The following is a 72089-nucleotide window of genomic DNA, read 5'->3' as shown; positions in this document are numbered from 1 at the left end:
TGCCCCGAGTGTTCCAGTTACCACAGGCACCACTGTCACCTTCATTTTCCATGCTTTGGGTGGTGTTCTTGCCATGTTTACAAGTCACTGAAAATGGGTCATCTTGTTGTGGAAGAGTCACAGCTCTACTCTGAGTTTTTCCTGAATGGCTGAATTCTACACCCTGTCTGTGAGGTAGACCCCAGCCTACATAAAACCAAATGGCAGTCTAAAGGTTGTTAAAAGACAGAAGAAAAAGGCCAGGACATGAGCCCTGCAGAACTCACATGATAATTGAGATTCAGGATTGAGACAATTGATTTTATTTAAAACTGCTACTCAAAACCCCTATCCATCACTCACTGTTTTAAAGGATAAACTAAAATTGCACGGTTGCCTGGGTCTCAGACAGGAATCAAGCCTAAAAGCACAAGATGATGCTGGGTTGCGGGACATATAACGCATTTTTGAGAAGAAGTTGAACAGAAATGGTTTATTCCAACTTTTTTTTTAATTTAATTTTAAAAAAAATTAACATACAGAGCATGTTTTCAAGAGGTAACAGTTTTTGAACATCAATACAGCTCTGTGTTTCCCACATCCTTCCCAACCCCAAACATACCCATATCCAGGTCACGCGCATACATACTCTCTATGCACACACACACATACACACACAGAGGACATAACAGAGATCCAGTCCCTGCTTATGTGCACACATACAAGGGCACCAAAAATAAAGGAAGAAAAAAGGGGTGGGGGGGGCTTTGTTTGAGTTTTGAATTAAACTTGCATGTAAAGGGAGGACTAAACAAAGAGATGATAATGATTGTTGATAGGACACAGAGAGAAAAAAGAACTCTGTTCACCATTAGAACTTCTGCACACAACCAGATAGAAAGCGGTTCTATAGTGATGGCGAATAGTGCAGGCGAAAGAGGGCAGCCCTGTCTTGTACCCCTCCTGAGAGGAAAGGGGTGTGATAGGGTGTTATTTGTCTGAACTGATGCCATTGAAGACGAGTAAAGCAGTCTGACCCACGCAATAAAGTCATTACCCAGGCCAAATCTGTGCATTGCTTCATGTAGAAAGGTCCACTTAACACGATCAAAGGCCTTCTCTGCATCGAGGGACACTATAAATTCTTGGTGTTGAGGAGCAAGGCGAATAGAAAATGTTCAAGAGCCGGCTGGTGTTATGTTGAGAGTGGCGCACAGTCATGTAACCCGTCTGGTCTAGAGAGATTATTTCGGGGAACACCTGTTGATGACGAGAGGCAAGAACTTTAGAAAGGATTTTAAAATCTACATTATCTACATTTCGAAAAGGCCTCATTGTACATCTCTTTTAAGACTGGTGCCAAAAGATCGGAGTTAGCTTTGTAATACTTAACTTAAAAGTCATCTGGACCGGGTGATTCACCTGTATTCAATGATTTGATGGCTGGTTGAATTTCAGCTACTGTGATATTGTTCACCAAAGCTTTTTGCATCCTCCTCTCATCTTTCTGTGGAAATTCTGCATTTTGAAGCATCTCTTGAGCACTGGGTGAATAATTGGAAGTGTATAGCTCAGAGTAAAAGTTCGCAAATGCTTTATTTGTTTCCCTGGGATCTGAAATGATTTCATCCGAGTCACACTTGATATTTGAAATTAATTTAGACGTTGCTGCAGCCCGAACTTGATGGGCCAAGAGTTACCCCGCTTTATCACCAGATTGAAAAAAAATTCTGTCTGGTCTTCACTAGCTGGGTCATACCCGCTGTGGTGGTGAACAAATTAAGATTGGTCTGGAGTTTCACTCGTTCAGTATGGAGATAAGGATTTGGGTTAGATGAGTGTTTAATGTCAAGATCTTAAATATTATTTAGTAAGTTGGTCCTTTGAGATGACTCCTCTTTTTTCAATTTGGAGACAAAGCTTATAAGCTGACCCCTCATGTAGGCTTTGTGTGCCTCCCAGAGAATACCTCTAGATATTTCCGCAGAGTCATTTAATTTGAAAAAAAAGGGTTATGTGAGGTCTAAAATTTGCTTATAGTCCTCTCTTATCAATAAGTCAAATTTGAATCACCAATGTTCAGAACAACAAGGTTGTAGACCGAGTACCAGCTCTAATAGGACTGGTGCGAGATCTGATATGGCTATTGTGTTGTAAATACAAGTTTGAATTCCAGAAAGCAGTCTAAGACCAATGAGAAAAAAATCCAATGCGTGTGTAAGTTTGGTGGGCATGGGAGAAAAAGGAAAATGTTTTCGTAGTGGGATTCTTGCATCTCCACGGGTCTATCAGCCCTAGTTCTGTTTTAACCCTTGTGCTATCTTAGATGACCCCACCCTTATTTTGACGTGTTCTCCCTACCATGACAAAGGTGGATAAAGGTGGAAAGATTTCATGTAATCCATGGACACCAGTGAGGTTCACAAATCATTGAAGAAAAACGGTTTAGCGCACTGTCTAGTGGGTCTAAATGACCCAACTCCCAATGTTAAAATGCCTAGGATAGCACACGAGGACCTGGTTGGTGGAACGGTCTTAGTGGAAGACCTATCCAGTATCTTGGACTAAGTTAAAATCTCCCCCAATAACAAGCAGGTAATTTTCAAATCCTGATATTATCGAAAGTAATTTCCATATGGAAGCGTCATCATCAAAGTTTGGCCCATAGAAACTCACCAGCACCACCAAAGAGCCCTGTAAATTCCCTGATACAATTACAAAGCGGCCGTCTGTATCTGCTATGATTTTGAGTTGTTCAAATAGTAAAAGAAAAAGAAGAAGAAAAAAACATCTGAGCCGGGGGGTGTCCAGGTCCTTGCGGTGTGGGTTCTGGTCCTTGCTCCTTCCTGGACCAACCGTGGGCCGGTGGGTGGCTGCCTGGAGCGCGGGCAGGTCTCCCTTAGGGGGTCCTGGCTCGTACCTGGGGTTGGGGCGATGGGATGCCCAGAACTCCTGGGTGGTATTGAGGTGCTCGTCTGGGGCTATGGGTGCTCTTCTGGGGCAGGCCCCGCGTTGGGCCCTCCCGGCGCAGTTGGGCAGGAGCTGCAGTCTCTGTCCCCCCATGCTTCCCTGCTCTCTGGCTCCCTTCTATAATCACCCTTCTATCCCCCCTTCTCTAACATCCCTCTCTCTTCTTCCCACTTTCCTTTTCCGTCCGGTCCAACACCAAAGACTTTCAAATACGATTAAAATGAATAAAGATTGGCCTCTATTACAAAAGGGGTTTATTCAGACATTCCTCTTGTTTGTCTGAAGATTCAAAACCCCTATTGTTAAAGTAAAACTTGTCTAATACAAGAGGCCCTCAGCTCTCATATGTTTGCCCAGCTGTTGGACAGGACAAGTAAAAAAAAAAGAAGAATAAAAAGGGCTTCCTTTCACTAAAGACTCACTAAAGTTATAAAAGAAGTATGACTTTATGCAAATGCAATTCAGTAAAGAGAGAAGAGGAAAAAAAAGGAAAAAATCCTCAGAAATATAAATAAAGTATATAAGTCAAGGCGAAAACTTAACTATTAAATAAACAAGGTACAGAGCACAGAACAAGAACGATAAGGCACCATTTGTAAAGTAAAATCCAAAAAATCACCCGTTAAGACAAGCAATGCTTCTTGGTTGAATTGTGCAGTTTAATGTGGTTCTTGGCATCTTCAGGTGAAGCTAGCCGCTTCCAATTCCCCTCTTTGGTCACAATGAAAAGCTTGGCCTGGGTACCGAAGAGTGGGCTTGACGCCTATGTTGTACTCTCTCTTTCATAACTCCACGATAAGCAGAATGTTGCTCAACAACCTCCTGGCAGTATTCTTCAACGATGTGAAGAGGTGAGTCCTTGTATCGGAGTTTCCCTCGTAGCTCTCGAGCCTTTTGCACCACGAGCTCACGGGTCTGGAAATCGTGAAAACATGCTACCACGGCCCGAGGTATAGTGGTAGGCCCCGGTTTGGACAGTAGCATGCGATGAGCTCTGTCCAAATTCGAGGTGGTTTTCAGGACCTCTTTCCCAAACACCTCCAGCTGAATTTCTGAGAAGAATGCAGTGGGGCAAGGCCCTTCTGTGTTTTTAAGTATCCCGATGATTCAAATGTTGTTGCTACGGCTCCTACTCTCAAAGTCAACAAGCTTTGCCTTTAGCTGAGCATTATCCTGCATCACCGCAGCTAGCTTTACTTCCATGTTGTGTATATGCTTACGTGAATTGGTGGCCACATCTTCCAGCGAGGAGAGTCTTTGATTGTGGTCCTCAATAGCGGACTGAATGTTATCGAACTTTACTCGACTTACTCAGCTCTCAACTACTCAACGACTTACTCAACTCGACTTAGTGAGTCGAGTTGTGGGAGAGGTTCTCCCACTATCTCCTTTGCAGTTTTAACCACCAGGTCCTTCCTGTCTTGAGTAGTGCAGCTCCCGAACCACACTGTAGCACTCAGACAGAAGATGCTTTCTATGGTGGTTCTGTAGAGGTTTCCTAGTAGCTGCGTTGAGAGTCCAGTCCTCTTAAGCTTCCTGAGGAAGAGGGGTATCTGTTGAGCCCTCTTCACCAGGTGGGTTGTGTGCAGCGACCAGGTGAGGTCAGATGGGATATGATGGATCCCCAGGAACTTGATGTGGTCCACCCGATCCACCTCTTCCATGGGTATGCACCACCTTCTTAGACCTTCTGAACTACACAATGAGCTCTTTGGTCTTGGAGGTGTTCAGGACGAGGTTGTTGTCAGCACACCAACAATGATTGTGGGATGGATACCAGATCACATTATGAATGTGACCATGAATGTTATCATTTGTTGTACCCACACTATGATACCCCAATATAATATCATTGCAATGTCCTGTAGATTTTTTTAAATTAGATATTAAAAGTGAGAAAAGTATTCCATTTCATTTTGAGGTGGCTGTGGTGCAGCGGTAGGGGGGTCGACCTCTGATCGGGAGATTGCAGGATTGATTCCCGTCTTGCCCGCCCAGGACTGTGACTATAAAGCCCTTTGGGCCTTCGAGGAAGGTAGAAAAGTGCTATACAAGCATATGCCATTTAACGATTAATAATCAGGTTATTGTCTTATGGTGACAGTTCAGGGAAGCATCTATACCTTTGGCCAAAGGCGGAGTATACCCGCAACAGGTGACCAAGTCTGTTGTCAGGGCACACCTGAGACAAAGCGTAAAATAACTCAACACTTTAAACTTTTAATCCTAATTTAGACCTTTAATTAAAGCATAACATCCTGTTGTGGGAGTTCATCAAGAATCTAAACATCACAAGAGTCTAAAATTTGCTCAAACTGGTCTGGTGGTACACAGAGTACAAACAGAATTTGGAAATCAGTCCTTTTTATGATGGCACAGTACATAAATCCCCATTTCTCTGGATAGACTGGATGTAGAATATTGATCATTGTAGTGACTGCAGTTGACACTGGGTCTGTAACACAAAGCAAAGAGTTAGAATGAAAATTCCCCTTATTGTATCTAAGCAGTCAAGTTTCTACTGTTTTGAAAGCACATGAGCGTCTGTACTTATAAGTTGTTTTTTTTGTTGCTCGTAACCCTTGTGCTATCCTAGGCACTTTAATGTTGGGAGTTGGGTCATCTAGACCCACTAGACAGTGCACTGAACCTTTTTTCTTCAATGATTTGTGAACCTCACTGGTGTCCATGGATTACATGAAATCTTTCCATCTTTATCATGGTTGGAATAACACATCAATGTAAGGGTGGGGTCATCTAAGATAGCATAAGGGTTAATGTACATTTTTGTTCTTTTTTTTTGTCTTTTCTTGTTTTATGTGTTTATGTTCAGTTGTTTGACTTTAAAATTGTTTTGATTTTAAATTTGTTGTGATCCAGATATTTATATCTCTCAGCAGTGTTTCGATTACTCATTTGATCATCATTCATTTCAACCTTTTGTGCCTTTTATATTTGTTACTTTTGTCACATCTTGGTTATCTTTTTAGTTGTCTTGTTGTTGATGATGATGTTTTAGTGTGTTTTATAAGTTATTTAACCTTCCATCTACTGTCCTCAGCTCTAGATCTTCAACATTACTCTTTTACAGAGCTGGCCCCATAGTTATGTCTTCTTCTTTCTCTTTCGGCTTTTCCCATCAGGGGTCGCCACAGCGAATCATCCTTTTCCACCTCACTCTATCATGGACATCTTCTACCCTAACATTAGCCAACTTCATGTCCTCTGTTAAGACATCCATGTATCTCCTCTTTGGCCGTCCTCTTGCCCTCCTGCCAGGCAGCTCCATCTCCAACATCCTTCTACCAATATATCCACTATCCCTCCTCTGAACATGTCCAAACCATCTCAGTCTGGCTTCTCTGACTTTGTCGCTAACACAGGCAACATGAGCCGTCCCTCTGATGTACTCGTTCCTTATCCTGTCTAACCTGGTCACTCCTAAGGAGAACCTCAACATCTTCATCTCTGCTACCTCCATCTCAGCCTCTTGTCTCTGTCTCACTGCTACCGTCTCTAACCCATAGAGCAGAGCTGGTCTCACCACTGTCTTGTACACCTTTCCTTTGAGTCTTGCTGACACTCTTCTGTCACACAACACTCCTGACACTTTCCTCCACCCGCTCCAACCTGCCTGCACTCGCCTCTTCACCTCTTTTCCACACTCCCCATCACACTGAACTGTTGACCCCAAGTACTTAAACTCCTGCACCTTCTTCACCTCAGCCCCCTGTAACCTAACGCTTCTACCTTGATCCCTCTCGTTCAGACACATGTATTCTGTCTTACTACGACTGACCTTCATGCCTCTTCTTTCCAGAGCAAACCTCCACCTCTCTAGCTGTTCCTCCACCTGCTCTCTACTCTCACTGCAAATTACAATGTCATCCGCAAACATCATTGTCCAGGGAGATTCCTGTCTTACCTCGTCTGTCAGCCTGTCCATCAGCATAGCAAACAAAAAAGGACTCAAAGCTGATCCTTGGTGTAGTCCCACCTCCACCTTGAACTCCTCTGTCTGACCTACAGCACATCTCACCACCGTCATACTTCTCTCATACATGTCCTGAACTACTCTGACATACTTCTCTGCCACTCCAGACGACCTCATACAGTACCACAGCTCCTCCCTTGGCACCCTGTCATACGCCTTCTCTAAATCTACGAACACACAATGCAGCTCCTTCTGACCTTCTCTGTACTTTTCCATCAACATTCTCAAAGCAAAAATGGCATCAGTGGTGCTCTTACGGGGCATGAAACCATACTGCTGCTCACAGATCTCCACCTTCTTCCTAAGCCTGGCTTCCACTACTCTTTCCCACAGCTTCATTGTGTGACTCATCAACTTTATTCCTCTGTAGTTGCTGCAGTTCTGCGTGTCACCCTTGTTCTTAAAGATCGGAACCAGAACGCTTCTCCTCCATTCCTCAGGCATCTTCTCACTCTCTAAAATCCTATTGAACAACCTTGTTAGAAATTCCACTGCTGTCTCTCCTAAGCACTTCCATACCTCCACAGGTAGGTCATCAGGACCAACGGCCTTTCCGCTCTTCATCCTTTTCAGAGCCTTCCTAACCTCATCCTTTCCAATCTCGGCTACTTCCTGCTCCACAACAACCACATCTTCCTCCCTTCTTTCCCTGTCATTTTCCACGTTCATCAGCTCCTCAAAATACTCCTTCCATCTTTTCTGTACACTCTCCTGGGTTGTTAGCACCTTTCCATCTCTGTCCTTAATCACCCTTATCTGTTGCACGTCCTTCCCATCTCTGTCTCTCTGTCTGGCTAGCCTGAACAAGTCCTTCTCTCCTTCCTTTGTGTCTAACCTGTCATAAAGCTCATCGTAAGCTTTCTGTTTGGCCTTTGCCACCTCTCTCTTCACTCTACGCTGCGCTTCCTTGTACTCCTGTCTACCTTCCTCAGTCCTTTCTACATCCCACTTCCTTTTAGCCAACCTCTTCCTCTGGACGCATTCCTGTACTTCCTCATTCCACCACCAAGTCTCTTTACCGTCTTTCCTCTTTCCAGATGACACACCTAGCACCTTCCTACCTGTTTCCCTGATAATCTCTGCTGTAGTTTCCCAGTCCTCTGGAAGCTCATCCTGACCACCCAGGACCTGCCTCAACTTCTGCCTAAATTCCTCACAAGTTTCTTCATTCTGTAGCTTCCACCACTTGGTCTTCTTTTCTGTTTTCCCTCTCTTCTTCTTCCTGACCTCCAGAGTCATCTTACACACCACCATGCGGTGCTGTCTGGCTACACTCTCTCCTACCACCACTTTGCAGTCATTAACCTCTCTCAAATGACCTCGTCTACATAGGATGTAGTCCACCTGAGTACTCCTACCTCCACTTCTGTATGTCACTCTATGTTCCTCTCTCTTCTGGAAGTAAGTGTTGACTACAGCCATTTCCATCCTCTTCGCAAAGTCCACCACCATCTGTCCCTCCAGATTCCTTTCCTTCACACCAAACCTGCCCATCACCTCCTCATCACCTCTGTTGCCCTCACCAACATGCCCATTAAAGTCTGCTCCAATAACAACTCTCTCTCCTCTGGGAAAACTCTCTATGACCTCATCCAACTCACTCCAGAATCTCTCCTTCACTTCTAACTCACAGCCAACTTGTGGCGCATACCCACTGACTACATTCACCATCACCCCTTCAATTTCTAACTTTAGGCTCATCATCCTGTCTGAGACTCTTTTCACCTCTAGAACACTGTTTACAAACTCCCCCTTCAGAATCACTCCTACCCCGTTTCTCTTCCTATCAACACCATGATAGAAAAGTTTGTATCCTCCTCCAATACTACGTGCCTTGCTGCCCTTCCACCTTGTCTCCTGCACACACAGTACATCTACCTTCCTTCTCTCCATCATGTCTGCCAGCTCTCTGCCTTTCCCTGTCATTGTGCCAACGTTAAGAGTCCCTATTCTCAAACCTATGTTCCTGCCTTTTCCCTTCTCTCTCTGGCCACGGACCCTTCTGCCTCCCCTCTTTCTTCGACCAACAGTAGTCAAATTTCCACCGACACCCTGTAGGTTAACAGCATCGGTGGCGGTCGTTGTTAACCCGGGCCTCGACCGATCCGGTATGTCAAAAGTGTTGTGGATGATTCGCATGGTTATTTTGGCAATTTTTACGCCGGATGCCCTTCCTGACGCAACCCTCTCTATTTATCCGGGCTTGGGACCGGCACAGAGGCAACTGGCTTGCAACCCCTGTGGCTAGATTGGCCCCATAGTTATGTAAGAACCCTTATCCTACCTTCCCAAGGCAAATGTGTACCTATTAGATCAAGTACTAGGATGTTAATTGCTTTGATGTGGTGTTCTCACGTTTGTTTTTTTATTTGTTGTGTTATAGTTGATAGTCTGCAGTGCATTTATCATGTATCTTTACATCAATGTTAAAGTCATTATGTCATTATGCATAGCATTCCCAAATGCTATATGTTACTGCTGTTTACTGAGTCTTAGCATTTCTCTATGATGACGATAAAACTGAAATTATTACTAGTATCAGAACAAGTACGTTAAATATTGTACAGTATAGTCTATGGCGTGCACGTAACTTAAGTTTTTTTCTGTATATTCTTTAATTTTACTTATCCTTGATGTATCTTTTTCTCCTCCAATAGACCTAAGTCACAGGCCATCCCCTCCAACTGATAACGTAACTGCTAACTGCTTTGAGAATCTCTCCCACTCTTCCTGTTACAGTGGCTGCTGCTGAAAGAAGATTCACTAAGCTTAAATTAATTCAAACCTACCTGAGATCTAATATGATGCAAGAAATCCTCAGTGGACTTGCCAAAAACCATATGGTCTCATAGCAGTTGTCATATGATGATTTTGTAGATCGTTTTGCTCCCAGAAAAACCAGAAAATCTGTAAAAGCTATATTATACGGAGCCCCTAAAGGGCCATTGATGAAAAAAAAAAAAAATGGAGGAAAAAATTTTTTTTTGAAGTAAAAAAATTTTTTTTGAAGTAAAAAATATTTTTTGAAGTAAAAAAGAAAAGAAAAAACTAACTGGTGCGCACCAGTTAGTTTCAGGTGCGCACCAGTTAGTTTCAGGTGCGCACCAGTTAGTTTCAGGTGCGCACCAGTTAGTTTCAGGTGCGCACCAGTTAGTTTTTTTTACTTCAAAAAACTTTTTTTTTCCTCCATTTTTTTTTTCATCAATGGCCCTTTAGGGGCTCCGTAATCTCATATTAAAGTAGTTTGGATTTTAAGTAATTCCAGTTAAGGCAGTAAAAAAATACCCCTAGAGGTCTTTGTAAGATCATCTTTTGCATAAAAAAACGTTAAAATTTTAATTTTGTGCCTACTTGTTTGTTTAATATCTTTTTGTTATAAGTTAACAAGGCTTGTTCACATGTTTTATTATATACTTGTAGCAATTTATATAATATTTAAACAGTTTAAAATTGTTCCTTTTTATATTCTAATTCTTTTTAAGTATGTGATGAACAACTGCGTTATTTAGATTATTAAGCTACTTGCAGGTATATGTTCAAAAGCAGATTTAATCGGATTTAATTCAAGGCGGTGCCACCAAAAATCTGCTGTTTTGGAATACAATTGTTGGCACTCACACTTATCATAGGCATCTACAGGAAAATGTAACATTTCAGGGAGGAAAAATCTGTTCTCAGTTGCAGTTATTTATTGTTTTTTATAGTGTTACCTAAATTTGTATTTCTTGAATAAATATTTTAATGTCTTGATAGTTTGATATTAATAATTGTTTAAGTTATATTAACAATTTATTTATATTTGAAAACAGTTAGACTTTAGGTTAACTTAAAGTCATGCAGTCTGATAGCATTTCCTTGCTTCTTCCTTTTTCTAAATAGATTTTGTGTATGTGTGTGAATAGGCTTTTCATTTTTGGGTGTTTTGTCAAGCACTTTGAGATACAACATTGTGTATGTCAGAAGTCAGAGTTCTGTCCCACTCTCTGGTCACCAGCGGGAACCATCTCCTAAATTTTAACCCTTGTGCTATCTTAAATGACCCCATCCCTTACATTGACGTGTTCTCCCTACCATGACAAAGGTGGATAAAGGTGGAAAGATTTCATGGAATCCATGGACACCAGTGAAGATCACAAATGATTGAAGAAAAAAGGTTCAGCACATTTCTAGTGGGTCTAGATGACCCAACTCCCAATGGTAAAGTGCCCAGGATAGCACAATGGCTAAACTACACTTCCTGGATGCTGCACATCTGACTAATAATCACTCAATCAACCACAGCTTACGTAACCCTTGTGTTATCTTAGGCACTTAACCATTGGGAGTTGGGTCATCTAGACCCACTAGACAGTGCGCTGAACCTTTTTTCTTCAATGATTTGTGATCTTCACTGGTGTCCATGGATTCCATGAAATCTTTCCACCTTTATCCACCTTTATCATGGTAGGGAGAACACGTCAATGTAAGGGTGGGGTCATCTAAGATAGCACACTGCACTAAGTGAAGCTCAGTGCAAAGTATTGTCTGCCTTCCTTACCGAGTGTTGTGTTTGGACCTGATCTTCCAACTTCTGATTCTGGCTCTGTTTGCCTGCCTGCCGTGACTCTTGCCTAAATCTTGACAACTCTGTCTCTCTGAACTTATCCCTGTTATTGACTCCCGCCTGCCTGACCCTGATTTAGCTTAGACTTTTAGCTGGGCTAATAAACCTGCTGCATTTGGATCCAGCCGTCTGCCTGTTCTTGTGACAGTGGATGAGAAGTGCTACACAAATAAAGATAAAGTAATAAAGTAATGGGTCAGGATTGTTTCACTTCTCAAAACAGATTTCATTTACTTACATAGTGACCTAATAATTCTGACTCTGCAAGAAATAAAAGAGCAACACAATATACTCCTTGAAAATTACTTTTGCTTGGCAGATAATACTGATTTCATTTGCTCATCTGTTGTTTATTTTGGTAAATGTAAACCCATGTCAGTGTGTCCTATTGGATGTGCATAAAAACAAAATATGACAGCTTAGAATAAAACATTCATGAAAAAATGAAGTCTGTTCTTTTAAAATCTTTATTCAGTATTATTTCTCATCATTCATTACAAAGCTTTGGGGCATGAAGCTGTGATTGTCCCTGGACATTTGTGCGGAGCCCCTTTACTCAACAAAACCTTTTCCATCTGATCCAAAAAATCAAGTCATTAGAAAAATATTTCTTTTCAGCTTTTTTAATCCTTTCTCCAAAAAGAAACTTAAAAAGAAGATAATCAAACAAAAAAATTCACGGTTTATAAATTTTAATTGCACAATAAATCACTTCCATTTAACTTCCCTGCAAAATAAAAAATAAAAAACAAAGTTTTACCTTAACAAAAAAAGAACAACTAGTAAAAGACATGTTTTTGTGGCCGAAGCAGTGGATTTTTATTTTTATTTTACAGTAGCATTTTCAGAGTCAATATGGCAATTTTAGAAAACAGTGCTTGAGACTTGACAGCATGGCTAATAATGAAAAAGTAGTGAAAGATGTGAAACATTACAACACAAACCTTTCTGCCAACCAGAAAAGCACTTCCAACCCTGGACAAATGGGTTATTGATGAACAGACATGTGAGGAAAGTTTTTGAAAATAGCTTTTCTCCTCAGCTTTTATTTTAAATTCATTCCTATTTTAGTGCACGAGTGGAAAAAATGGCATAAAACAAAATGTAGTACCCATTGAAAAACAAATCCTTCATGCAAATCCTTGCAGAAAAAATATCTATCTTTTTGTTCACCATTGCGTATATAAGTACATGTGGTTAACTTAATTGAATAATTAATAAAACATTAGTAATAATAATAATGAATAAGTTAACTGATAAATTGCTTTAAAAAACACATTTTCTAAATTTTTCAAGTTCATGACTGCATTTTCACTCTAAATTGTTTGGGGCAGATAAGTACTTTGCCACCAAAAAGATTATTTAAAGTCAAAGGAGTTTGATAAATATATTTGAAAAAAAGTTTAAATAATGGCAAAAAATTCTAATCGTCATCATCTATTTAAACGTGAGCAATTTTTATCCCAGTAATCAACATGATCCTTCAGACAGAGAAAAACAGTACCCCATAGTCAGTGTTTCCTTGTTGGTTTACAGCATTTAGAAGAACTTTTCTTACAGTGCTTGAATTATTAGTTTCAGCAGGAACACAAAATGTTGAGACACATGTTACGAGATCGGCAAGGTCATTTACCTGTCCTTCATTAATCCTAGTAAGAACACAACTTGTATCTGTATGATAGTCACCTGGGTTTTAAAATGTACAAAATATAAAACATGTCATCCTCTGGATGTAACCATAGCAGCAGAAGCTGATGCAGTTTGATTGGACTCTGTTATATGTCATAAATAAAATTGTAAAACCCCCAATAGAATAACTTACATCTCCTGTTGTTATTGCAGTTTTGCCTACCTTCAAACAATCAAATCACAGTTAGAATGTCTTTAAATAAATAAGATAAATTAGAGTGCATTTCATGCATTCAAAGCCTTATTAGTAGGTTTGATCAGAAGTAGGAAAGGAAGTACCACTTCATAAATCTGCTAGTAAAACTTCAAGAAGCATAACTTCCTGTTAGAAAAGCATCAGTTTTAAAAGTTTTAAGATGAAAACTTTATTAATAGTTATTTGTAAGATAAAGACCTTATACAACTCAAGTAAAAATAAAAAAAAGTGGTTTTATATTACGTAAAATTAAAAATAAAAGTCCTTTTTATGTCTCAGTTCATAACAGTCCATTAGTGAAAGACAATACACCAATGGAATGTGTGAAGTAAATATAAATCTTTTCTGTGGTCTTTCAAAGAGTTTCTGGTTCATGCCAAGCTCACAGGGTTTGTGCCTTTTCTAACAACTAAGCTAAAGCTTTGTGAAATAAAACAGTCAATCTACCAAAAAAACAGCAGTGATAAACCCTTATTTTTTGTCTCTCCCAAGTATCCCTTCACAGTTTGTAAATGTAATACTTACTCCAAAACTTTTTGAAACCACATATAAAGTCCAACTCCAATGAAAACTGTGAAATAAAGATGTTCTTACAGCATTTTTCTGATGATGGAGGAAATAAATTAAAATTAAATTTGCATTTTGGAGTATTTCTTCATTCAAATTGTTGTGTCAGAAACACAAAAAATGCAAAAAATGCAGTTGGAAAAAACTTCTAGTCACGTAGAAACCAGTTACGTTCAGTAAAGTTTACAGCTGGTGAGGCACTGACCTCATCAGTCAGATTTACAAACAAATGAAATCTACAATGTAGCTTATTCACCATTTGATTGGCAACAGTTAGTGTGTTGTTTAAAATTTCATTTTAACATTTTCTTCCGTATACAACTTTAGCATTGAAAATGTTTTTATCATTGACTTACTTTTACTTATAAATGAAGTCCATGCACCGTTCCTTCTGAAAAAACACATGAATAAGCTGTTTTTAGTGTTCCTTTTCTTTTTTCAGTTTTTCAAGTTACTCTGTTTCAATGGTGATCACTGCCAGTGACTTGTCGAAACAAATTTCTGAGTTTAGACTAATTTTGTCTATCCAGAAAATGATGCTAAACCATATTGAAGAATAACTAGATGGCTGCAGCTGACTTGCTCTTTTATTCTTTAGCTGCGGTGTCACATTTTCTGGCTTCACCAGTGCCCTCTGCCTTGAGGCAGGCATACTGTGTGCCTCACCTAGTGTTTTTCTAATGCACAGTTTTAGTGGATAAAAAAGACTATATGAGTCACAAAATTGCACCAATGTAATCAAACAGTTGGCGAGATGTACATAAAAGAAGTAATTAAAAATAAGACGTCTTTAATGATGACAGAAAGACAGAAACAGTAAAACGCATGTGTCAGCTGCACTTCCAGTCAGTGTGTGCGGTGCAGTCTGGATACAAGGGACGCATGGGCGGCTGGAGCACCAGGTTTCTTTTTTTAACCAAAGAAACGTTGAAAACCCCACACAGAAAAAAGTAATCATAGACTAGACATGTCTAAAAAATAATAAAAAGTATATTCATCTGATTCAACTTATGTATATTTCAAGCTATATTTTGCAGGTTAGTGCCACCCTTGACTGCAAGGGTGAAACTAATCTGCTCCCTTCTTATGCATCCACTTATAAACGACTAGATCCATGTACGTCTTTGGTTTCCTCCTGTAAATTGGCATCTGGCTCCAAACGGCTAGATGGCTCCAGGACTGCTTGCCATTTTGTTTGCACCAGTGCGCCAATGGTCCCGCCCACAATCCAAACTTCTGATGAAATCCTGCTGCCCTTCAGAAATTATGTCCTAGAAAACAACACAGGCTTTTTGATTTTGGCTAAAAATTCTACTTATAAGACAACTGGGAACGCTTGTACGATAAATCAAAGATAATTGGAGTGGGACTTTACCACACTAATGCTGTTGCGGCTGATTTAAAGAAAAACAAAGGCAAGCCAAGAAACATTTTCTCCATCACACACTTCCATTATTGCAAATGCAGTTTGTCACCGGGAAGTATTTTGCAAAGTAGAAAAAGTCTCAAATGTATGCTTTAGGTTGCAGCAACAGCAGCTTTCTCTTGTTTGAACATGTACATCAACGTAACCTTAGAACTTGGGCCATAGGAGGTACTGAGTAATGAGACAATTAAATATTCAAGGCTGTGGCTACAAGTCTTTCAAGTTCAAGTCCCTGTCTTGCTCTCTTATATCTTTGTCACAGACACTGCCATCCAAGCTTTGGGGTTTCCGATTGGTTAGTAATCCAACATTGTATTTACTGCAATAATGTGTAAACTTTAAATCGTGCTGAAGATGTCCCACGTAAAATGAAATCCAGTGTTATTGCTTCTCTCTGAGTCAAAAGTGTTTTGGAGAAGGTCAGAACAGGCTCCAATGCAAGTGCAGAACCTGGTGTGTGGTGGAGAAAATTATGCTGCAGAAAGGCAGGAGAGGTCAAAGGCGGAGAAGACAAAAGGCTTCAAAATGTGAGCTGTTTTAGACCTTTTGCAACATCTTTCCATCTCTTTAACAGCTTTTTATTAAGTCTGGCTCCAATGCTATGTTCACTCCAGACTCAGAAACACTTGTTCGTTAATGGAGTCTATGTGAATGCATATAAATGCGTGTTTTCTGGCTTTCGTGTTCACTTGTCGCTATACAAGTCCAATTTCAGTCTCTATTTAGAAAATACGTGCAGCCATTGAACACGCATTAAAAGTTAAACCAATTGAACTTTAAAGTAATCAGGAACTCATATTTTGTGGTAATGTATGGTTAGCATCCCTTTCAAAACACGAAGTACAAACCGTTGAAAAATTGATCATGAAGGAGAAATTAATAATTGCGGTTTGTGACATGTTGGAATTCTATGACTCCTAGTCTTTCATATATTACAACAGAGCCGTGAAAGAAAAAGAAAAGCCTGGAGCAATACTAGTGAGATTTGCAAACTTTCGGCATTTTGCACCAAGCCTCTTCGTACTGTGAGTAAACGTGCTAACATCGGGTAGCGACAGTCCAGTGGGAATATATTAAAAGTGCGTTCAAGAACTAACGTTCAGCATGTCCCACACGTGCCTGGTGTGTTTACACAGCATTAGGTTTGGAAAAGTAGAACAGCTCGTAATTGTTTCTTTATCGTTTAATGGCTGGTAAAGAAGTGAGGATCTGTTTTTGGAGGTTAGATGTGTGTAGTGACCTCTGTCAAGGGTCGCGTGTAGCGTATGTTAAAGAGAAAAAGTTAAAAGTAAGAAAATATAAAGGCAAGTAACAAGTTAATGTATCATTATGATACACACAAAGCACACTGTGCCTAATAAGAAACCCAAGTCTAAAAAGTCTCATCTGAGTTCAAGTTAAATAAAACCTTTTTTTTCACACAGAACCCATTTTCATTCAATGTGGTCGTCATGCAGAGACAAATGGCTTCCACTTTAGTCCCAGTGTTTTGCGGTCGCTTTGTCCTCCATTTAGACTTGGAAGAAAGATTCTCAACTTCATAAAAACAGTTTTGTTTTTCACACATTCTTGCCTCAACAGTTAGACAATTTACCCCCCCCCCCCCCCCCCCACACACACACACACGCATTACCACACACAAACACAATGCTATTACTTCTGTTGGGGGTCAGAATGTAAAAAACAACACAGTCTGTCGGGCACTTACATGTTGATTTAGCTTACTAGGCCTTGGTATGAGAAGATTTAGGCTTAGACTTTGTAATTACAACTTGCTTTGGGATAGATTTGGGATTTAGGATGGATTTTGGGCCTGTTACTGAAGAGTGGCCTTTAGCTGGAGAGGCCGGCTGTTGGTTATGACTAACATGAGAATGCCGAGGCTGCAGTGTGTGTGTCGGTGGCTGGGGGACAGAGGGCTTCTGGGAACTCTTTCTCTTGGATTGACTATGCCTCAGCGACTGGGATCGAAGAAGCGCTTCTGTGTACGAAATCTCTGGCATAATGTACTTGAGGCAGAGCTTCTGTGCTTCACGGCTTATATTTGAAGGAAGGTCGTAACCAACAATATCAACTTTTTCATTGGGTTTCCAAGGGCGAAGATCCTTTCTTTTGATCTCTCCAGTCGAACGGAAGAGTGGTTCCTCCCTGCCAAAGCAGGTTTTCATCAACCTCTCCTGAGCATCCCGAAGGAGCTGCACCTCCCTCTCCACATGGACTAGACCGAACTCTGACAGTTTGCGCCACAGTGTGGCGTTAAAATACTCATAAAGGTATGAATCGATGGAATTCCAGGCTCGGATCTTTGCAAGAAGATCTGGTGCCACGCTCTTCTTAGAATCTTCTGTTCGCATGTTGAGCTTGACATACAGAATGTCCTCCAAATTCCAGGAAAGGAGATGACGAAGGAGAACTAAAGATTCATCAAAATACTCGGAAATCATCACCAAGGAGAAAACTTGATCCAACTCTGCAGCAAAGGCTTGAGCATAACTCACGTCATTTGCTGGCCAATCTTTGTCTCCTCCGAGGTCAAAAGTCAAACAGTTATGTGCATATGACGAGTCATACTCTAATGGCCGATAGTAATTGTAGGGCCTGTTTAGGAAAACCTCTAGAGAGCCATTGGGTACCCTTCTAAAGCTCTCACAGTGACGTGAATAATAAGTGAACAAGGATTCAAACATGGAGACCGGCTCTCTCAGGATTGTGATGTAAATGGTGTCATTTGGCATTAGGTGTTGCAGTGCTGTCTTGTTAAAGCGCATGTGGTTTGTGATCACATTGGCAGGCAGGGTGTGTGGGTGAACAAACTGGGTGTTGAAGGAACGTGGGTAGCAGAACTGGTGACCGCAGGCTTGTATTGGCAGCGCCACCGTCAAGTTGTTGAGCTCCCCAAAGCGGAACAGCAGGTTCTGCATGGTGGTGCTGGCTGTTTTGTGGGTCTTGAGAAAGACAATATTGGTGTGCTTAGGTTTCTGGCATGGAGGGGAATTCAATCGGACAGGACAATCCACATGGAAGCTCTCTTTATACCTAAGGGTACAGAAAAAAAGAAAACTGCATTAGACCTCATTGTCTGTAAGTCATTGTCCAGACTAGGGAGCTGCCAAAAGAAAATGTCTTGTTTTTAACATAAAAAAACAATCAACGCTTATCTATCTTATCTTATCTAAAGCATTGGCTTTCTGAAACAATATTAGCTCACATGCACAATACTTTAAGGGCCTATACCATGCAAAATCAACTTCTTGAGCTTTTAATTGTAAGATGAAAGAAAGCAATTGACGAATTAGAAGAACTGGTTTGAACATGGATTATTATATATTATACAGATAATACTAAATTGCTCCTATGTTTCATGAAGCTTAATAAGTATCATATGTTATGGTAGTGAAACGTGCAGATATTCAGCTTATTATTGCTATCTATACCATTATGAAGACTTGCTTTTCAAAATAAAATGTGCATTCTTGTTCCCGTATTTTGTTTAAACCAAATTTCTCCCAAAGGTGCAACTTGTACTCCAGTGTTTATATGATTTTTTTTCTCTATTATACATTTTTTTGGCTGCTGCAACTTTTACTCTGAAGCGACTTATAGTCCAAAAACTACAGTACAAAAAAATGACATTAATAGTTTTTTTGAATTTTGCACATCTGTAACTTAAAAAGTCCATCACTCAAAACATTGGCTTAGAAAATAAATTCTCATTTTGAAAAAGAATATAATAGACAGAATATCACAATTTGTTCTTTGGCTTGAAATTGCTACTGCGTCTTTGCTTAAATCACAGTGTTGACTTCAGTCAGTTAATGAGCAGATTAAGAATGCAGCAAGATACATTTAAGACACTCACGAATTTAAAAGGTTGACTGAGGTGATGAACTGGGAACTTCTCCGGCAAATAATAAGTCAACGAGAAAAGGGAAAAGGAAAGTTATTTCTTTTTTTCAATATTATTCAGAGAACTATCATGTCTGTGCTTTTAGAAACTATTGGGTTTGATTTTTAATGAATAGCTTTGGTGTGTAAAAAATCTGCCAACAGCTCAGTTGTCTTCATTTCATTTTTTTTGCTGCACTGCTGATGTAACCCTTGTGCTATCCTAGGCACTTTAACATTGGGAGTTGGGTCATCTAGACCCACTAGACAGTGCTCTGAACCTTTTTTCTTCAATGATTTGTGATCTTCACTGGTGTCCATGGATTCCATGAAAGTGGTATTTTACCCATTCACACATTTCTGAGCATTCCTCTAAAAACCAGCTCCTCCTAAAAAAATCAGCAAAACGCTTTCCTTTTATATGCACAATATGCATTTCCATTTTTTGCAAAATTTTGAATATTGTTTGTTTTCGTGGGTGAAACGCACACACGCTGTGAGGCCGGCTCTAGGTTGACGTCCTGAAGCGGGTGGGACCCAGAAGGAGCAAAAGCCGGAGCCTCAGAGATCAAGTCGTCTTACTTCTGGGTAGAAAAATGAACTACAAAAGTAACTAATATTTCATTAAAAATGTGCTCTGCATTGTGCAAAAGGTAATATATTATCAGCTATATGGATATAGTTTATTTTGACAAGCTTAAGGATTAACCTGATATAGGCCATTTAAGGAACATTTTGATTATGCTAAAGAGATAGGGGTCTCGGAAATGCATGTATCAAATATGATATGTTGCCTGGTTTTTTGTGGTGTCTTTGTCATTTTCTGTTTTCCTTGACAGGCTCACTTGGTTCAGGTTGATCATCCACAGCTGGTCTTCATTTAGTTGATCACCCTCAGTCTATTTAAGTGTCTGGTTTTCAGTTCCTCAGTGTCAGGTCATCTGCACCTTTTTAGTTCTCCATAGGTTTAGTCTTTTTTCAGTTTATGTATTTATCTGCCAAGCCTGGTCTCCTGCATTTTGGGTCCTACACCAGCAGTTCCTGACAGTGTCTAAGTGAAATCTCTAAGAACTCACTTAATAATTGTATTTAAAATTTGCAAATCAAGTACGGTAATAGTTGTATACATTCTAACTATTGCATTAAAATGCACACACTCCCCCCAGTTAGTCACTGGCAAGCAGTATGAGGACTTTTCAAAAGGTGGTAAATTTAGTATGCGTGGACATACAATGGCTGTCCTTCAGTTACTCACCAGGTCAAGTAGTCCCTTTTGTGTAGCAGGAGGCTGACCGTACAGATGACAACAAGGAGCAAGAATATCTTCTTGAGTGACATCTTCTGACATATCACTGGAACTGTAATAAGGATAAAGACAAAGGAGGGCATGAGTTTAGCAGGGGTTAAGATTTCAAGTAACACAAACAAGGGAGCAAGAAAACACAGAAAAGAAGACTGACAGTTAAAATAATGATGCAAGAGAGAAAGAATTGGACCCTGTTGGAATCAGCAGATAATTGCACTGATCAATTTTAGTGTAGTGTTGTTTGGCCCTTCAGTCCCCAGGTAATGACTCTCTGAATGATGTCTTCATTGCCCTCCAAAGCTGTAATAATCACATTTGGTGTCACATCATTTCACGCTCTCATTAATTCAAACCTGTGTCTGGTCCGTGCATTCAGTCACATTTGAGAGAAAAAAAGATGCTAAACAAAAAAAAAGAAAAAGAAAAAATTAACGCTGATGTAAAAACTCTATGTGGCTCCCATAAAAATTGTGTTTTGGTGTTTTTAACATGTTCTTGTTGGATTATTCTCGTGACAGAGGGCATAGCTAAAGAAAATTAAGCTTAAAATTACTTTTCTGAGTATTTCTTTACTCAAATTGTTGTGAATCAGGAGCAGATGAAAAAGGGCAGTTTGAAAAAGCTTGGAGTTGCTGCGTAGAAAATATAATGGGCTGGCCACAAGCCTTGTAGACTTGTAGCTTAGATCCATGTACGTCTTTGTTTTCCTCTGGCATCTGGTTCAAAACTGTACGGATATGTGCGAATATTGGATTGCTCCAATATTGCTCTCTATTTTTCTTGCATTGGTAATGTTAAGTTGGAAGTGTGAGGAGCTGTAAGCTAGCTGGAGAGAGTGTAAATGATTGGATGATGGGAAGTGAGGGTTGGTTTACTATGCGCCAACAACTCCGCCCACAACTCAGAGGCTAATTTCTAATAAACTCCTGCCACTCTGCAGAAACTAAAAAAATGGCATAATCATTATTAAAATGCCACTGGGAACACTTCGGAGTGAGACTTAAATCTGTGCATCTAAAACATTGTGAAAAAAATTAGAGAATGAGTATAACAAATTAATTCTTCCAGTATAAGCAGGCAATACAATTTTCCAGTATGTTGAAGAGTACTTTAGGGCACAAACCTTTTTTCATAAAAGTTTCAGGCTAAAAGAGAAGCTTTCTTGATGCACTTTCCAAAACTGACTTTAAAAACCTGACATCAGCTGAAATTAAATAAATAAAAATAAAAAGTATAAAACAATTAAAGTATGATTGATAGAAAATGTTTTAGCTAATTGTTTGTATTTGGGGAGATATTTAACCCTCTGGAGTCCCAGAACTCACTGGTGAGTTTGCCAATCACAGCAGATGTTTATGATGACGCAGGAATGAAATCAGCCCCCTTAGTTTTTATCTAAAATTTCATGTGAAAGTTACAAAATATTTTTAGCTTTGAAATTTTTTGTTTAAAACAAGATTTATGAAATAATTGTGATTACGCCTTGGAATAAATCCTTTGAATTTTGTATATAGTTTAGTAAAGCTTGGTCTTTTTTTTTTTTTTTTTTTTAGTGCCCTAAGCTTCATCGTCGATTTTTGTAGTCACTCTAGGGCCCCAGGTAATCAGAGTTAACTACAGTGGTAATAAAACCCACAATGTGATGTCCATGTGGGAGCCAGGTCTCGAGGTAAAGCCAGTTGGTATCAAACTAAAAGGCAAAGCAACATTAGAACATTTCAGGATTTATTTTTTAACAATATTCAAGAATCCATTTAAGATCGATAATACATTTAGAATTACAAATGTATTTTTTAAATGGCCAATTGTCTGAAGGTCCTTTTAAGTAGCTTTTAATTAATCAATTTCACACACTATGTTTAATCTTAATTATTTCCTATCGCTAACAAGTATACGCCATTTTTAACAAAAATTCTTAAAGTTCACAGGTTTTAGGAAAGGACGCTAATCCTGTCGACCTTTACATGTCACCAACCTGCTATGCTGGTTGTGTTTTATGATGCATGTCATTCATTTTTTTTAATACACAAAAATAAATTAAAGACGTAGATTAAGCACAATGAAAAGAAAGCAAAAGAAGAAGTCCAATTAAAAACATGTGACCTCTATAAATGCAGGCAACAAAGTAAAACTTGCCTAACACGTTGAACAAAAAGTAAAGCAGCCAATTACCTGCTCATAAATTATGTAGTAATACTAAGTTTTATAGTTTTGTTTTGTGACATCAGTGATTATTTTTGGCTTAAAATAAGATTTGAGCCTGAAAACAGTTGAAGAAACTTGCAAGGCTACATGTGAATGTGAGAGTTTTGAACGCAGTGCCTGAAACACGTGTATACAAGTATTTTATATAGACTTTTCATTTTAAGTGATTGCTAAAACACCCGTTGTCTAAGGTGGCATGAATGTACCTTGAAACTATTTAAACGTTATAGATTAAAAATGTTAACCTTATGCCTGTTTTTCATGCTGTGCAAATGTATGTCACAGAAATGAGGAAAAAGAAATCTACATTATGGAGCAGAGCTCCTTGTTGTAATAGGAGCTCGTCATGTGTATTGATGAGGCAGATTGTGTGTCACAGAGAGTTAATAAGAATAGGATTCCAGTGACTTTCGCTGGCAGACCTTTCCCCCTTTTAATCCACTTGTCTGCTGTCCTCTTGGAACAACCCCCCTGGCCTCTTTAATTAATACTGTCTGATTGGGTTTCTCTAATGATCGACTCACCAAAGTGCAGAGAGACGTCACCCAATACCCTCATTCAGGAGATAATGATTAAGCAAATGAGGGCATATGGGAAAATCTCATTTGTTTATTGATTTGATGATTAGGAGGCGATGATCCCACCAGAAGGAGGGTCTTACTCATCATGTAAAAAAGACTATAAAAGACTATCTCTATGTGGAGCTATTAAATTTAATAAACATTGAACTCCAGTCAGTAGTTTGGATCTGGGCTGTGCGAAATACTAAAATATGTCATCATTTTGAATTAAACCTCACAAAAATCAGGCATGAATACATTTCATACATTTACATCTAGGGGTGTGACGATAACCGCAGTGGCGGTTTTAGATATGGGCGATGTGGGCGGTCGCCCAGGGGGGCATTTGCTGTGCCCGATGCGTGCGTTACTCATATTGTGCTACGATATTCAAAGAGGAAGCTTGAAGCTTTTAATTTGAAATGGCTTCAACTGCCGACACTAAACACTTTTCCTTTGACACATCAAACTTTTAAGAATGTCTTCATCCTATTTGCTCTTCACACTTATGGTGCAAAAAAAAAAAAAAAAAAAAAAAAAAAGATGAAATAACTCAGAGTGAAACAACGTAAAACAGGCACATGAAAAGGAATTAGGCAGAACAAACACCCGTGCTCACCCCAATTTCGACAAAAGCAGGCAATGGGGATTATTTCCCACAATTCCTTGCTCTGACACGGCAGACCCGACATGCACGTGACCACCGCCCTCTGCTGCAAGACGCTTGCGGCCACACCTCTTTGCGGTAGTCTTTGGAACATAGTCAAAAAACTCGAGAGGGGGGCACAACTCACCGGTGGCTGGCTGAATCACACTAACAGGTGATTTATGGAGTGATATTTCTGCCACCACGTTGCACACAAAACTTTCTAAGTTGAACACAAAACTTTCTAAGTTTTTTGCTCAAAAGTTTTTTTTTGCTTTCAAAAACATTTTTTTGCTTTCAAAAACATTTTTTTGCTTTCAAAAACATTTTTTTGCTTTCAAAAACGTTTTTTTCGTTTGCAAAACACTTTTTTTCGCGTGCGTTCTGTCAAATCTCGCTTTTGTCTTCTCTTTGATTTTGCTGACTACTTTGAGCGTGACTAAGCGTGATATGACTGCCACTGACATAGCCAAAAAGAAATTTGCAAGCGTTGTGTGTCATCTTACTTTTTTCCTATCTTTGCTGAGTTAAGTTTCGTTTTGACGTGACCAAGCTGGCATCAAACAGCTGCTGATTGGTCCAGATTCTAACCAATCAAGTGTCTCTGAGGGTTATTGACGGTACTCTGAGGCAGACATGGACTTTAGACTCTGTGTCGGTTCTGTTCGTACAGGGTTCTGCTGTTTTCAACGATTCTGGCCCGTTTCTCTCAGAGTAAAACCCAGAAGGAGCAGCAAAGCAGCTAAAATCAAACAGAGTTTAGTATTTATTCATGTCAGTGTAGTGATGAACGTGTTTAAATTGTTTGCAGCAGAAAAAAACGTCCGAGCTCTGACTCCGTCCAGCAGGGAAGCAACACTTTTTAAGATTTGTATCTGAACTATTGTTTTATTTTAGTCAAAATTGTTGAAATATTAAGAGAAAATAGCATTTTTTATGACTAATATTTTTTAACTTTGGACAAACACAAGTTCTAAAACATAAATGATAATAAAAGTCAAAAAATGCCTCTTCTGTGTTATATACATTGAGTCTACTGTGGTGAGCCATCATTCTTTTGCTTATTACTGCTGTTAATCTGATCCCAAACACGCGTGCAGCATAAAATAATATGCGCTTTAAATTTTTTATTGTTTTGTTTTAACAAACAGACCTTAAAGAAAATCACACTTTTCACTAATAATTTGCTCTGCAGGATTCACAGATCACACAGACCTGTTGATTTAATGTCAGCAGATAAACTTTAAAGTTTCAGGAGATCCTCAGCCATAAATTCAAAAATTTGACTGAATAAAAATGAACTAATGCTAAAAAAAGAAAGTATGAATTATTGTTAAAATTATATTTTAAAAAAATGTCTATGAAGACTCTCATTCATCCAGGTTGGTTCCATTGTAGTAGTTTTAGGGGATGTCATCTGGACTTGGTTTTAAAGTTGGAAGACGTTTCACCAAGAGGCTTTGTCAATTCTGAAATTGCTGGTCTAAGAGCTGGTATATATGCGCTCATGGGGGAGGAGTCAGACCTGAAACTGGAGGTGTTGTCCACTTAGCCTACGTGGTTTCGGGTCGTTAATAGTCCTTTGTCCTCAGCAACGTGATTCCCAAAAGCCTACAGATGGGCAAAGGGGTTAAAGGACACAGAGCCTAGAACATCATGCACAGAGCCAGAACCCAACTTTTAAAGGACAGAATCAGACAGACGTATTTCATCATCAACAACCTGGAAGGTAAAATGAAGAATCTACAGGACAACTTGGCCACAACTGTTACGGAAGAAGTTCTTGAGAAGATTGTCGGCTTCACCCGGACAGCACAACTGGCACAACACCACAAAAGCAAGCAACGGCAAATCAAGAAATTTCAGATTCTCACAAACCAACAACAGATCCTTAAGGACAGGCTCAACAGGGAGAATAGAGGAAACCACACTAAGGCAGGGATTGATAGAGAGAGGTGGATTAAGAATATTTCCGACCGTGAACTGACCCAAACAGAGAAAGAGGTATTATCCAAGGGGCTGAATTTCTCGGTTACACCAAATCATATCCCCGTGGTAGATCCTCATCACAGCTACAGAAACGGCCATAAAGAGGAACAATCTGACTGGATCTCAAGCTGAAGAATTACGACTCAAAATTTCGGCGGCACTGTCCAGTGCCAAACCACCACCTTCCAATCTTTCCTCAGATGAAAGAAAGGCCTTGACAGCCCTGGAGAAGGACCACAGTATCAACATTTTACCAGCGGATAAAGGGAGATGCACTGTGATCCTGAATGCGGCGGACTATGAAGCCAAAGTTACCAACCTACTCAGGGACACCACCACTTATGAAGCACTTAGAAGAGACCCAACCAGCGGCTACAAGAAAAAGGTTATAGACTGCCTACAAAGACTGGAGAGAGATCAAATCATCGACAAGCCTCTTTATTACAGACTGTACCCGGGTAATACCACTCCATGCATTTATGGCCTCCCAAAAATCCACAAGGAAGGAATACCACTGAGACCCATTGTCAGCAGCATGGACTCAATAACTTACAACATGGCTAAACACCTGGCTACTATTTTGGCCCCTCTAGTTGGCAACACAGAGCATCATGTTAGGAATTCACAAGATTTTGCAAACAAAGTCAAACATCTTCAGCTGGATTCTGACGAGACGATGGTGTCTTACGACGTAACTTCCCTCTTCACCTGCATTCCCACCACGGAGGCAGTGATTTCAGTGAGGAAGAGATTACTACAGGATTCTCAGCTACAAGACAGAACAAATCTGACACCAGACCACATCTGCGAACTGCTGGAAGTGTGCCTCAACTCCACATATTTCCAATTCAGGGGAAACTTCTACAGGCAGAGACACGGCTGTGCCATGGGCTCTCCAATCTCACCCATTGTGGCCAATTTGTACATGGAAGAAGTTGAGAGAAGAGCCCTGGACTCCTTCCCAGGTACAACTCCAAGCCACTGGTTCAGATATGTGGACGACACTTTGGTCAAGATCAAAAGCCAGGAAGTGGAGACTTTCACAGATCATATCAACGCAGTAGACAAGAACATCAAGTTCACCAGGGAAGACACAAAGGACAACACCCTAGCCTTTCTAGACTGTGCTGTGATCATTGGAGAGGACAGACAGCTCCAGGTTGAAGTGTACAGAAAGCCTACTCACACAGATCAGTACCTGTTATTTGACTCAAACCACCCTTTACAGCACAAACTAGGCGTCATCAGGACATTACAACACAGAGCCCAGGAGGTCCCCACAAGCTCTGACGGAAAGAAGAAGGAAGAGCAACATATCCACCAAGCCCTCCGAACCTGTGGATATCCCAAGTGGGCATTCACCAGATCCCAACATACAGGAAAACAAGACAAGAAGGAACAAGAGACAAAACGGAACAGTATTTCAATTCCATATATCTCAGGCCTGTCTGAAAAACTTAAAAGGATTTTCAAACAACATAACATCCCAGTTCATCTCAAACCAGTCAATACCCTCAGACAGAAACTGGTTCATCCAAAGGACAAAATTCCCAGCTACAAACAGAGTAATGTTGTGTACTCTATCCACTGCAAAGAGAACTGCAATGAACAGTATATAAGAGAAACCAAACAACCGCTACACAAGCGGCTTTACCAACATCGCAGAGCCAACCCAAGTGGACCTGAGTCTGCAGTACATCTCCACCTGAAGGCCACAAACCACTCTTTCGAGGACAGTGAAGTCCGAATTCTAGCCAGAGAGAAAGGATGGTTTGAGCGAGGAGTGAAAGAAGCCATCTTTGTCAAGAAGGATAAACCTTCTCTTAATAAGAATGGTGGTCTCAGGTTTATTCTTCCATCCATCTACGGCAGTGTTTTGAAACCTAAACAAACCAAACCAGTTCCACCTGAGTCGTTAACCGCTGAAAGAGACGACCATTTGGAGAGGGAGTCACTGACTCCCCAACCCCCAGCTGAGGACAAAGGACTATTAACGACCCGAAACCACGTAGGCTAAGTGGACAACACCTCCAGTTTCAGGTCTGACTCCTCCGCCATGAGCGCATATATACCAGCTCTTAGACCAGCTATTTCAGAATTGACAAAGCCTCTTGGATAAGAGGTGAAACGTCTTCCAACTTTAAAACCAAGTCCAGATGACATCCCCTAAAACTACTACAATTTTAAAAAAATGAAGACGTCTTCATCCAAAAATATAAAAATGAGGGTAAAAAGAGCTGGTTCAGCCTCGGCAGCAGACACCATGTTAGATTCATATGGCAATGTGATTGGTTAGAATCTGGACAAATCAGCAGCTGTTTGATGGCAGCTTGGTCACGTCAAAACGAAACTTAACTCAGCAAAGATAGGAAAAAAGTAAGATGACACACAACGCTTGCGAATTTCTTTTTGGCGATGTCAGTGGCAGTCATATCACGCTAAGTCGCGCTCAAAGTAGTCAGCAAAATCAAAGATAGGACAAAAGCGAGATTTGACACAACGCATGCGAAAAAATGTGTTTTGCAAACGCAAAAAACGTTTTTGAAAACAAAAAAAGGTTTTTGAAAGCAAAAAAAAAATTTTTTAGCAAAAAACTCAAAGTTTTGTGTTCAACTTAGAAAGTTTTGTGTGCAACGTGGTGGCAGAAATATCACTCCATAGTGATTGGGAGTCTTTTTCTATCTGACAATCAACTCTGCGCCTCCCGTCATAGAGACGCAGCCGCGTGTGTCAGAGGGAAGGGGAGGGGGAGGGGTGGTGGGGGCAGACCATTTTTTATGGATTGAGTTTTTTTGGAGGATTTCTGCTGTTGGTGTTGCACAAATTTAGGGAAATGCCAAATATTTTTGGAGTAATCCCACTGACGAGTTCTATGATTTAGTCTTTAATGTTTTATAAGACCTAAACATATTAATCACAATCAGTTTTTTTTTAGATCTAATCCCTCTGATATGTTTCACAAAGACACACACAGGGCGTCACACATTAAGAAATTATTGCTAAAAATGAACCAGGAGTCCAGCTCTAAAAAAAAAGCTCTAAAAAAGGATAAAAGAGCAAAAAGAATGGAATTATTTGATTTGTAATTTCTTATTAATATTTCCAGGCTTTCTTTGTTTTGTTCTGCAGCATGTTCATATCTGTATAATTTTGACAGAATATATTTCTATGGAGAGCAAAATATTACAAGTTATTTAAGGTTTAACTTGTGTTCCTGTTTTTATTCATATTTATGTTCAAAAAGTTCAGTTTAAAAGTTTTAAAGGTTTAGCTTTAGTGTGTTCAGTAAATGTTTATCTTCTTCGGCCCAAAACCTTAAGCGTGTTTTTAACTTAGGCCCCCATGTGACTGAGTTTGACCCCCCTGTAATACGAGTCTAGAAAAGTCATACATTGTTTGTGTAAAATAGCGAAATAGAAGATAGGGAACATAACAGTATGTTGTCAAATTTTGTATGTGTGCGGGGGGGGGCGCTGGTGGGGTTACTCGCCCAGGGAGTAAGTTAGTGTAGAACCGCCACTGGATAACCGCATCATCACAGTATGATCATCTCATCACCTTTTTTTTTTTTTTTTGAAAGTTCTGCATATGGTGCGTGATTTGAACTACAATAAACACATTTATCTTTGCTAATAATTTACTTTTTCTGCCAGTCCTGTGTTCAAACTTCAAGTGCTTCTGGGGGAATTTCCATTGTATTCATTTCCATTACAAGCTGCGTGCATTCTTGAGTGCGCGACGCGGCCGCAAGCCGGAGGATTTTGTGTTTGGGGTGGGGGGGTTCCAAGAGTCCCGACACCTCGACTCTTGCTGCTTCATTACCGGGGTGATTAAAAATCCCACACAAACTGTTTATTTGTTAATATTGAAATAGTGCGTTGTAATTATTAATTATATTCATTTGCGACGCGGCCGCCGGGGGGTTTTGAGTTCGGCTCCTGCTGCTTCATCAAAAATCCCACACCGTCAGAGCTCTACTCCAGAGCGGGTTAATAATAATAATAAATTAAAATAATAAGGAATCAATCACCGTTCTTGTGGGGGAAGGCGCACCCCAACACACGCAGGATGCTGACACACTGGTTGCAGCACATACACATACTCATTCTACAACACCTATATAGTTGGTTAACTAGTTAGATAGTTAGTTGTTACTGTTAATTTCTAAAAAAGAATACTGCGTTGTAATTATTAATTTCCATTGTATTCATCTAGGACGCGCCCGCAGGGGAATTTTATGTTCGGCCGGGGGGGGGGCAGTTATTGCTGCTCCATCACCGCGGTGATCAAAAATCTCACACCGTTACAGCTCTATTTACATCTGAAAACTAAGATTTTGGGGTATAAATTCTGCTGCTTTGGTGTATTGAGTCAGTTGGCATCAAACTAAAAGGAAAAGCAACATAAAAATATTCAAAACCACATTTTTTAACAATAGTTACCAATCCAGTTAAGATTAATGATGCATTCAGAATTAAAAATGTGTATTTATTTTAGACAGCCAATTTTCTGTATTTCACTTCAAGTGGTGTTAAATAAATTTGCATTACACATTACTGTGTTTAATTATTGTTCTAATTATGTCCCATCACTAACAAAAAAAAGTGTTGAATTCTATAAGTTCAGCACTTAAACAGTACATAGTTCTTAGGATCCTGGTCTTCCCCCACACCTACCAGGGAATCCTCATCACACCTGCCACCCATCTTCTCATCAGCCTGCAGCCTTCACATGGACTCCTCACCCATCAGCCAATGTCAGTCTGTCTGCTTCATGCGGTAGAGTTCAGACCCATGTTACGCTCTATGTCTATGTTTAGTTTTATGCCATGTCTGCCTCTCCAGGATTCACCACCAGCTACGCCTCCACCTTTGATCACCATTTGTCACTCCTTAGGACTCCAAGCAAGGTTCTATCCTGTCACTTGTCAGAGATGATTGATGACTACAAGCCCCAACCGGCCTTTCGGAGACCCACGACACGTCTGGTCACGGCCCCCTCCGATCTCCCCCCTGTTGAATTCGCTGCCCATTCATTAACCCTTGAGGAACCAATGCAGCTAGGAAGGAGGCATTTATCACTCAAGGAAAGACAGGAGCGTTGGACTAAGGGAGAATGTTTCTACTGTGGCAGTAAGAATCATCCAGTGGCTGTCTGCTTCCTCAAGCCAAAAAGAGAGGGTTCTTCAGTTATCATGGGGACACTGCCTGTGTCAAACTGTGCCTGCCACGATCGATGAAAGTTCATCCGGTTTTTCACGTCTCCCGCCTCAAGGCTGTGGTCACCAGTCCACTGTGCCCTCTGTCTGTGCCCCCTCCTCCCGCCCGGCTGGTGGACGGCCATCTGGTCGACACTGTCCGTCGCCTTCAGGGGTCGTGGTCTCCAGTTCTTGGTGGACTGGGAGGGTTATGGCCCAGAGGAACGCTGTTGGGTGCCCCGTTCATTCATTGTGGATCCTGCTCTGGTGCGGGATTTTTGTCGCCTACATCCGGACCGGTTTTGGCTGCCAGGTGGCGTCCCTTGAGGGAGGGGGCGTCCTGTTAGGATCCTGGTCTTCCCCCACACCTACCAGGGGATCTTCATCACACCTGCCCCCCATCTTCTCATCAGCCTGCAGCCTTCATATGGATTCCTCACCCATCAGCCAACGTCAGTCCGTCTGCTTCATGCGGTAGAGTTCAGACGCATGTTACGCTCTATATCTACGTTTAGTTCTATGCCAAGTGTCTCATGCTGCAAGCTTATCCTCACTATGTCTGCCTCTCCAGGATTCACCATCAGCTACGCCTCCACCTTTGATCACTGTTTGTCACTCTTCAGGACTCCAAGAAAGGTTCTATTCCGTCACCTGTCAAAGCCACAAATCATCAAAGCCTGAACCCTCCATCACAACAGGGACGCAATAAATATAACATATACAGCTACCTTCTGTTTCTGTCCTGCTTCTGGGTCCAGCCACGCTCATCATAACAATAGTGACACAAAGGATTTGGTAAAAGACGCTGATCTTGTCTACCTTCACATGTCACCAACCTGCCATACTGGTTTGTATGTATTGCTCCGGTACTTGCCTTTTTTCTTTTTTTTTTTTTTTTTTTTTTTGCCTTTCTTTTTTTTTAATACACAAATATAAATTGAAAAATAGATGAATGAAAAAGTAGAAATAAGTCAGAATTACAAATATGTATTTTGTGATCTGCCAATTTTCTGGCCCGAAGTGGTCTTCGGGGACCTGGCACGCAGAGGCTTTCCGATGGCAGGAAGGATTTAATTTGTGTAGTTAAACACACGTCCAGTGACATTTGTCTCAGAGGATGTTCGATTGGCCGTTCTGCATTTCAGTCAATTGTCATCCTTCTCGGTAAGGATGATTATTATGACAATTTTTTTATATACATTTTTTAATTTTTTGTTTATTTATCTTTGATGGCCCCTGATCTACCCACATGGCCTTACAATACTGTGCAACTAAAATGGTGAGCAATATTGGAGCTATCCAGCTGTACAGTTTCGAACCAGATGCCACATCACACAAGGAAAATGAAGACATACATGGACCTATTTGTCTAGAAGTGGATGCATCAGAATGGATCAGATCAGGTCCTGCTGACTGTAGAAATTATCTACAAGCTTTATCCCAGGGCATATTTTGTCTGCTCCTGATTCACAATTTGAATAAAGAAATATACAGACATAAAATAAAATAATTTTAATTTTCTTTACGTCCTCCATCAGAAAAATGCCACAAGAACATTTTAAAAAAACAACAACATAATTTTCATTGGAGTGGGTCTTTTAAGGAAGGGTGTGATGTATTGTTTGAGTTTCCTTGAATACACACATGTAAGTCAATTAAATTTGTTTATGTTTGGTGAGAAGGATCTACACCAGGCTGTATGGGAACACATTGAGGAGCAATTATAAAATCAAGCAGCAGATGTGGGAATAGGTAATAGAAACCAGGCCAGTAATAGAAAGTTCACAGCAAGAGAGAAAGAGACAGACGTTCGGCAAGCATTTTACCAACTGACCACAAAAAATACAATGCAAATGAACAAAAACTGAGTAAAAACATTGCTTTTCAACATTTCTGGAGTTTTATCATTAGATGACTCAAAATAATCTTTGGACTTCTCCTCATTTTTGGAGGACACTAAAGCAAAATCACTTGTAAAATTCCGTCTATGCAAAACGCTCTTCTAGAGTCTGACCTGTAGAGTGAAACATGCATCCAGCTCGTTAAAAGCATAATGTAGAGTCCACTGCATCAGTGGTCCCCAACCTTTTAACCCTTGAGCTATCTTAGATGACCCCGCCCTTACATTGACCTGTTCTCCCTACCATGACAAAGGTGGATAAAGGTGGAAATATTTCATGTAATCCATGGACACCAGTGAAGATCACAAATCATTGAAGAAAAAAGGTTCAGCGCACTGTCTAGTGGGGTCTAGATGACCCAACTCCCAATGTTAAAGTGCCTAGGATAGCACAAGGGTTACACGGCATAGACAAGTATGATATCAGACAAAATGATCACGGACCAGTTTTAAAGATGTGGCGGATGATTTTTGTAGCAACGCTACGAATAAGGAGGAACAAAAGCGTTACGATCCCTAAGCATTAATTTTGACACGCATGACATCGAGCACTGCACAGGTGTCATCATCCTCTACCCTTCCCACACTCATGGTGCAAAAAAGAAGTACTGTCTATTAAATGTAGCTTTTTATTTTGGGAAGTCGAAGGCTCCTCTTCTGTCTCCTGTCTGGGCATTTTCTCCTTGACAAATAAACTTTCCAAAGACGTTTGTTTTTTCTTCATTTTGCTAGCTGCTGGGATTCATTTTAACCTATCACCTATTGTAAGCTATCACGTGACCGAGAAGAGCCCCTTGGCCTGCGTCAAAGGTGACACAGAAAGATTTAAGAGAGAATCTGGCAATTTTTCAAAATACAAAATTTTTCAGATTCCAAAATAAATAAAACAGAAGTAATATAAGTTATTTATTCTTTCTGTGCGGCCTGGTACCAACGGACTTGTACCAGTCCGCGGCCCGGGGATGGGGACCGCTGGATTACACCACATCGCTGATAATTAAAGCTTTGTATAATTTATGAAGAGGAAGCAGAAATTGCATACGTGCATTGGTATTTAGTAAAGTTCAGCACAGATGCTCTTCCCCTGAGATGGGAGCGCACACAGCTGGCATAATGAGCGTATATGAAAGTGGCTCCCAGCTCCAGGACATTGGCAGCTGCTCCACTACATGATTTGTGTTGAAGTCATGTGATCATTTCTGAGAGCGAAAGCCCAACAAAACGCTTTAAGAGGGTTTCTGTAAATTTAAAGCATGCAACTTTACAATTTCAACTCCTTTTTTGCAATATAACTGATGCTTAACTTTCTGTTTTGTCACCATTGTATTGTGTTAGTCCTTTTGCACCCATATGCTCCAGATCAGAGACCTTCTAGCCAACAAGATCTGAAGTTCTGACTAAGATCGTATTCAACAGCTGCTCCTAAGTCATTGATCTGTGTCCATTCATACAATAGAGCCGCTCAGACTGTAACTGGCATGAAGTCTTCACTTAGGCCCCATTTCTTCACAGTCCTTGATAAAGTCAGTCATCGAAATGTATGAGTAATAACTATTCAAAATCCCTGAGGCATCCAAAGTTACGTAATATCTTCTAGGGAGACCACATTTTTTCTTTGTTGGTGTCATTCACTTTTCTAAAGAGGGCTTTAAGCCTTATAAGAAAGACTTGAACCCTTATTTTGAGAATCGTTTGCTAAAAACACACTTTTGTGTTTTTATCCCTACCCTTCTAGTTTCTTTATATGATATGTGTTCTGTAATACCTTCAACTCAATGGGCCTCAATCTGAGGTTTTCACTAAATGCGTTCTTTTTAAATGATATGCAGTAACTGCATAAACTTAGAACCTCAGAAACGTCAGGAAAACCTGGCTAAGTTTTTGAGGATCTTAGCCAGTTTTTTTTACTGATGTTTAAAAGTGGTTCCTGCTTTCATCAGTTCCATTGCTGTTGATGTAAAGGACCTGTCTTCACTGTCCAGCCTTCATCTTGATGCTAGTCTGCAGCATGGCAACTTATTTTCTCCTCTCTATCCTATTGGCTGCCAGTGCATTACAGAATCAATGTAAATTATTGATGTTTGTTTTTAAAGCTTTCTCTGTGGCCTTGACCCACCTTTTTCAAATACGATTTTAGTCTCTGTGACCTTGAGAGGGCCACAGCCCTCTGGACAATGCACAATGCCCTGATCCAGATGCAAGTGTTTGCCTATCAACTAGTTCCCACTGTGGGCTCAATTCCCCTAATTTAGGATACACATTTAAAAAAAAAAAAAGCATTGTCAACAGCTTTAGGAAAACTGAAAGCACATTTTATCTCATTATCGGATAAATGATGCACTGCACAGAATTTGAAAAACATTAATGGACCTAACGCGACCCACTGGTTGAAACAGATGTTATTCTGCCTTCCTTTGAAAAGAATGGCTCGTATCCATAAAGCTAAACAGTAGCTATTTGAGAAAATTTGGGGACCATTTATTAACTATTTAAAACCTTTAACACCAAAGATGTTCCCAGTGACACCTAAATAACACATGCTCTGTGACATAGTGTTGAGCTTTGACCGTTCATGCTTCCAACTTGAATAAGCTGATTCTGACGCGGAGAAAAGTGGCTTTTCATAGCGGCTTTGCGCTTATATAGAACACTCACGGTACTTAGAAAAGCTGCTTTTCTCCATGACAGAATCAGCTTGTTTATGTTGGTTGTATAAACACTTCACTACTGTAAAGCGCTGCACATCAGTGCAGCACATTTCTGCTCTTCAGATTCTGCCGGAATTATGGTCATTGCGTAAACAGTAAAAGAATGTAAACGGTTTTGAATTGAATTGAATGGTTAAAACCCTAGAGCTAACAAACTATTAAAGATTCTAATTTCCTTTGTTTTGCAGGTCCACGACTCCAACCTACACATGTATAAAGGTTAAAGATTGCTGTAATATTATCAAGCACGAGGGAAGCTATGTTCATTGTAGCACTTTTTTTTTGGTCACTTTTCTTTTCTTTTTTTTGTACATTTGTTTATGTTGAACTAAATCTCATGCAGTGCAGCCCTTTTCTTTGTGAGAGAAATACAATCCTTACTGTTGTGATTGCTGTGTTGGTATGACCAAATCCTTGAAGTCCCTCTCTGACTGTTCCCAATGGTCTTTTAATTATGACTGTTGTTTATAGGCAAAATCAAAAAACCTGCATCATTTTCTAGAACATAGTTTCTGCAGAGCAGCAGGAGTTCATTAGAAGTTCATCTCTGAGTTGTGGGCAGGATTTTTGGCATGGAGCAACTCCACTCACTCTTCCCCTCCCTGTTGCTGAGAGCTCAGAGTAGGAAGCTTGTCTACCCCCTAGCACAGGGGTGGTGAACAAGTTTGACACCAAGAGCCGAATTTTTTCACTTTAAGAGTCAAGATGATGATCTCAGTGGGATTTCTGGCATCTATTGTTTCTAGTAATCCTCTGCAGATCAGGTTTATATGCAGTTGTAGCCACTCTGAGTAGTTCCTATACGTGAGTGTCAGTCAGAACTGACCGATGACTTGATTTCACGAGTTCCACGGTAATAAACAGGGACTCGCAGACATATTGAGGGGAACGTCGACAGCAGCTTGAGAGCAGCTCTTTTACACACTGTTATTTCTCCATTCTCCAAAACGTAACAGGGCCTTCTTTCAAAAGAGATTTCAGCTCAATCATCACCAGTTCGCTCGCTGCCTCATCAGTGACCAGCTGGGATCTCAGTCAGTCGTCAGCCTCTGCATTAGAAGGGTCGATGAGAAAAGTGATCTGCGATCGTTTCTGCTGCAGGTCCTCAAACCACAAAGTAAAATTTCCGTCCAGTTGCGCAAGTAGTGTCACGTTCTGCGCTTTATTCATTTGGATTGCAGCCTTCTGCTGTGAGCTCCGCAAAGAAGGAAAGTGAGACAGATCGTCGTTTTGAATGTGCACTTTGAAAAGCTTCAACTTGTTAATAAAAGAGACAATTTGTGTAACATCAGGAAGTGACTTGCCATTCCATTCAGTAAAAAAGTAAGAATCTTCCCATTCTTCCAGAAACGTCCTGTGTTTGTCTTTATACTCTGAATTTCGCCATTTGACCAACAGTCTGCACGCACATCAAAACTTTAGTTTTATTTTTCCGGTATGAAGCGTAACCCCCGCAAATGATTGGGGGTCACTTATGTGTCGGGAGCGGCATCAAAACACACACACTGCCCAATTACTAATGACCTAATTACTATTATTATTTATTATTTATTTTTAGTACCCTCTGATGGATTTGAGTGTGGTTTTTCTACACCACAAATAAGCTCTTTTTCCAACTGCACTTTATTTATAATGATTAGAGTGACCTCTGCATTATAATAATCACCTGATGTCCTCATGATTTCTTGTCATTTTTTTAAATCTAGGTCCTCCTGCCATGTCTGACTGCCACAACACCAGAGGTGAGCTGAGCAACTTCTGACTGAGTTCTTCTAAAATGACTAACCGTTTTGAATGTACCCTGATGTAGATCTAACCCCTTTGCAATGCACAATGTGACACCAGTGGAGAGGATTCAAACAGCAACAACTGGCAGAATCAGTTGTAGGATTATAAGATGCAAATAAACTTTTACTGAAAAGATGACGCGCTCCTTACAGAACCACTGTACAGCTCAGCTTCTTAGAAATCCTCGAAGCTCTTAGGCCGATCATAGAAATGCACTAATTTTCCAGGAAGGCTGTGTTGCTTGTATCTAAGGCTTTATCGCGGATATCCTCAAAAATCAATCTGAGAAACAAGGCTTAGAGTTATTTAAAGAAGCCTGCATCTCCTCACCTCATCTCTTTTGGCCTATGAAAAAATTGCATGCTGTCATGCATATACAGTATAAAGAATATATATTTCTGAATTTATTTAGTCATAAAAACGTAATGCCACTTTGAGGGAACATCAGAAAATCATATTTACGGAAAGAAACAAAGTTAAACTGTTCCACTCTTAGAACAAAAAATCTTTCCTTTTTTAATTTATTTTTTTTTTTTATTTTTTTTTTATTTTTTTATTTTTTTTTTTTTTTAACTTGTCCTGTCCAACAGCTGGGCAGACAGACGAGAGCTGAGGGCCTCTTGTGTTGGACATATTTTGCTTTAACAAGAGGGGTTATTAATCTTCTGACAAACCAAAGGTATGTCTGAATAAACCCCTTTTGTAATTGAGGCCAAACTTTATTAATTTCAATCATGTCTGAAAATCTTTGGTGTTGGACCGGACGGAAAAGGAAAGAGGGGAAGAAGAGAGAGGGACGCTAGAGAGAGGGGGGGGTAGGGGGTGATAATAGGAGGGGAAGGGGGATAAGACCATGAAGCAGCATACAGCAACAAGTTTACTGGTTGTTAATCATTATGGTAAGGTTCAAATGCAGTACAAAAAGGGCGGGGCCTGTCCACACACACACTCAAATGTTATAAACACACCTGCTAGCTGCAAAAATGTCCACCTGTCGACATGTACACAAAACAGATAGTGTTCACACGCATACTTATGCCTGATAACCAACTAGTGTGAAATATTTCAGTCATTCAGTCATGCAAGCTATTAGTGCAAAGGTGAGCTAACACCAGTGCTCAGGTGAGGTTTTATGTTCTTCTAAAATGGATGGTGGAACGTGAAAAGAAGGAGGGAGAGTGCCCAGCCATCCCCACCCCAAGACCCCCACCGCAGCAGCAGCGGCAGCCGGAATCCCCCCAACGCCACACGGGAACCGGCAGGGAACAACCGCCGCCCGGGCGACCAAGCCCGCCACCCAGGCCAGGGCCAGCAGGGCCGCCGCAAGGCCCCCAGAGCCAGAGGCCAGGGAAGCACGGAGGGAAAGAGAGCGCTGCCCCAGCCCAACCAGGAGAGCAGCCCCCCCGCCGCGCCGGGAGAACCCAACGCAGAGCCCCACCGGAGAAGGACGCCCACAGCCCCAAACGAGCACCCCACCACCACCCAGGAGTTCCGGGCATCCCCCCGCCCCAACCCCAGGTACGAGCCAGGACCCCCCAAGGGAGACCCGCTCCGCACTCCAGGCAACCATCCGCCCGGCCCACGGTTGGTCCAGGGAGGAGCGAGGCAGGGGGCCCGCCGCCCCCGCCCAGGAGGGGGGAACCCCGGGGAAAAAAAGAGGGCCCACAAGGGGTGTTATAAATATGGCCCGACCAGGCTCGGCCACAGTTGGAAATTTGGCGGGGCCCAGCACTCAGGAGCAAGGACCAGAACCCACCCCCCAGGGACCAGACACCCCCGGCTCAGATGTAATGTGAACTCCCCCACCGCGCGGAGAGAGCACCGCCGGGCCCAGGAAGCCGGCACCCCGGGGACACGGCCGCCGTTGCAAAGGGGGGCCCGCACCCCCCACCAGGGAAGAGGCAGGGGACAGACGGAAATTGCATGCTGTCATGCATATACAGTATAAAGAATATATATTTCTGAATTTATTTAGACATAAAAACGTAATGCCACTTTGAGGGAACATCAGACAATCATATTTACGGAAAGAAACAAAGTTAAACTGTTCCACTCTTAGAACAAAAAATCTTTCCTTTTTTAATTTATTTTTGAGATCTTCATTCACTAAAGCTGTGTTTTTTAACTGGTGTGCCGTCGTGAGATATGGTCAGGTGTGCCGTGGGAAATTACCCATTTAAAAACATTTACCATCGCCAAGATATCAGCTGTGCTCATCCAAACAGACCCTGATAAAACACTGAGTGGTTAGGAATATGAAAGATCATAAAATACTATTTTCTTTGTGTTTATGTGATTCTATTAAAGACACTTTGATAAGAATGACGATACAGCGATTTAGCCGCGGCTTCAGCTCTGTTTTCGTAAAAGTCCCGCCCCTTTAACAGTTTCCACCAATCATTCATGGAGGCTTAACCATATGTCATCAGTCTGACCAATCAGAAGTGGTTAAAGGCTTCACTTCCTTGTTCCGATTTAGCTCATAAAGTCTCTCAGTTCCAACAAAAATACCAGCTTAAGCTCGTCTTTAGTGGTGTAGCTTTCCACAGAATCCGGTGTCAGACCGTGGAACAAGTGAACAAAAAAATGAAGCTCAGAGATTAAGTTTTTAGTACCAAAATCTCTCATGATGCATTGGGTTAAAGTGATAGCATCTCTGCCTTACAATGAGTCTTCCCTGTTAAACGTCTTGAAACCACAACAAACACACATCCAACAGTTTTTAAATCTTCTTGATGAAATCAGAGGTCAACAGTTTAGTTCTCTTTCAAGGTTTGTGTTTTTTAACAGCCAAACATCCCAGAGTTTGGTCCAAGTCATCTTTCTGACTGAAACACTTTTCTAATAACTGGATTATTTATTTTATATATTAAACTTAAGAAGAAATAATAATAACATTTAAGAAACAGTATTAAGGTGAAGTGGCCAACAGACACAATTAAACTAAATTGAAACAATTTAATCATCTAAAAAGAAATAAAACATTTTTGTTTAAGTTTTCAAAGACTTCATCTTTGATTAGGACAAGAGAAAAACTAATAAAACTTCAACATGTTCACTTTTTGTGTAGCTACAAAAAACGTAAATATAATTTTTAGGTTTTTTTGTTTAAATATTATCAAACATTTTGTGATCAAATTGTTCAAAAATTACAGTTGCATTTGTACCAACATCCAAAAAAATATTTAAAAAATTAACCACTATTCAGAAAGAATATATTTGGTTTTTTGTGAGGTTACATAAAATTGCATGTTAATAAACTGAAGGGTAATACAACTACCAGGGTAAAATAAAAAATAATTTAGTTGAAAATTATTACTGAAAACTAACTTAACTTTTATTACAACCTTTAGAAAAAACAGCTGCAACTTCCAGCTTTTTCTGCCACAATTATCACAAAAATGCATGTGAGATTTTGGAGGGACTGTAGATCAACACAGACTACAGAGTTTATCCTTTCTTAATTTTTGGATGTTGGTGTGCTGCAGGATTTTTGTCAAGGATAAAATGTGCCTTGGCTCAAAAAAGGTTGAAAAAACACTGCACTGATTTATCATCTAATTCACCTTTGTGTTCATGAACTTTTAGAGTTTTTGATCATGGAAGATGGATGCCAGAAAGAGCAGCTGCTGCCGTGAAGGAACATTTTGAGATGTGCAGCAGCCTCTGTCCAGCTTCTCAACGTGAAACCTTGAAAACCGGGTGGTTCAATGTCTGCATCAGTGAGCATTGGAAGGATAGACTTTTTGTATGAACCCATGCTACCTTTTTGTCCCTGTATAGCTTCTCCCTTCTGACTCGCTTTGATCTGAAAGGCACCAACCCGCTCTGTACTCTTCACCAGATTTTCCCTCCCATTAGGCTATGTTTACACCATCCTTTACAACATGCATTCAAGTGACCATTTCCAATAAAAAGTCTGTGTAAACACGTGTAAACAAACGTTTTGGGCTTCCACATTCAAAATATTGAGTTTCTGTTATTGCATGACCTTTAAAAGTTTATAGGAAGTTATAAAACCCATGATGTGCCTTTTCCGAGCGAAGATGACTGGCATTTATGGATGACACCATAAAGCAGTAGCGACGTCCGAATTTGGAGACACTTTTTTTCCATGTCTCTCTACTTGGAGGGTTAAATGTAGGGATAGGGAGAAGCCGTTGGACTACAGAAGCAATTTGACTTTGCCCAAGTCTTTCATATACCAGAATTAAGCTGTGAAACAAAAACCCTGGAACAAAATTTGCCAAATTTGCACAACATTTTGCACCAAGTGTAGGTGGCAGACATGCACTAGTATTGGGAACAGTAGCAACAGTCCAATGTGAAACACCATAGGCCAATTGTGTGCGTTTTGCGTGTTCTTGTACATGTGTCAAATGGCCGGTGTGAATGTAGCCTCAGAGAGAGGGAGAGGTGCGGGAAAGGCACCGCATGGATGTCTGAACGTTTAGATGATGTGTCTATATGTGACTGTGTGTGAGCGCGCTAAGATCTTGTCTGGATCATTACATGTTTAAACTCCCCGCGCCTCTACACACACACAAGATTTATTGTACTAAACGACCTTCCTGAGAGTGCAATGAAAGAAGAGGAGTATGGGGGAGAATAGGGGTGAAAGAGGATTAGAGGAGGGGGAAGAGGGAGGAAAGGAAAAGGAGAGCAAGCATGGGAAGAAGATCAGATTTGACCAAAGACAGAGAGCAAGAAGATGGCTTAAACGGTTTTGCAGCATTAACATCAGGCTTTTTACACTTGTGCTCATTTGGCCAAAGCTTTGTAGATTGTTTAACAACAGCAAGCATGTAAGAACAAATCAATGACAGGAAAAGCCGCACCATTTTCCCTTTGACCTCGTCAAACGACAAGCAGGTCATTTTGTATTATTTTTGTTCTAAATAAAAGCCTTTCAGTGTGATTGTTTGAAGCTATGAGAAAATAACTTTTTTAAATAAAACAGTTATTTGAGCAACACTTTGGTCAAATGTTAAGTTTGTTTATCAACAATCTTCTTCTGGGGCAAAAACTGCTTAAAAAAAGATTTCAAAAATGAGAAAAATTGATTTATAGGATCATATTTGAACCACAATAAGAAAAATCAATATTACATTTACCAATGACAGCTTAAAATTGAACACGAAACCAAAATGTGAGCTGCCAAGAGCAGTGTTCTGTTGCCGGTTTGTGCATTGTTCTTCTCCACTGGTTTAATATAAACACTGTGCGGCGTTTCCTGCCCTGCAATTTTCTATAAATAATGTTGAGTTGCACAACAGATATTTGTTCATTCTTTGCATTGCCAATAGAGCAGGGACATTTGAATCCAAACAAAAAGCAATCTTATAACAGCTCCTCATCAATTAAAAGATATAAAACTGCATTCATATAGCTTCATCTCTCTTAAAAAAAAACTGTTTTTTTTGAGCATGTCTATGTAAGCAAGTGCACAATCAGCTGGGAGATCAAAAGTTACAGAGGTCACATGATCTAATTTAACTGTCCTCATTTTGACACACCTGCCAAACAATTATGACAAGCTTCCAAATCAGATTTGGCTTGTCCATTTGGACTACCGCTTACAGTTTATTTAGCCTAATTTTGCATCATCTCGCTGCAGTGTAAACACCACTTTTTGTATAAGAGAACTAGACTGAGTTACCCTGACATTCCAAACAGTAAGTATTCACTGGCTCCAAAAAAACAAAATCCTATAGACTTCCATAGAGAAATAAACAGCTATTACTCAGTCATTAAATTTATCAAAAGGACTTTCCTTACTCTATATTTTTTTACATGTTCTCGATAATCTGAATTGTTTTATCATATTTTTTCTTTACTGCAAGTCATTCAAGTTATAAATTGACCAATCAGACACCACAATAAAAATAACGTCAAACATTAGATTGACAGATTCTCCCGAAGTGATAAGGATGTAGTCTCCTAACAGGCTCACGACTGATTGGTGAGAGTGCTTGCCATAGAGCTGTGACGCTGTAAGATTTTTGATCACCACGGAGATGAACCAGTAGGGGGCGCGGCTTCGCGGTTAACTGCAGCCCCCGCAGCCTGTCAACGAGACAATATTGACTGCCAACATTGTTTTAAGGGCAGTAGTGAAACCCACTGGGCCAAAGGGTGCAGATTTGGAACAAAGAAGATGCTGGGAAACGGGCAAAGGTTGTAGCTGAGGGACGTGCCACAGCCAGAGAGCCACAGTCCCAAAATCTAAATCCCAAGTCCATTTCACCGGCCAAACCCTTCAACCAAATTAACCAACCAGTCAAAAGTAAAATTCCTGTCTATCTTGATATCAGTACGGCCAAACAACAAACTGAAAAATCTCCCAACCTCGCCCAATGGGCCTCTTTCGAAACATCAAAGAGTTGCACATTTAATTGGAAAAAAATGTCTTGTTTGGTGCAAGATGAACATAAAGACTCAAGCTCTGTGGGACACAAGAGCACAGGTCACAATGATAAGTGAAGCATGGATGTCCCAAAACTTTTCTGATTTAAAGATCCGTCCCATCAGGGATCTACTAAATCAAAATGGGTTTTTGGACTTGAGAGCCGCAAACGGTTCTGAAATTCCTTTTCGAGGTTGGGCTGAGGTTTGCCTGAGTTTGTGTGGTCCATAAAAACAATCCACAAACTCAGATGAGGTTTTGGTTCCATTGCTGGTGAGCAAAGACATTGTCCAACGACCAATAATTGGGCTCAATGCGATTGAGGAAATCGTGAGAGAGAGAGAAAAACCGCTGGCTTTGCATGGTGAAAGAATAACTCTGCTTATAAACTCTTTCAAATTAGGCACAAGGAAAGCAGGAACTCTCTTAAGCTTAATTCAAGAAACTCCAAATGAGAAAATAACATATGTAATTAGAACAGGACACACACCTGTTGTATTGCAAGGGGGTCAAACAAAGTGTCTCAACTGTTCAGTGGACACAAAAGTCGAGGCAGACCTTAAAATGCTGTTTGGGCCAGAAGAAAATCTGTCATTGAGTGAAGGGCTCAGTGTGTCTTGTCAGTTGATAGAAAACTCCAGGTCTTCCCGCAAAGTGAAAATCCATGTCATGAACACAACTCACCATAATATCACTGTGCCATGCAAAATTGTGATTGGAAGTATGCAGAGAGTCATGGACTGTGTTCCTTTGCTCACAGAGAAACACCAAGTAAACCCTATCGCTGCTGATTGTTTTCAAGCAGATTCCTTGGGATTCACTCCTGTGAAACCCCCAAGTAATTCTTTGGACACACAGTGGGATCTACCAATCAATGTTGACCACCTCACTAGTCAACAGCAAATAATAGTAAAGAAAATGCTGAGAGACGAGTCAGATGCTTTCGCTAGACATAAAGATGAAATAGGGCAAATTAAAAAATTGGAAATGAAGATTAACTTAAGTGACAATGCTCCAGTGGCCAAAACATATAATGCTGTACCTCGACCGTTATACGTTGAAGTAAAAAGTCACATGCAGGACTTGTTAAATAAAGGGTTTATTCGCAAGTATAGGTCACCATATGCATCTCCAATAGTTTGCGTGAGGAAAAAAGATGGGAGTTTGAGACTGTGCATTGACTACAGGGGACTGAATAAAAAAACTGTTCCAGACAGGCACCCCATACCTAGAATCCAGGAGATTCTTGACGGGCTAGGTGGAAATGAATGGTTTAGTGTGTTAGACCAAGGAAAAGCTTACCATCAAGGAAGCATGAGCGAAGACTCAAACGCATTCACAGCCTTTACAACTCCATGGGGGTTGTATGAATGGAATAGAATTCCTTTTGGCCTCACAAACGCACCTGCAGCTTTTCAGCGAAGTATGGAGGAAAGTTTAGAGGGTCTGAGACACAAAATCTGTATTCCATACTTGGATGATGTTTTGGTCTACTGTAAAACAGTCTTGGAACACGTTGAAAATGTCAGATCAGTCTTGCAACGCCAGAAAGCCTGGGGAATCAAACTCAGACCAGACAAGTGTGACCTGTTCAAAAATGAGGTGCGTAATGTTGGGAAATTGATTTCATCTGAGGGGTACAAGATCGATGACAAGGAAGTGTCAGCAGTGAGGGAACTAAAAACAACACCCCCCACCAACATCAAAGAGCTGCGTAAGCTTTTAGGATTTTTGGGGTATTATAGAAGCTATGTGCAAGACTTCTTACAACATGCAAAATGCTTATATAATCTTTTGTCCACAAATGCAGCACAAAATTCAAGGTCCAACCATCACCCTGCAAAGGGAGGACAACCCCCTCCACATCAGAAAATTGTTTGGACTGAAACCCATCAGAATGCCCTGAATCATTTGGTAGATGTCCTAACTAATCCCCCGGTGATGGCTTACCCAAGATTTGAGGAAACATTTATCCTGCACATAGATGCTTCAGAAGAGGGACTTGGAGCTGTTTTGTACCAGAGACAGGAGGGAAAACTCAGAGTCATTGCACATGGTTCACGAACATTGACACCAACAGAAAAGAACTACAGACTGCATTCAGGGAAACTAGAATTTTTGGCACTCAAGTGGGCTGTTACTGACCAATTCAGAGACTATTTGTTTTATGCTCCTTCCGTAATAGTGTACAGTGATAATAACCCTGTCACGTATGTTTTGAGCATAGCGAAACTGAATGCAACGGGTCGTCGCTGGGTGTCCGAATTAGCCGACTTCAACATAACACTCAAGTATCGCCCTGGAAAAAGCAACAGCGATGCTGATTTCCTGTCACGCACACCTGTGAGTATGGACTCTTACATGAATGAGTGCACTGAGCAGTGTCTCCCTGAAGTGCTCGCTGCAATATTCAATGCCACTGAAAAACAAGATTACCACAACTTAGACTGGATCTCTGCTATCACCTGTAGCCCACATGTCCAGGAGCTAAATGCAGACAGTCATCTAGATATTACAGTTACTGAGCGAGACTTATTGTAAGCACAATGGTATGATGCAGCCATAGGCCAAACACTGAAAATGAAGAAATTAGGAAAAAAACCTAACAAGAGAGAAAGCAATATGACAACAAAGGTCAAGCAGCTGCTTTGCGAATGGAAAATACTGTACATTTCTCAAGAAGGGTTGTTGAAGCGCAAAACAGCAACATGTTCCCAAATTGTACTTCCAGAGCAGTACAAGGACTGGTTTAAAAATACCTTCACGCTGAAATGGGTCACTTGGGCGTAGACAGAGTTTTACACCTTGCCAGACAACTATTTTATTGGCCTAGAATGCAAACTGACATTGAGTTTTTCATAACACAAGTTTGTAAATGTAACATTCAAAAGAAACCGGCAGTCCAAAGCAGAGCCCCCATGTGTCATGTGCCTGCAACTGCCCCATTTGAAATAATATCGATAGATTATCTACATCTGGAAAAAAGCAGGGCGAGTACATTTTAGTAATTTTGGACAATTTTACAAAATTTGCACAAGCCTACCCAACCCGAAAAACATATCAGGCAAAAGTGCAGCTGACAAGATCTTTAAGGATTTTGCTTTAAAATTTGGATTCCCTGCAAAAATACATCATGATCAAGGCAAAGAATTTGAAAACCAGCTCTTCAAAAAACTTCAAAAGTACACAGGTATCAAAAACGACTCCTTACCACCCTCAGGGGAACCCAGCAGAAAGATTAACTGAACCTTATTAGCAATGCTGCGAACCTTGGATGAAGAAAAAAAGGTGAACTGGAATGACTATGTAAATAAAGTCGTACATGCCTACAACTGTACTGTCAGCGAAGCAACAGGGAACAGACCTTTTTACTTGCTTTTTGGAAGAGACCCACAATTACCAATTGATTTAATCTTTGGGTTTAAAGGCGAAGAAGGACAACAACAAATGCAAGAAGCATATGATATTGCATCCAAAACGATTCAAAGAACTACAACCAGAGGCAAAACATATTACAGCCAGAAGAGACAAAGTGCAGTCCTTTCACCGGGTGACGGGGTTCTTGTGAGGAATATGTCGGAGCGCGGAGGACCAGGAAAATTACGTTCATACTGGGAAAAACAAATACATGTAGTTCTGTCCCGAAAAGGAGAAAACAGCCCAGTGTATGAAATAAAACCCGAATGTGGCACAGGAAGAAGCAGAATTCTTCACAGAAACATGCTGTAATGCCTTAGCTCCACAAGAACAAAGGCAAAACGTTGTGAGAAAAGAAGCACAGTCAAAGAATAGAAAAAGACATCCAACTATTGAAGAAAAAGAAGAGGAAACAAGCTCAGATGAGGATGAGCTTCAAGAACAGTGTGTTGCACATAGTCGAAAATAATATGTCACACGGTCTGGAAAGCAGGGTGGGCCCAATTCCAGCGCTCCAGCAGCCCAGGTTGGGTGCTGCAGAAACGGAGCACAGATGCATGCTGGGCCGGATTCCACCTGCTCCACTCGCAGCCCCCGCCGCTGATACAGAGCACAGGGTCGAGACTCTAGCAGAGGAGCCTGTGGACAGTAACAGAGCTGAGATTGATGTTCCAGATGTAGCACAAGAGACTCTGTGGACTGATCCCGCTTATGCGCAAGATAGAGACTGGACTGATGTGCAGCCACACAGATCTCAGCGGGAGCGACATCCAAGAGAAACTCTAACCTATGACACACTGGGTCAGCCAACCAGCCGTGTGGTGGGTCTTCAGGGTCAGCATGTCTATCCATTATATGTTGATGCAGCTATGCTGCCGTATGGACACTACTGTGTGCCCTGCTTACCACCGCTCACACTTGGACGCTGTGCTGTGTATCCTAGCCATGTTCATAGCGGTTACAACTAAAAAGAAAGAAATGGACTGTTATGACTGTGGTACATGACAAATGACAAATGAACTGTAACATGGACTGTTATCATTCTATTTATACCACTACATGGGAGTAATAAGTGGCATGTGTGCATTTGCATTAGAGTGAAAATATGGTTATTTATTTATGTTGTTGTTGTTTTTTTTTTGTTTTGTGCCATTTTGTGGACAACATTTAATTAGCAAGGGAGGAATGTAGCAGCATAAAAAAAATGATCTGTGTGTGTGTGTGTGTTCCAGCCGCGTGCCTATTGCGGGCGGCAGTTGGAAAGATCGGTTGGAAGAGGCTAGAGGAAGGGCTGTTAGAAAAACTAACGGGCAGATCAGGGCCAGCAGCAGCTGTGATTGTTCATGCGTTTTTCTCATTACTTTGTTCTGTTTTTTTGTTGGCTGTCCTTTTGCCTGCTGTGTTCTTTTTCTCTGTCTGAGGTCTTCAGTTTTTTGCTTTCTCTTGCATCTTTGTGGTCTTTGCTTGCATCTCTTTTAAGCTTTTCCACAGTCCTGACCTTCCCGTCATTTTTCTTTTCATCTCTGCCTTCTCTCTGAACTTTATCTGATCTTTTATCCTTTGACGTGCTCTTCCCGTCGTCCTTTTTTCCGTGACTCTTGTTTTGATTCTTTGAGCCCTTCGCCTTGCCACTGTCTTTACTACTGCTTCCACAACTCCTGCTGGCTGATTTGTTTGTCTTTTTCAAGTATGTGCACTTTCTCAGGCTTTTTGTCTTGCCTGCTTCCATCAGCCACCTTCTTTTTCTCCAGATTGTTTTTGGTTTTGTCCCATTCCTGAATGTCAGAGTCAAGGGTCCGTTCGTCTGTCTTGCCCTGCACCTTCAGGCATGTCTTTTCCAAAAGTGATGCATTTTCTTTGCTGCAGATTGCCGAGTGGGGTGGGTCTGTATTCTGTTCCCGAGCTCTCCCCATCAGAGTCAGAGATAGTATACTTGTTTGCATTGATGCTGGGCTGACACTGCTTTTTCCCATCAATAAATCCACCCGTCCAGCAAATCTGTTCCTGGGAGTTTAAATGTCTTGCCACAGCTGGTACTAACAAGCAGCGTGACGGAATCCCTCTTGCTTTTGACTGCGATTCCGGCTGAGTAGTTAGACAGCGGGTCGTACTCCATGGATGTAGACGGCCTGGCTGCGGACCTCCTCGATGGCTCGGTTAACCATCTCCAAGGCGCCGGTGATGTCACCCCATTCAGCAGTCTCGCCATTCTCCTGCTGCTGCAGTCTGCTTACTTCTGGGTTGAAGGGATCGGCGCCTTGGAGATGGTTAACCAAGCACAGCAGCCGGGGAACAGCGAAAGCACATCCCTGTCATCACAACCTCAACAGTTTCTTCAACGAAATTCAGGGAAAAGCAAATCTAACTCTACTGACTCTCAGACAAATATTAAGAGCTCATTATGCAGAAAAGGATGCAACTGTGCTTTACCAGCAGCTGTCAAAAGCAACCCAAGAACCTAGTGAAACAGCACTTGAATTCCTCATTCGTGTACTTGATCTACGCCAAAGGGTTCTGTTTGCATCTGAACGTGCACAGTCTGGCCTCAAATACAACAAGGAACTTGTCCAGAGCCAATGTTGTCAGGCAATTATGACTGGTCTGTTCAATGACAACATCAGGGCTGAAATGCAATTGTACCTGCAAGATGAAAACAGTAGTGAAGTGCTACTTCAAAATATGCAAATTGCTCAGTACAATGAAACCGAAAGAGCTCAGAAAGTAAAAGCTGTAAACAAACAGAGTTTATAAGGCAAAATCTAACACAATAGAGCAAAGTGAAGCTGAAAAGTCTGCTCAAATCGCCCAAAGCTCAGAGAAAAACAATAAGCCAGTTAAAGAAAGTCCTCTGTTATCAAAAATAGAAGAAAAAAAACAACAACATAAATAAATAACCATATTTTCACTCTAATGCAAATGCACACATGCCACTTATTACTCCCATGTAGTGGTATAAATAGAATGATAACAGTCCATGTTACAGTTCATTTGTCATTTGTCATGTACCACAGTCATAACAGTCCATTTCTTTCTTTTTAGTTGTAACCGCTATGAACATGGCTAGGATACACAGCACAGCGTCCAAGTGTGAGCGGTGGTAACCATGGCACACAGTAGTGTCCATACGGCAGCATAGCTGCATCAACATATAATGGATAGACTTGCTGACCCTGTCTATCCATTATATAGACAAGGTCTATATAGGGAAAAGCAAATCTAACTCTACTGACTCACAGACAAATATTAAGAGCTCATTATGCAGAAAAGGATGCAACTGTGTTTTACCAGCAGCTGTCAAAAGCACACACAGTGTCGGCTGACCCAATGTGTAATAGGTTAGAGTTTCTCTGGGATGTCGCTCCCGCTGAGACGTTTTTCTCATTACTTTGTCTTGTTTTTTTGTTGTTGTTGTTAAAGTTCTCGACTGCAAATAATTGTTGTTTCTTCATCACGCCTCGACTTTTGACGGGCGTAACACGTAACAACATGTGTAGGAGGAAGGAGGGCGCACAAGTGTATTGAGGGTGCAAGTTGACTCTTCTGCAGCGGACCGCTCAAGAGCTGCACGCGAGCCTTCACCTGTGCTCCCTGGTACAGAAATCTCAGAATATTATATATTACCCAGTAATAAACAGACTGCAGACACTTTGTCACCTTTCCGGTAGCCATGAAGCCTGACACCCATGAAGAACGCAGGGCAGGAGGCTCCGCCTTTATTTATACAGACACGTAATGTTGCCCTGCACAAAATAGTTCCCAAACAAATCATGTAGTGATATTCATCGTAATCTAAAAGGGGGGGTTCGTGCTTCTGAAACCGCGCCATGTGTTTAAGAAGAGGGAGCGCCCAGCGTAGAGGGAGTGAGAGGCGCGGGACGCAGGGAGTTAAGGAGAACACTAATAAAAGGTTTCTCCCAGAAACCCATGAAGTCTGAACACAGGACTAGCAGAAAAAGTAAATTATCAGCGAAAATTAATGTGTTTAATGTGTTTATTATAGTTCCAATCACGCACCATATGCTGAACTTAAAAAGAAAAGAAAAAATTTTTTAAAGTGCGGTGATGCGGTGATCGTCACACCCCTAGCTTGCCATAAAAACGTAACTCAAATTAACTCGGACCAATCACTGCTTACTGACCATTTCTGGTTCCAGCATTTGGATTGAGAAAAAATGTCCACTGAAAATGCATGTAACCATATTTAAAAAATCGGCATTGTTTTTGTAATCTCATCAGTCTATGTTGTTTGTCACAAACGTTCCCTCCTAAGGGATTAATCAGGCTGCAGAGCTGTTCCAGGGCACCTCAGCAGTTAGCTTGAAATTCTTCAGTGACAGCAGCCAGAAGATAAAGAAAAGGCTCCTCAGGGGCCCAGCAGAATACATACAACTTATTAAAAAGCTTGTTGGTTTTCATCAGTGAGTGATTGTTGACTGAGGTGGGCAGACGGAAAGGGTTGAGGTAATGAGTCTGAAACTCAAAGGACTTTGGTATGTGAATCAATTGCAGGGCAGCATATTGTAACAAACAAATGCAAATGCAAACCACAATTATGCATTGGATCATCATCATGACCATTTGATGATTCATAATCGATTTTCAAACAGCTGGTACTTCTTGAAATAAAGGGACACCATCCATACATCACTTCCAAATCCAAGACCCTGATTGGTCAAAGTACCATCTGATGTACCTTTCAATGTACGTTCAATGGTCAAAGGTTTTATACAACGGTCGTAAAAAATTGTGTGACTACACATGTTCAAAAATGAATTTTGAATGGGAAGCCAAAAACGTTTACACAGACTTTTCATTGGAAGTGGCAAATTGAACATGTGTTACCGAGGGCGATGATAGCATGGCTTAACACACAACACATTTGTTCTTCATTTAAGAAATGTTTGTGTCATCTTGGGAGAGAGTTCTGGAGTAACATGTGGGGGCTTTGTGGGAACTTTTACATTTTAGAAGAAACATGAAAACACAATCTACTAGCAAATGTCCACTACTGCAGCTTGACATTTTGATTTTGCCCCCACACAAAAAGAGAAATTTCACCTAACGTGTGGCTAATGTGGTGAGTTTGTGTTTGTTTCTTTCTGGTGTTCTCTTACCCGGTAACCTCCAGATGCAGATGGACGACCACCATGAGTCTGATTGTGCCAGAGATCTCTTGTTGTCAATAAAGGGTTGTTCCTCTCCATTGCCACTCACTGCGTCGTGCATGCTCAGTGTGTGACTGAAACAAAGTCGACATTTAATTTGTTAGTTTTTCTGTTTTTTTTGTTTTTTTTGCCTTTTTTAAATGCTTCTTAGACTCTGCAAACAAACTTAAGACTTCCAAGATTTTTTTTTTTAATAAAAATATCCAAAGGTTGTTAAGACATTTTGAACCAGTTTAGTTTTTAGTAAATTCTGCTTGCACTTCGTTGATTTAAACTGTCGGTTAAAACACTCTTGAAGGACAGAAAGCCGTAGACATTGACTTTTCAGTCAACAGAATTGAAAACAATTAGAAACTGAAAACACCAGAAAACTCTGATAAGGCAATATTTAACCAAAGATTTCCTGACTCTTTCCTACAGCTTTGCATCAAGAGACAGAACAATGTTCTTATTTAAATTGTTTATCAAAACTGAGGAAAAAAAACATGTGAAACTTTCAAAGTTAAAAAATATGGCAACATACAAGCACTGCAGCCCCTGCAAAGTATAGCAAAGACCTTAAAACTGTCATGGTTTGAGTTTGTTTTGTCTTGGTTTTTTTGCTTTTGTTCTTGTTCTGTCTTGTTTGGTTCTGTTTCCTGTTTTACTTTGAAGGGGTTCCTGTCTTGTCTTGTCTTGAGTTGTACTTCCTTGGTCCCCATCTGCCCTGATCGTGTTCACCTGTGTCTTGTCTGCCCTGTCTGTATTTAAGTCTTGTCTCTGCCTTCCTCTTGTGCTGGTCCATTAACGTCTTCATGCCTCGTCGTCCCGTCATGCCACGTTCCATGTTTCATGCCACGCCACAGTGAGTTTTGTTTTGTTTTGTGATCCTGCTCTGCAGCGCTTTTTGTTATTAAAACCCTCTAGCCTTGGAACCGTTTGCCTCCCGTCTCTGCATCTGGGTCCTACCGGCTCTCGAGCCCCCCTCCCCGTGACAAAAACAGTGACATAAATGTGCATTTGTTGGACTTTTAACCATTTCATGAATTTCTGCATTAATTTTCCTCCCTTTAAACCTTTTTAGCTTCATTTAAAAAAATTTGAGTAATTTGTAATGGTTCTTTTAACTTCAGTTAAACAGACATAAAACCACATATTCATAATAGATTTTTTAACGTAACATACATAAAACTAAAAATGGTTTTTGTCCAGGTTTCATTTCATTCTCATGGTGAGAAACATGACTTCACAACAGTTTTGCATCTTTTCAGTCTTCATCCTCTTTTTTTATAAGCGTCATTGCTCAGCTAATCTGTTATTTGAATTTGACAATGTCACAGTGACCGTGTCGAAATGCTGACTCTCAGAGATTCTTCTTGAAATTGACAGTGACATTGAAAATGTCTAAGATTTTGTCTGTGCTGTGGGATATAAAAGATACTTAAAAAAAAAACAATGGTACATTTGCTTTAAATGTATCAATATCCAAACTACGTTAACAGTCTGGTACGATTTCCTTAAAATAAATAACTCCTCTCACACCAAGCAAACTGACACCCACTTGAAACAATTCTGACATCCTGATAAGCAAGAAAATGCTTAACTTCCTAATCTGGAAGGCTAACAGAATTACACATCTAAAACATAATTCAAGGTAAAACATTTGTGTCTTTTAAAAACTAGGACGGTATGTATTAAATCTTTTTAGTTTAGAATATCGGCAACAGAAATCCGTAATAAGTGTAATCTGAGTCAGATAAATTTGACACTCCCTGATACAGTGAACATATTTCTTAAACTAACATCATACAAAATTCTGTTTAAAAATATATATAATTATAAATGGAAAACAAGTTACGCTGCCATCGAAGACGTAGGGTTGAGACTTGGGTATTACTTCAGAAGACTCTTTTTGGTCACAAAAAAAATCTTCATGTGGAAAATGACGTATACTCACATAGCGCTTTACTACTTTCTTTGAAGGCTCAAGGGGCATTACAGCCACAGTCTCATTCAACCACACAGGCACACACTGATGGCGGCTCCATAGCTGAACACTGGCACCATTCAAAACCACCAGGAGCAACGTGGGGATCAGTGTCTTGCCCAAGGACACTTCATTACATGGGCGATGGGAGCTGAACCTGCGTTTTCCGATTAGAGGTCAACCGCTCTACTTCTGCACCAGCCATTTATGAACAAAAGGATGAGTACTGCTCTGCAATGTAAGATAAATTGTCACAAAGAAAAATAGATGCAAAAATAAAAACCTGTTCATGTTCTAAGTTAAATATGTTGACAGTGTCTTGGTTTTTCTCACACATAGCATCAGTCTGACCCCAACGAAAACCCTTGACATGAATAAAGTAAGACTGTTTCTGTCCTCCCAAGAATCAGCCATGCCAGTTAAACCAAGAGTGTCCTGAATATGCCAATCTGGATTGTTATGCACCACAGAACTAGTGCTAGTGGCCTTCTGCTGACACAAGGGATAACTGCAAAGTCATATTATGCAGTTGAGGGAGAAACGGAGAGTGAAGCAGTGACCCCACATCATGTTCGGTCTGGCCAGTCTGTCCTGCTTTGTTTCATTAAATGGATCCACATGGATTTCCTTTCTGAATGGAGGACTGCAATCTGAATAATTGAACTTCACTGGTGTGACAACCATGAGGCTCTCGAGAGCTCTAAAAATGTCAGGCGCTGATGGCATACTGCCTGTAGAAAAACCTTGATGTAGAGCAGAGATTGAATAAGCTGAGAAAGACAAACAAAAGTGTACAGGTTTTCTTTACTGTGGTTGAGGATGGTGAAGGAATGGAAAAAGTCAAAGAACTGTGCGTATAATTTATTTGCAAAGCGTGAAATAAAAACGCGAATTTACTAGAAAAGCAGGACAGAAGATCACGCAGATGAAGTACAAGCACACAGATATAACGTCTTTACCGCTAACTCCATACCGTTATTCAAATACTAATAATACATAGTTAAAAAAGGAGGGACAGCCAGGCAAAGTCGGCTGTGGCAATGAGGGGTAACGCTCTTAACATATTTTGCATGGAGCTTAAACATTGTGTGCTTTGTGACAGCAAGAATGTACACTGAGAGGTAAGACTATGGTCTTAAAAAGATACCTATAACTACTAATAGGCAATTTTATTTTTTTTTAAATTCAAACATCAATTAATTCCCATACCTGCTTAACCCCTTTTGGGGTCACAGTGTTCCTGGAGCCTCACCCAGCTACTGTTGGTCAAAGGCAGGGTACATACTGCACAGGATGCCAATCTGTTCCAAGGCAACACAACCACCCACACCTGAGGAGAATTTAGTGTCGTCAATCAATTTATGAAGCATCTTTTTGGACTTTGGGAGGATGCTGAAGTTGCCAGAGAAAACCCACTCATGTACAGGGAGAACATGCAAACTCCACACAGAAAGGTCCCGGCTTTTAAATCAGGGTCTTCTCACTGTAAATGGCATATACTTATACAGCACTTAGCTACCTTCTTTGAAGGCCTAAGGCGCTTTAGTCACAGTCCCATTCGCATTCACACACTGATGGTGGCTCCACTGCCCAACACCAGAGGCAAGGTGGGGTACAATGTCTTGTCCAAGGACACTTTGACACATGGGCGGGCAAGGCGGGAATTGAACCTGCAATATTCTGATCAGAGGTCAACCACCCTACCACTGCACCACAGCCAGCCTCCCAATTATGAGTTGGGCGTGCTAACTACTACTTCACAAAAATGTGTACAACGTGCCTGCGTTTTACCTACTTCATTACCCTTACATGTTGTTTAAGTGTTCAAGTAACAGATTCGCTTTACAGTTGAGAACTGTATGATATAGCAACTCATGATTTTGATTTACATGTTATCAGTTGCTGTGACGTGCTGTGTTTGTGTTCTTTCAGAAAAGACAGACCTGAAAAATTACATCTGGTCACTTGGGCAAAATAAACTCCCTTAGTCAGCAGGAAGTGAGGTTAAAATGTTTAAAAATGTTACATTAATGTGTTTGTGATGGATGTGGCATGAATGCATTACAAAGTTGTCTTTGAACACAGTAGTTTAAAAGTTGTTTTAAAAAATTAAAAGTAATAAAAAAAAAACAATGTTGCAAAACAATTTTATTTGGGGAATAATGCTTTTGCTACGAAAAAAAAATGTTTTATGCTCTTTTAGGACATCAGTGTGTGTGTTTATCTGTGAACCTGTGCTCTACTCTCTAGCGTTGAGCAGGACAGATGCAGATAGCTCGTCTTTAATTATCAAAGGCCCCTGGCAAAAAAGCGGATTTATTAAGGGTCATACTGGATTTCCCCAGAGGGTGGATGTCTCCTGAATAAGCCCTCCCCCCAACATACAGGGAAGTCAACACAGAGACTTTGAGAGTTAACGAATCAGGCACATGTTCAAAAAGCACAGCACTGCTGCTCTAAGTTTCTCCCAGTAGGACAGACTTACAGTAGTAGTATTAGCTGGTTAAGAGTCAGCCCTTTAAGGGAAAGTTTATTTTGTAATGTAGCATATATGTAATGTTGTATAATCAAGTGAAGAGCTCTTTCTTTATTGTTTTTTTTCACTTTCAGCAAATGCCATCATCTTTTTTTAAATTTTCCACCCATGAGAAGTTCAAGTAAATATTTGATAAAATTCAAATGTCATGTTCTTGATGAAAAATGTCACTTAGATATATTGAAGTGGGAAGTAGTTTTATTTCATAACTGATTTCTGCCTCATTCTCTGCAACAGATTTCGTCCAAAAAAGCTAATCAAGTTGCACAGACTGAGCCACTATCAGTTATTCTCTTGGATGATTGTACTTTGTGTTGTGTGGCGTTCGTGTGGGTTGTGTTTCTTTGGGGGTCATGGGAATGCCAGCACACTGAAAGAACAATGGGAAGCAAAAGCAGTCCTGAACCTAAACACGAAGGGCTCAGGAAGACCCAGAAAGACTAAAAAAAACATGTTAACACGTTACAGGCTGACTGGAATGACATGAAAGCAGCAAATGTGATATTCAGAGTACTTCCTCATGGGCTACAAATGAAACCCATTGAAGAAGCCTTTAAATTAATTCAGACTAAATGTGGATAAAAGCTTTCATTCCATTATAGAATTTTGGAGTATGTTTTTTGATAACACCACAAGAATTTAACTAAAATTCAAATAAAAACACAGAAATGGACATCACCCTTTAAATAAAATATTTGCAATAATTACAGGAAGAGGTTATACTAAGGATTTAAAAATATTTGTTCATTTTTTGAGTATATGCAGAAAATATGTTGCAGACTTTGGTTAATTGTTATAAAACTAACAAATTCAGATGTTTACTTAAAAAATGTATATGTGTATATATATATATATATATATATATATATATATATATATATATATATATATATATATATATATATATATATATATATATATATATATAGTTATTTCAAAGATTTACCATACAAAGAACCACAATGTTTGCTTTTTGGATGGATTTTAAAAGCCTTTGAATGTCTGATAACCAATAAGATTTTTTTTTTCTTTAGTCTGTATAATCCGATTTATTTTAATTTTACTTTTTGAACCTTGTCATCATAAATTATTGTGTCCAAAACTGTTGTGTTGCACCGCTAATCCCTGTCAGATTATTCCATTCACTCCATGTTTACACTTTCAGCCTTTTAAAAGCATTAAGTGCAAATTCTGTCAAACTTGTAAGTCTTGGTAAACCAGCTTGTATAACAAAGTGACTTGGGTTTCATTTGGAATTCATAATGAATAATACATTTTCGTGTCGAGTGCTGCAGCAGGGCCATCCAGACACAGCACTTTGCTCCCATAATCTTTCTATTCAGACCATTTTAAATCCAGGGTTTTTTGGAATCTGGCTATCTACAAGCAGATGAAAATGTTTGCACCAAGGGCAGCACCCTGGAGCTGGGCCCAAACCTCGATAAAACCCCTGTCCATCTGTCTTCATCTGCCACTCACAGCTGCAGTAAAAACCACAGCTCTTAATAGGCTGACACAATAAGAGCCATTTTCCTCCCATAAGGGGCAGGGTGTATGTAGAATTCTTTTCAAATTACTTTCTACTTAAAAGCTCTCCATTAAATAAACCATTACTTATCTGGACTAAAAGGCCAGACAGCAGATCAATGAAAACTGTGATTTTTGATGTTTTTAACATGTTCTTGTAGCATTCTTTTCGTGATGGAGGATATATATACAGTGCGTCTCCATTTTCCTGGCATTTGACTCAAAACTGTAAAGCCGGACAGCTCCAATATTTTCGCCATTTTTGTTGCACCCGTAATGTTAGGTTGGGGTTGTTGTAAGGGGCTGTAATCTAGCGGGAGAGAGAGTAAACATATGGATGATGGGATATCAGCAGTTTACTTCTTAGCTAAAAGTCCCACCCACAACTCACAGATAAATTTCTGATTAACTTCTGCTGTTCTTTAAAAAATATGTCTTAAAAAATGACACAGGTTTTAGATTTTGGCTGAGAACAGCATAATCATAATTAAACGACCACAGAGAACACTTTTACAATGGATAAAGGTAAAGCTGAAGTGGGATTTTAACAAACATTCCGATAAGATACTTGTGTAAGATAAAGTAAAAATAAAAAAGTGCTAACTACTGCACCCAAAGGGAATGACTTTTTTTATGGTGCTGCTCAAAGAAGTGGATGAGGTTTGTGTGTGCATGTGTTCCAGTATGACCCAGTCTGATGAAAATGTGTGTAACATTAAGTCTGTCCTCAGCCTTCTGCCCGCTTCAGAATGAATGCACACAAACACATTCACACATTTACCCTGATTTGTGCAGCAGGCTAAGTTTGGCCCAAGTTAATTTTTAATCACCCAGGCTCACGATGCATTATAACTACCAGCAGCACTAATACAGATGAAGAAGGCAGGCTGTTTCTGACTACCCCAGCCTACAGTTTGCTGTGTATGCTTCATCTCAGTATTTAGAGAAGATAAATACCATCTATTTCATTTGTTTGATGTAATTCTTCCAAAGTTGATTCAAGCGTTAGCAAAGAGTTTAGTTTAAAAGTAAAAACATTTTTAATAAAATGATAAAAAGATCCAAGGATGCTAGATAGTTTGAACCGTCAGCACTTTAAGAGAAGATACAAAAGAAATTCTCACAACAAAAGCTGATAAGCTGGTAAATGTTTTCTGCCCTGGGACAGACTGATGACCTGTTCAGGGTGTCCCCAGTCTTCGCCCACAAGTGGCTGGGATAGGCTCCAGCAGCCCCCAAAAGGGATTAAACGGATTAGAAGATGAATGAATGAAAAAATGAATAAATGTTTTCTTTTTTAAGTGTTCTTCATTACTTTGGACTGACAGCTAAGGGTTCTACCACACTATCCACTAGATGGAGACAAAAAATTGCCTTAACATACCCATTAGCAACAATCTCTTCACTAAAGTGGGTAACACACAAACATCATTTCAATTCTTGAAGAAAATGCATTAAAATTCACCTACTGTTCACAAAGATCGTGCATAAGATGCTCACTGTGGTGACCTCGGTGTTGCAGCGATGCAGGACAGGCCTTAGTGTTGTGTACTGAAGTATGCATGAGAATTTCAACCACTTTGAAATCATGGGTTGGTCATAAATAAAATGAATCTGAAGTTAAAAAAATAAAAAAATAAAACAATGGCTGCCTTTTTTTATGAAGCACAGCTACATGATTTGTGGTAGGGTCAGAAGCAAGATAGGACTACAGACAGAGAGAGCAGACCGCAGTTACAGAAACAACAAAATGAAGGCAAAAGTGAGGAAATGAGTCTCACAAAGGTCAGTGTGCACTGTAGCACCATCGAAGGAAACATTTTTCAAGCTAGGAGAAATGGCAAAAGAGAGAAGAAACCAGACCAGCACCCGTTTTTTTGTTATCACCCTGATTAAAATCTAGACACTGACATGCAGAGGTATCAGATGATTCCTGATAACGAACCACTTCATTCAGAAACGGTCTTCTGAGCTCTTTACTCTGAAACCCAGCATAGGTGCACAGGAGGCAGCAAATTTACTTCCACAAGAGTAATAGATCATTTAGCACATTGTGAGAATGTTACTCCCTAATCCAAAAAATTGGTAGTGGAGTGAACATTTGAGGCCATGCAATGGACTGGCGGCCTTTCCGGGGATGTAACCTGCTTTTGCTTTTAGGCAGGGATCCTGCAACCGCCATGACCTTAATCATGGTGAAGCTAATGAATGGATGCCTTTGAACTGCCAATAATAAATAGAGAGATCATTAACCATCTTAAATCCCAGCAGGAAAGTTTGTAATCTTCTTCAAAGCTGAGATGCACAGATTCTTGTTTTCTTTTTGGAGACTAAACACTAGGATGCCACAAAAATGAACTGTATCTTACAACATTGAACTGAACAGCAGGGGGAAACAATTTCCCACTAGGCACATTGACATCTATTTAATATATAAATCATGGCTTTTTCAAAAGTCACAGCTTATAGATATGCATTATGCATCTGATAAACATTAATTAATAAAGGTCTATTGCACATTGCGGTTCAGATCTCTAGCAGACAACTTTCCCACAGCTAATTGAGTCGACGTCCCATCATGCCTTTCACATTCTACAATAGATTTCTATTAGATAACTAATGGACATCTATTGTAAATGTCTATTGGATATCTTAGACAACTCTATTTACTTATCCTATTAGATGTCTACCAATAGTGTTCTGCATGTAAAGATCTCCTACACATCCACCTGTAAACATCTAATCTTTGGATATGTTTAGGTGTCTATTAGAGAACTTTTTAAATAACATTTACAAGATATAAATAGAAAAGCAACTTCAAACATGTTTCTATGGTATGCCGTCATCCTTTTTCTCCTTTTACGATCAAATATAAATTCTAGAGGTTCAACCTGATTCCTTTCTGCACTTGGGTTTCCGTCATTCCAGCCGTAACACTGAAACAAAACCTTGACCCAAAAATCGAGGTTAGAACCAAATCGTGGAGAAAGTGAATTATTACATCCATAATAAACAGACAAACAAACATACTCGTTGTAATTTCATAGTTAACCAATGCCTTACAAAATTGCTTCACATTTCCTGGACTTTCTAACTTCTGGAATCTCAATTTGTTTTTAGACTGTAACAAAAATCTACCACAAGTCCGCAACTGTTTTGACAGAAATGTATTTTGTGGACATTTTGGTTGGATTTTCAGCAGAAGTTGAGGTTTCTAACTTCAAACAAGAAAAATAAGAACATTTGAGAAATTCTTAAACATTTTTGGAAAGTCTTGAGTGAACGCTGTTTTAATTTATTTTACAAATTGTCGCAGATTCATCGTGACACTCCGCTGACCATGATAGCTAATGTGAGAGATGGAAATACAGCAATACACCCATACAGTATGGGTGATATCCAGCTTTAGTCTGCATGAATGCAATGCCTTGACTCACAAGTTATACATTTTTATTGTTTCTTATCTGCTTATCTGATCAGAAAAAATTGTGAATGCCAACTTTATTTCAAAACTTGCTGCAGCTTCCAGAAGCATTTCTGATGTCCACTGTTGCTTGATTTTGAGTGGTCCAAAGCTCTTTAGATTGAGTAGATTTCCATCAGATCAATATCTAAACTCATCAGCCACGTCATCAACAGTCAGCCTCTACAATTTGTAACATATAAGTAACATCAGTTATGTTACATACTATGTAACATATAACTGATAATAAAGGAAAAAAATTTCACTGCTACTTCCTTGTATGCTGACAAACTTTTGCATTATCACACAACAGTCTGAAGTCACAAACCACGATGTGCCAGCTTTTAAGAAACTATAATAAACAGATAGCATTTACAGAGATGTTTAAACTTTCCATGATGACATCTACGATATCATTCACTGTGGCTTCATGGGTTTGTGCGTCGCCAAATCCTCCTCCATATTAACTATATCTGTACCTTTTTTCCCATAAACCGTGCTTACAATAGAAATGCAGACAACATTCAGTTTACAGGGAGATTTGGAAGAAAAAAAATTTTTTTCTTCTTTTCTTTTTTTTGCTGTTTGTAAATCCTTTTGGACAGTAATCAGATACAAGCAGTTTGTCATCCTATGTGTTTAGCATGTTTTCCAGTATAGCTACAGATGAAAGTGCTGCCTTGTCATGTTGTTTGCACGACATCCATGCAAAATACAACTTTATGGGGCAGTGAACGCCAACAAACTATTTCCACTGGCAGTACAAACTACTCCAGTTAAGCAGAGCAGACCAGCTTTAGACGGACAAACTGGAGACATTTTAAAAACTTTTTTATATCACGTTATAATCCCAGAGAAAACAGAGTGACTCTTGATGGTTCCTGTTTTCCCTTCTGCTTTATTGCTTTTGGTTCTGTCTAGTTTGAAGTCCTCCTCTCTCTATCTTTCATTTTACTAACTCGTATGAAAAAATAAAATAAAAACATGATTTCATTGTCAAGGATGGTTTTCGCTGTGATATCCTGTTTGGGCTAAGATTTTAATTAGCTTTAATTTTAGTTTTATTTATTTGTTTTTAGATGTTGATTATTTTCCTGGGGTAAAAAAACACATTAACATTCTGGTAATGCCCCTTTATTGATACCAATAATCAATTAAACTATTCTTTCTCTGCTTGCCTCGTTGTTATTTGTTGTTATTATTGTGCTTTTGTTATTGTTATTACTACTATTAACATTATTTAGGTGTGGTAAAAAAAATCTCGTCATGTGTAAAAATCAAAACTATAGACAAAATATCATATTTAGACTTGAAATAGTCTCTTTTTTATCAGTTTCCACTAGCGTCCGAAAACGTCACCTCTCTTGCCTTTTTCAAGAATTGATAAATAACTATATGATAATAACGAGAACACTAAGTCTAAACTGGTCACCCAGGAGGGTGACAGCACAGCAGGTTCGGGGGTCCAAAGATAAGCAGGGAGTATTTTTCTGTCTAAACAAAAAGCGCGCTCCTCCAGATCGGAGTAAAAATCCCCATCAGAGCGCAGAGCTGGCACAATGAATGGACGCGCGCTTGAGACGGGCTGGGGACGCGTCGGCCCCGTTTATCACTTTGGCTGCATCAGACAGTGCGCTGCAGCGCGGGGGGATTACGGCGTCCGCGCGATGACAGACAATGGAGACTCGCCGGCGTTACCCACCTCCTATCCCAAGGCTGTGATGACGGTCGTTGCGCCGATTTCCTCCTCGCTATGTGGGCTGCCGGTCCTTGATCAGCCTGCCAGCTCTCGCTTCTCACCTCCTCTTCTATCCTCTCCTCCTCGTATTTATATTGGAAGGAAACCTCCGTACCTCCTCCTCCCACGCGTCCTCTCCTGGCTCTCCTTCATGGGTTCAGAGGCTAGCAGTTTGATTTTTGGGTTTCTGTTCTAGTTTGGTGGTCAAGTGGAAGACAGTTATTCAGCGAAGGGTCCTCGTACTATGTATGAGGCGGGAGACGTTTGCCTCCCTCTGTTGGGTCTGCGCATCTCCCCCCTCCCCTCCCTTCCCCTCTATGCTCTGGGTAGCCAATGCGCGCCTTGGCGCTTGTGACGCGAGTGCTTTATTTATTTATTTATTTATTTATTTATTTATTTATTTATTTATTAAGGGGAGTTTCTCACGCATGTGGTTTACCCGGAATTTAAACAAATCTCTGCGCACACGCCTACATCCACGCAAGCTTGCAGAAGTTAATAAATGTGCGCTTGCATGCACGGATCTTTTTTTCCTCTTCAAAAGATAGGTTTGAAGGTAAGTGTACGCCTAATTGATTCTGACGGTGCGCGAAATTCAGTGAAGCCAAACCTGAAAGATGAACATTTAAAAGTAGGTTTCCCTGTAACATTACTCACATTGTGTATTAGAGCCTGTCACCTCTAATTACACAAATGAATGCAGATCTTAACCATAAGCGGTCTATCCTGTTTTTTTTCTTTCATATTGGTTTTCTAACTACAGATTATTTGTTGTTTAAAGAGGCAACACCACTGCTTTTAACAGTGTCCAGCCTCTAAAGCAAGGGTTTTAAATGTTCAACTGTTTCTGATCCCCATTCAGTTTAAAAAATATTGTGTAATTTAGCCCTTGGGATGATTTGATTTTATTTTATTTTATTTTTGGCTACGCTGTGTGTAGAGGCCACTAATTGTGAAAACCTCCTAACAAATGTACTTAAAAAATGCAATTTTATCTTTTAAAAATACATCATTGCAAAAGTTATAGAGCTCTTTGAGAGAACAGAATAAGTGCCACACCTATCTTTGGTGCTCACAGATTGTTGTATATAAGCATGAATAGCAAATAAAGGTACATCAGCGGCCCACAAGTGAGACACCTTGTTGCTTTCAAAATCTAACAAAAACTCTAATGAAGAGCACTGTTTCTTAGTTATTTAATTACATTTTATGAAAGCAGGTGAGGATGATGAGGGTGAGTCACTGACTCACTTGACCCACATTCCTGATGGATTGATGTAACCAGTAGTCTATCCTCTTTTTTTGTTTTTGCAAGTTGGTTTACCAGACTACAGATTATTCATTATGCAAATAGGTCATATCATTGCTTTTGTTAGTGTGCAACCTCTAAAACAGGGGTATTAAATGTCCAGCTGTTTCTGACCCCATTCAATTACAAAAATATATTATGTATCTTAAGTATTATGTGAGGTCAATAAAATATTATGTATATAGCCCTTTAGAACCATTTTTCCTTTTTTTAACTCTTACAATAATTTTGGCTCTTAATTGTGAAAACTTCATTACAAATATATACTAAAAATTTGATTTTTTATCTTTCAAAAATACAAAATTGCAATGATTTTTCAGAAACCATAATGAGAAGCACACTTACAGGCTTGCAATAAATTAGCTTGAAACACAAACAAAGGTGCGTCAGCAGTCAATAAAATGGACGTGCAGCTTGTTTTGCTTTCAAAATCTGAGAGAAACACTAATGACGAGGATTGTTTGTTGTATTATTTCAGTGTGTCATGATCACAGGGGCAAAACCTTTTTTTTGATTTTGGAAATGTCCGGCCGCTCCCATAGTCTTTGCATGCTGTTCCCTGAATCATCAAAATACTCTTCTTCGTTCTGCCCTAGGGCATCATCTGCACAAGTATGCAAAGATGTCAACTGTCAGCAGGTGACTGTTCAACACATCAGGTCCTGCTAAAGACAACAAATCACAGTGTTTCTGCAGTGAACAAATTCATTTTTTGCACCAGCAAAGTCTCCGACACAGAAAACTATAATTGTTAGCTCTCTGAATCAGAAAAGCCTTTTAAAACATGTCTTTTTAACTAGACTAAAAGTTATCATAAAATATGTTTAAAAATAAAAGAAAATGACACACAGATAAGCACACACACATATCTACTTTCAGTCTGTGTTTTTGTGTGGCTGTCATGCGCATTTTAGGCGTCATATGCAAAGGTTTTGCAAATAAACATAAGCTTAATATCTTATTAGATTTAGCCAACTTTTCTCAATTTTGACACATTTCATTACCTTCAGAATTTACTACAAAGAAATGTACTACTGTATATGTGTCCTGTAACCCTTGTGCTATCCTAGGCACTTTAACATTGGGAGTTGGGTCATCTAGACCCACTAGACAATGCTCTGAACCTTTTTTCTTCAATGATTTGTGATCTTCACTGGTGTCCATGGATAACATGAAATCTTTCCACCTTTATCCACCTTTGTCATGGTAGGGAGAACACATCAATGTAAGGGTGGGGTCATCTAAGATAGCACAAGGATTAAAAGCTTACTGATTAAATCCTAAATATACAAGTAAATATAAATTTAAAATATAAATGCTAAAAGCATGTTTGTAAATGTTCAACAGTCAAACAAAAAATTAAAATCTAAATGTTAGTGTCAAATATAAGTGTAAATCTAATTGTTTAACTTAAATCTTAAATCTAAATGGTGAAATTTGCAAACATTCTTATGTGCAAATGATGATGAAGAAAGGGAACCTGGTGTGTTTGATAGAAATTTAGCCCAGCTGTTCATTTTAGATGCAGAAGATGAGGACTTTGATGGATTTTTGGATGCCAATTGACCAAAAAAATGAAAAATAAACCACAACCAACTCAGTTTTGCTCCCGCTGCCTTTTTTAAACACACTATGTCATGGTATGAATGACGTAGCAGACCCAGATGCTGGAACCCGGAAGGAAACTCAGGCGAAGAGTGATTAACAGGGATTTTATTTTTCCGGCAGGAAAAATCAATGGTTTTTGTAGGTCACGTTCTGTAGACTGGGGCTCTGAAGCAACGGCAGTGTTGTGGTAGGCTGAGGACCCCTTGGATATTTTGACCAGAGACGGAGTGTGGCAGGAGCGGAGCAAGACAGGAGGCGAGGAAGGCTGGAACCTTTCAGGCATCTTGACGAGAGACGTGACATGGCTGGAGCGGAGCGAGGCTTGAGGCGAGGATGGCAGGATCGGATCGTGGCGAAGATATTCCAGGTGGATACTCGTGGTGGAAGAACCTGAGAGCGGATCATAAGACGAGGTAAGTATCGGGTTTACGTGGTGAGCCAGAATAACAAGATGACCAAGCATGCACCGAGGTAGGTAACGAACTGGTGATGAATGCTGGGCTGGATCTCCTAATGAAGGCGGTGAGATGATGAGCTGAGTGTCCACAGCTGGTTTCAATCTTCTGAGGCGATGAGAGAGGGGAGGGGGAGGAGAACTGACAGAGGCACCATGACACACTAGCATGCATGTTTTACCGGTATGTGTTAACGTGCCCGCGCCCTAAAACCTAACACCTTTTGAATGTGTCAAATACAGAAACAGCACCCATAACTGAAACTGCGCCCTATCCACCGAGAGGATTGACAGAAGAGCATCTACAATGAAAAGGCAAAGCAAACAGCTCCTCAAAAGAGAACGGATAACAGACAGAGCTCAGATTAATTAACAAGTAACTCCGTTCTTCCAACTAATAGCTCTGCTCCTTACAGAGGAACTCAGAACAAGATTTTAATGGTTACAATAGGTCCTTAGGTACTCCATATCTTAACCTTATTATATTTGATTCACACATTTCTGAGACCCCTTTCTCATTAGCATGATTTAAGCTTTCCTTAAAAACCTTTTGTATATAACTTGTTCCAAGTTTTCTGCCCGATCATCATAATTCCACTAGGGGCAGTAAAAGGGCTTTTTTGTTAATTTCAAAATGGCTGCTTCTTTGAAATCTCAAAAACACTTTTGGCACGAAAATGTTATCTAATTTTCAAAACTTCATGGCAAGAATAACTCATCTCTTGCTAGTTAAATGACTGGTCTCTGTATTGAAATAATTCAACATTCAAGCTAACATTGTTTAAAGCAAAAACTCACTAAATCACCCAACATTCTATAATTAATACTGTTTATATCTTGTGAAAAAACCTTTGTTGCAAACATTTGTGGTGGTCAAAGTTTTTAATAAACATCTTGATTCCAAAATATTTAAATAATCTTTTAATTCTTTGACAGCTCAACAGGGTTAAAAATATATTTTTAAAAATGTAAGTGAAAATAAATCAAATAGTTTTCAATAAGGGATGCTTGTAGTGGCTATCTGTGTCATTAAACATGTTCTGTTGCGAGCAAATGGGGCAATATTTAGATTGATGACATGCACAAATATCTGTTTGTTTGAAGAGGATTTATTGAACGTCATGATTTCCTTTAATATTTGCTTTGTGGTGGCAGCGTTATCATGAACGCTATGAAAGGAGTTGCTTAAGAGATGTCGAAGCGTCATCATTACCGTTTCAAATCAACTGATGGAAATCTACAAGTCAAAACGACAAAGCATCAAAGCAACAAAGCATCGCGTCATTAGCATCAAGATATCAAAGTTAGCGTTTAGTGGACAACAAAAGGTGAATATCCGCACTTCACCCACTCTAACTGGCAGTCATTCATCCCCATGAACAGGTGAGGTTCATTCATATAATCACCCCTGTCCACTTCAGTGACACGGCCACCACACCAGTGTAATTAGGAAATGAATGCTAGACAAAAAAAAAACAGTTTTGGCACCTTGATTGGTACGTGGATTTTTTTGGGCGAAGATTTATCAAATCTAAAATGGATTGAATTTTTGACAGAACAAGCTCAACATGATCACTTTCTGGAACTAAGGTTGCTAATCCTTTAGCGCTCTACTTAATTTAGATAGATGGCAACATAAAACTAAGAAAGAATACAAATAGACAAAGAAATTACCTCTACATGGAATTAAATTTGTATAATTTCCACCAAATTCCATGTGGAATGTGGGCTGAAAGTTGGCTTTTGGGTTGTCCAAAGCTTGCACAAATGTTGTGATCTAGAAACTTGATAAAGGACAGTATGAGACCTGTTTGAAACATATTTTAGGGCTGACCTACTCTGGTCTCTTCATACACACACATAAAAAACAAAGAAATAGGACTACAGACTGAATCCTCCCTGTGGATGTGAGGAAAATGTTTTAAACATTATGTAATGACTCAGATGTGATGACTCATGCATCCGGTTTTATATTCCTGGATAAATATTAAACAGGAGAAATATAAAGAGAACAAAGATACAGTCAAAGTAAGACTAGACCTTAAAAAAACAGAACACAGAAGAACATAGAAAAAAACACAATTTTAAATCCTCACAGCTTGAGTAAGGTTGTTTGAGTTTGGAGTCATGGCAGCAGTAAAGCAGCTAACACAAAGAAAATAAATTGAGACCTCTCAGTGTTAAACAATCACAGTGCTTAGAAAGTGGTTTAAAAATCAGTGCAATTTCCACCAAAGCAGTTAGAAACCTTAGGTTACAGATCTTAAGCCAGCATGGCATCTCTTGTAGTCCAGTGCTTGTGTGCGTGTGCCTGTTGTGTCATCTGGTTCAGGGTGTTCCCTGCCCTCCCCCTGAAGTTGCTAGGATGGACTCCAGCAAACCTTGTGACTTTGCACAGGACTAAAGGCAACAGAGGATGCATGGATGGCTAAGGAACAACAACACGACAATCCCTGAGGAGAAATATTCACACCTCAGTCAAGATGCTCTGACTGTTCAAAGAGTTTAACATTCCAGTCGGACTTCATGGATCTTCAGCTCAGTGAGGAACCCGTTTGACGTGTATGGTTGTGTGATGTTAGACGTTTTTTGTCTTTTTTGGCTTCCAGTACCTGGTTGATGGGTAGGGTTATGGCCCTGAGGAGCATGCCTGGGTCCCCTGGTCTTTTATTCAGGACCCCTCCTTGGTCCGAGATCTGAGGCGTAGCTGTACGGACTGGTTTCTGTTGCTTGGAGGCTCCCGTTGAGGGGAGTACTGTTGTGATCCTTTTCCGTTCCCCCCTTCAAGTGCCTGAGCCACACCTGCACCTCTTCCTAATCACATACCTGCTCCTCATCTGTTCCTCATAAGACGCTCTCTATATATGCTTCAGATGGACCTCTAGCCTCTGCCAGATTGATCCCAAGCCTGCCACAGCCAGCCAAGCCTGTCTCATCTAGCCCTGAAACATTTTGGACAAAAAATAGTTTTCTATTCACTGTATTTGTGTCAGCGCTTGGATCCTGCTACAAACTCTCATAACAGTTTTTTTTATGTATTGGAAACAATATGGTGAGTTACAGGTATTGTGACTATGCTAACATAGCAAGCACTTCTAACGTGTAGCAAGTTACAAACAAATTCTAGTAACTGTGAACACAGTAAATTAATTCTGACTGACTGTTAGACTTCTCACTGTCTCTTTGCATCGCTTAATGCATCTTATAGTTCAGTGTCCCTTATGACTTAGGTTCAAAAATAGACCATTCATTGACAGTGCCGCTTATAATCTGGTGCACTCATATAGTTTGGAAAGTACAGTACTAAGAAAACACTTACTTTTCAAAACACTCCTATTTCATTGGTGTAATACAAATCTAAGAAACCTTCTTCAAGACAATTTTAGTCAGAATTTCAGAATATCCTGACTTTCAGTAATTGTTGCATAACAAGATCCATATCCCAAATGACCTAAGGCATCTTTATTTTTTCCATGAATTGAAAAAAGCTGTAAGTAAGAAGTCATGAAGTCTGCTGTCTTTACAAACATGGCTCAAGATCCTCATTGCCACAAAGCATCTTGTGAACACGCTTCACTTCATCTTCATTTGTGCTGTCAGATTACAGAAATCAGACATGAGGGAAGCTGCAGCTGCGCAAGGACATGTATTTGACCTCTCCAGAGCTACCCAAGCTGCCAACAAACCCATCTGAAGCTGATTATTTACGCAGTACGAGGATGTGAAGGCATTGCTGCAAAGAGTCACTAAGGTCAATAACAGTGTCTGTGATCTGACAGCTAAGAACATTTCATAAATTGAAACAGATACACAGAAAACAGAAAATTTTGTGTCCTGGGCTGCAGTGCTGCATCTGTTTAAGTTGATAAAATTTTAATCCCTAAAACGCATGTTTGTTTGAAAATATGTTTATGAAAAACTGTTGTCATTGAGTGCCGTTGATTATGGCTGTCACAACAGCTCAGCCAATAGTCTGTGCAGCTAATTTAAGTTAAGAGTCTTTTTGGTCAGCTTTGAGTTTTTGTTTTTTTAAAGTGCCCCATGACAATTTTCTTTTAAAAATTCCCAGTGGTGTTTTAATTATGATTATGAAGTTTTTAACAAAAATCCCAGAACCTAAATGTCTTGAAAAGCTATGTTACATGTTTATCTGAAGCCACTGTTTACAAAATCTCCTCTACATGGGCGTAGATATTGGTGTTGAGCTGAGTAGCCTCACCCTTGATCCTACTGTACCTTTCTGCAAGCTGCGTCTTGCATGACTGAAGAGCTTGACACGAGGGGGGGGCATAACTGACTGTCTCTTTTCTCAATGGTATCTTTAGCGATAAAGAAATGGTGGAAAGTGAAATCTTTTTGGTTTCAAATTGACGCTTTGAAGACAAAACTAATTGCATGTACCAGACCCTGCTGTTATATTATATTAATAAAAATATACACGAAAGAAGAACTTTGATAAACCCATGAAAAATGCTTTGAATTACACTATAATTCAGGCTACATTGCATCAGCAAGCAGCTCAGACTGTGGCTTTTAATTGATTTGATGCTAGCACATGCAGATTCTTGAATTCATTTGCACAACAAATAAAATGAAATCCCATAAAGAAAGTGACTATTTGCACATAATCTTCGAAATACATGCGGCCAGTGCTGAACCTTTTTCTTGGCCCCACGGACACAGTGGAAGGTTTTAGTTTAGGATTACGGGTTAGGGCTGAAATGCATTGACACCAAACGCAGGGCAGCTAGTATATTGTTGAGTCAATGGTACAGACGCGATCTGGGGTCCTGCTGTGCAATTTGAGTGACGGGGACCATGTGAAGATCTGGCAGCACCGGGAATTGAGCAGTGAACAGTTTCTTAACCCGCTGTATCCCTTTCAGTGCAGC

The 72089-nt window shown here is 40.1% G+C and overlaps 1 protein-coding gene and 1 long non-coding RNA gene across 2 annotated transcripts; both read right to left on the bottom strand.

Moving 5' to 3' along the window:
- Positions 1-14426: 14426 nt before the first annotated feature.
- gal3st3 (galactose-3-O-sulfotransferase 3) lies at positions 14427-64102 on the bottom strand. Its single transcript, XM_004079931.4, has 4 exons — positions 63791-64102; positions 52546-52670; positions 20565-20667; positions 14427-18460 (listed from the first exon to the last, which is right to left on the bottom strand). The coding sequence occupies exons 2-4, from the start codon at positions 52655-52657 to the stop codon at positions 17149-17151; spliced, it is 1527 nt and encodes a 508-aa protein (XP_004079979.2). The 5' UTR covers positions 52658-52670; positions 63791-64102; the 3' UTR covers positions 14427-17148.
- Positions 64103-66827: 2725 nt separating this feature from the next.
- LOC144987134 (uncharacterized) lies at positions 66828-71110 on the bottom strand. The gene is made up of 2 exons (XR_013651010.1): positions 67211-71110; positions 66828-67133 (listed from the first exon to the last, which is right to left on the bottom strand). It is a non-coding gene; the product is annotated as an uncharacterized LOC144987134 (long non-coding RNA).
- Between the last annotated feature and the right edge of the window lie 979 nt (positions 71111-72089).

The sequence above is a fragment of the Oryzias latipes genome, chromosome 18 (genome assembly GCF_053564925.1).
Source record: "Oryzias latipes strain Hd-rR chromosome 18, Olatipes_Hd-rR_3.1".
NCBI lineage: Eukaryota > Metazoa > Chordata > Actinopteri > Beloniformes > Adrianichthyidae > Oryzias > Oryzias latipes.
The sequence above is the reverse complement of the archived record's forward strand: the minus strand, read 5'-3'. Positions and strand labels throughout refer to the sequence as shown.

What these genes read in the sequence shown, in the direction of transcription:
- gal3st3 (XM_004079931.4), bottom strand. Translation starts at nt 52,657, where the DNA reads ATGCACGACGCAGTGAGTGGCAATGGAGAGGAACAACCCTTTATTGAC. An exon ending in CTGCATCTGGAGGTTACCGG is followed by an intron (nt 20,668 to 52,545) that starts GTAAGAGAACAC and finishes TCCTTATTACAG; the next exon opens with TTCCAGTGATATGTCAGAAG. An exon ending in AAAAGGGACTACTTGACCTG is followed by an intron (nt 18,461 to 20,564) that starts GTGAGTAACTGA and finishes CTGTACCCTTAG; the next exon opens with GTATAAAGAGAGCTTCCATG.